Below are 68548 nucleotides of genomic sequence, written 5' to 3' on the forward strand. Positions count from 1 at the left end.
CAGAACAATGGTTCCCACCCTTTGGGACGCCACCGGGAAGACCCATTGTGTCGGATTGTGGGAGCGAAACCTATGGAACAGCGGAATACATAGATTATTTCCTAAACCCCCTGTCAATTAAACATCCGGCGTATATCAAAGATACATATCATTTTACAGAAGTAGTAAAAAGTTTAAAAGTCCCTCCCAATGCTTTCTTTTTTTCAATAGACATAGAAAATATGTATACGAATATAGACACGGAATCGGGATTAACAGCGGTCAAACATATGTTTCGTAAATTCCCAGATACTAAAAGGCCAGATGGGGAAATTTTAGAATTGTTAAGGATAAATCTGACGAGAAATGACTTTGAGTTCAATTCCGAATTTTTTCTACAGATAAAAGGTACAGCAATGGGAAAGAGATTTTCACCGGCGTATGCCAATATTTTCATGGCTAAGTGGGAGGAGGAAGCATTGAGCAAATGTCCAATTAAACCATTGCATTATTTTAGATATTTGGATGATATTTGGGGAATTTGGAATGGGACCAAGGAAGAATTTGAGGATTTCATTGAGATATTAAATAACCATGATGCATCGATTAAACTAAAATTTGAAGTGGATGACAATTCGATTAATTTCTTAGACACGACAGTGTATAAAGGGCCAAGTTTTCAGGAAGAAAATCAATTAGATATAAAAGTATACTTCAAGGACACGGACACACATGCGCTTTTGTTTAAAACTAGTTTTCATCCTAAGCATACTTTCAAAGGCATAGTCAAGTCACAGTTAATTAGATTTAAAAGGATTTGTACAAGGAAAGTGGACTTTTGGGAGGCGGTGAGGATTTTATTTAAAGCATTGAGGAAAAGAGGGTATTCACGATCATTTTTGAGACATTGCTTAAAGCTGTTGAACAAACCAAAACGAATTAAAAAGAAACAAATAGTACCAATTATTACGAATTACTCAAAAATGAATATGACAATGAATAACATAATGAAGAAAAATTATGAGAAAATAATGGGGAAATCTGGACTTTGGGATAATTTTGAACCAATTTCTGCCTATAGGAAACACAGAAGTTTAAAAGATATATTAGTGAAGGCGAAACTTCAGCCATTGCGGCGAGAGATAAGAAAACCAAGAACGCAGTGGTTTTGCAAATTAAAGTTTATTCATAACCAATCAAACAAAAGACTGTACAAAATCTGCCAAGAGTTCACTTACCTCACATCCAACTGCGTGTACGTACTGTTCTGTGCAAAATGTGGGAAGCAGTATGTGGGGGAGACAAAAAATTCCATTGCCATTAGAATGAGACAACATAAATATAATATTAAAAACAACAGAGGAAATACTTTTTTTGTAGTAAAACACTTTTTGAAACATGGGGAGGGGGCAGTTAGGGTGGCTGGATTACAGAGTTGTTCGGTGTGGACAGATGCAGAGAGGAAAAGAGTGGAGAGACAGTGGATAGATAAATTGAGTACCAGGGCCCCAGGTGGGCTTAATAATAGTTATTTCAATGATTATTAGTGGCATTTAATATATAGGTTTCCCATTCCCAGCCTTAACCCTAGCCCTAGCCCTAACCCTAACCCTAACCCTAACCCTAACCCTAGCCCTAACCCTAACCCTAACCCTAACCCTAACCCTAACCCTAGCCCTAACCCTAACCCTAACCCTAACCCTAACCCCAGCCCTAACCCTAACCCTAACCCTAACCCTGGCCCCAACCCTAACCCTAACCCTAACCCTAACCCTAACCCTAACCCTAACCCTAACCCTAACCCTAACCCTAACCCTAACCCTAACCCTAACCCTAACCCTAACCCCAACCCTAACCCTAACCCTAACCCTAACCATAGCCCTAACCCTAACCCATTAATAAATAAATAAATATATAAATAAATAAATATTTGAATAAATTACGTAATTAATAAATAAATAAATAAATAAAGAAGCATACATATTTAAAATGATGTGTAGATAGGTGTTTGTGTGTATGGGAGGAGTGTGGGGCAGTAAAACAACAGGGAGAGAGATTGGGAAGTTACTATGCTGTTGCTTTCTTTTTACTTTCACTTTCGTTTGGGTTGACAGCAGAAGCCTATATAAGGGAGAAGCAGAGGAAGAGTTGGTCACTCTTGAGTTGAGTGTGGAAGGAGAAGGACCTTTTGTTGGACTGGTGTGCTACGCCTGAGGAAGATCCTAGTCGATCGAAACGTTGCGACATAGCACACCAACTTTCTAAGTCTAATTTAGACATTTTATTTTGTTAAAACTTGTTGTTTGTTGTTTATTGTTTGTTGTTTGTTGTTGTTTTTTCTCTTCAAAAAAACTAAAAAAAACGCAAAAAATTACAAAATAAAAAAGAAAAAAATATACATTTGATCATTATGTACCCCACGGATGGGGAATGGACTGTGGTGCGCTACGGTAGGGGGCGCTCTCGTGGCGACCAAAGTTCAAGGGAACGTCCCCAAATGAGGAACAGGGCGGGGGCTCGTTGGGTCCCTGCTTCCAGGGACCGGGAAGGAGGTCTGGCCCGGGGGAAGGACCGTGCGTTTCCCTCCTCCTCCTCAGCCAGAGGGGGAGGAGCTTACTCAAAGCCTAACCCTAACCCTAACCCTAACCCTAACCCTAACCCTAACCCTAACCCTAACCCTAACCCTAACCCTAACCCTAACCCTAACCCTAACCCTAACCCTAACCCTAACCCTAACCCTAACCCTAACCCTAACCCTAACCCTAACCCTAACCCTAACCCTAACCCTAACCCTAACCCTAACCCTAACCCTAACCCTAACCCTAACCCTAACCCTAACCCTAACCCTAACCCTAACCCTAACCCTAACCCTAACCCTAACCCTAACCCTAACCCTAACCCTAACCCTAACCCTAACCCTAACCCTAACCCTAACCCTAACCCTAACCCTAACCCTAACCCTAACCCTAACCCTAACCCTAACCCTAACCCTAACCCTAACCCTAACCCTAACCCTAACCCTAACCCTAACCCTAGCCCTAGCCCTAACCCTAACCCTAACCCTAACCCTAGCCCTAGCCCTAACCCTAACCCTAACCCTAACCCTAACCCTAACCCTAACCCTAACCCTAACCCTAACCCTAACCCTAACCCTAACCCTAACCCTAACCCTAACCCTAACCCTAACCCTAACCCTAACCCTAACCCTAACCCTAACCCTAACCCTAGCCCTAACCCTAACCCTAACCCTAACCCTAACCCTAACCCTAACCCTAGCCCTAGCCCTAACCCTAACCCTAACCCTAACCCTAACCCTAACCCTAACCCTAACCCTAACCCTAACCCTAACCCTAGCCCTAACCCTAACCCTAACCCTAACCCTAACCCTAACCCTAACCCTAACCCTAGCCCTAACCCTAACCCTAACCCTAACCCTAACCCTAACCCTAACCCTAACCCTTACCCTAACCCTAACCCTAACCCTAACCCTAACCCTAACCCTAACCCTAACCCTAACCCTAACCCTAACCCTAACCCTAACCCTAACCCTAACCCTAACCCTAACCCTAACCCTAACCCTAACCCTAACCCTAACCCTAACCCTAACCCTAGCCCTAGCCCTAACCCTAACCCTAACCCTAACCCTAACCCTAACCCTAACCCTAACCCTAACCCTAACCCTAACCCTAACCCTAACCCTAACCCTAACCCTAACCCTAACCCTAACCCTAACCCTAACCCTAACCCTAACCCTAACCCTAACCCTAACCCTAACCCTAGCCCTAGCCCTAGCCCTAGCCCTAGCCCTAACCCTAACCCTAACCCTAACCCTAACCCTAACCCTAACCCTAACCCTAACCCTAACCCTAACCCTAACCCTAACCCTAACCCTAACCCTAACCCTAACCCTAACCCTAACCCTAACCCTAACCCTAACCCTAACCCTAACCCTAACCCTAACCCTAACCCTAACCCTAACCCTAGCCCTAACCCTAACCCTAACCCTAACCCTAACCCTAACCCTAACCCTAACCCTAACCCTAACCCTAACCCTAACCCTAACCCTAACCCTAACCCTAACCCTAACCCTAACCCTAACCCTAACCCTAACCCTAACCCTAACCCTAACCCTAACCCTAACCCTAACCCTAACCCTAACCCTAACCCTAACCCTAACCCTAACCCTAACCCTAACCCTAACCCTAACCCTAACCCTAACCCTAACCCTAACCCTAACCCTAACCCTAACCCTAACCCTAACCCTAACCCTAACCCTAACCCTAACCCTAACCCTAACCCTAACCCTAACCCTAACCCTAACCCTAACCCTAACCCTAACCCTAGCCCTAGCCCTAGCCCTAACCCTAACCCTAACCCTAACCCTAACCCTAACCCTAACCCTAACCCTAACCCTAACCCTAACCCTAACCCTTACCCTAACCCTAACCCTTACCCTAACCCTAACCCTAACCCTTACCCTAACCCTTACCCTAACCCTAACCCTAAACCCTAACCCTTACCCCTCGCCCTAGCCCTAGCCCTACCCTAACCCAAACCCAAACCCAAACCCTAGCCCTACCCTAACCCAAACCCAAACCCAAAACCAAACCCTAGCCCTAGCCTGACGTAACCCTAGCCCTAGCCTGATGTAACCCTAACCCTAGACCTAACCCAAGCCCTAACCCTAGACCTAACCCAAGCCCTAACCCTAACCCAAGCCCTAACCCTAACCCTAACCCTAACCCCCTAACCCTAACCCTGTAAGGCTAACCATATTGTTAGGCTAACCCTAACCCTATGCCTCCATCTGGTGGCCACTTTAACTTACTGCTACTCTACTTGGGAAATTCCACCATCTAGTGGTCACTTAAAATTACTGCAACTTAACTTGGGAATTTCTGCAATCTAGTGGTCACCTAAACTTACTGCAACTTAACCTGGGAAATTCTGCCATCTAGTGGTCACTTAAAATTACTGCAACTTTGCCGGGGAAATTCCCCCATCTAGTGGTCTCTTAAAATTACTGCAACTTAACCTAGGAATTTCCCTCATCTGGTGGTCACTTAAAATTACTGCAACTATACTTGGGGATTTCCGCCATCTAGTGGTCACTTAAACTTACTGCAACTTTGCCTGGGAAATTCCGCCATCTCGCGGTCACTTAAAATTACTGCAACTTAACCTGGGAATTTCCGCCATCTGGTGGTTACTTAAAATTACTGCACCTTTACTAATGAATTTCCGCCATCTTGTGGTGTCTTTCAGGTACTGCTATTCTTCTTGGGAAATTCCGCTATATAGTGGTCACTTGCATGCATTTAAAATACCATAAATACTATTATTGAGTAAATAAAGATAGACACAAATGGATTTAAAGGGCCAAAAAGTACACAAGTGGAGTGATTGTAACACGGAAATACTGAAAAACATTCCTTATACAAAGTGTGACATTATTTGTAAGTACAGTAAAGTCTCGTTATATCGATATCGGTTAAAACAAATTACTACTTATTACGATACTATTTTCATTTCCCGGCAAATTTCTAGTCTTTTATGATATAATTAGCTCCGTTAGTACGATACACGGTTATTATGATAATCCGGTTACTAGGATGCCCTTTTCATCTCCCGCCAGCCAATTTGGTCTGCTTTTATCGATACAAAAGCAGCTTAAATCAATCTTTGCTTAAGGATTTCAATACCAAAAAAGAACACGGCGAACGGCTGCTTCCAGTCAACTTTATTTTTCACACTTCCACCACCAGAGTGCAGCACACAAAGTGGAAAACACCCGTCCCTCGCGCCTACCCCTCCGGGTGGCAACACCTTCCCTATCGATAGTTCCGGGGTGAATTATGTCCCGGTAACCGGTAATCACTACAGCGCAAGTTTATTTTTATTTACTGTAGTACAAAATTTATTGTAGTACAAAAGCATGCTAGATACGCAATCCATGAACTCAAGGAGAAAATTACATGCCATATCAAAGATCCGCCCACTTTTAATGCAGTTCGGCGCAGGATCGGATATATGGATAGTCCGGTTATATCGGTATTTTTTCCGACTCCCGAGAATATCGATATAACAAGACTTTACTGTACTTACAGGACTAAATTCTTGCAAAATAATACTTCCATTGTTGTCAAGAGATGCTCCACTCCTATAGACAAGTGTTACAGTTGGTTTAGCTTTAAGATTTTACAAAAAGTACAAGTGGTGATTAAGAAGAGAGTAGTTGTCAGAGCTGGGAAAACATGTAGGCCAATTATAATGACCTCCATGTGGCCGGCTAACATTGTACTGTAACAGCCAGAGCAACCTTTACAGCCAAAGCATTAGTCACGGCACTTGTGTATGAATTGCATATCTTTTGTCATCTATTCATTTATCCTGTGTTATTGTGCTACATGTATGAAGGCCATCATGTCATTTACTTGAACAAGTCTTCCTACCTGTGAAGAACGCTGACGCCATGTTGTTGATGGTCTGCCAACACGATTACATGAGTCCTTCCCCGGGGGCCGACAGACTGCTGATGGACGCAAAAGGTTGAAGCTCCAGAAAATGCCGTCTTGTGCGTGCAATAGGTGAAACTGTCCACTGGAGAACCTATCATCAGATGACGCTCCCATTTGGAGCTCATGTTGAGATGGATGCAGAAGGATCCCACGGGCTGTTAAGCGACAAGCGGCTTTTCATCTGTAACAGAAGTTGTAAGATTAGCTGCTATTCCTTTGCTGTAATGAAATACTCAGTTTTATAAAATTAATTCCTGCATTGAATACTTATAATAATAATAATAATAATTATTATTATTATTATTATTATAATAAATTTTATTTGTATAGCGCTTTTCAAAATACTCAAAGACACTTTACAGAAGAATGGAGTTGAATAAAGTAAGTAAACAGAATAGAAGACACACCAAAATACAACATTCATTGGTTAATACACAGTTAAAACATGAGTAAAAGCGGGGAGGGGCACAGCAGTCAGATATAAAAAAAAGTTATTATTATTATAAGTTTATTAAAAACAGATTTAAAGAGGTGGGTTTTGAGTTGTTTTTTGAAGGTGGGAAGGTCAGGGCAAGCACGGAGTGAATGGCGCAAAGAGTTCCAGAGGGTGGGGGCAGCGATGGAGAAGGCTCTGTCTCCCCAGGTTCGGAGCTTGGTTATTGTAATGATGCGGTGTACAGAAGTAAGTTTTTTAGTCGCCATTAAAATAGACCGAATAAGGGAGAAGGGTTATGAGTGTGCTTTCTCTTCCGTTGTCACAATGATGCTCAAAGATAAAATCAGCGGCTTACACTCACCTAACAGATGCCTCGCCTCTGATGGCAACAAGTTCCGACATATACTTAACACGCCATGCACGTAACCAGGACATCAAGGGATTTTCACGTCAAACGAAATAATTACAAATAAACCACTTTTAGCTCCAGTTGTCATTGACTATGACGAGGGTAGCGAAACATACTTTTGAAAAATCGTTGTCAATTTGGGCCAAAGTCGTTCACATTATATTATGGATTGCAAATGGACCGGTTGAAACAATTGCTTCCGTTATGTCGAGCATTCTGCGCGCCAATTATGTCCACAAAATGGCGACCTCGGCTTCAGCTCGTAACTTCGACATCGTTTATATAATGTATATTGTCCTACTGTCGGAGCGAAACGCCAATATTCGTGCTTCAACGTGACTTAAAACTTTGATACTGACCTTGTAGCATTGCCGTCTCCGTCAGGGTGTTGGAACGCTGACTCGATACCGAATTAAATTGGCGCAAATGAAAACGATGCTGTTGCAAGACAAACCGTTTACTTCGACACTTCTCCACGGTCGTGGCGGTGTTAACTGTCACTATTTTCAGCCCCAAACCGTGGTAAGGGGCGGCCTGACTTCGCCAGAGAAAGACAGACGGTTGCCTGCTGCTTCCGGTCAACTTTCTTTTTCGACTAGCCAGCAACGACAGAACAGCGCGCGCGCGCACACACGAGATCCCCGCACTTCCTGGTTCACGCTCAACCCGCCCCACATAGCTGGCCAAACACATGCCTGCAACAGCGTTGAAAACTTCAAACATTAAGCAATACACATGTAATATATTCTCAAGCATTTTCAATAAAGAGTTTCAACAATCACGCCTCTTAGTTTTACAAACAGTAGACGGCATTCCCTCTAGAATACTTCAGCTTGGCTGCCAACAGACACGGCGTAATTGGGATCGTCGGCGCCATGTTCCGGACGAAACCAGGAAGTGCAAACAGGAAGTTACAGCGCGGATGTGACGTCGTGTTTCACAATGATTTTACACACTATAACAAGAGAAATAATACTTTATACTCCTGAAGCACACTGGGCACCGTTCTTAAGGTGCTGTAAAAAAAGGAGGCATTATTTAATTTGTTGGATTTCACGTAATGTCACCACTTACTGGCGGATCAGTACGGTGGCCTGTGACGGACATACATAGTTGATATCAGCCTCTATCGCCCTCCTGTGGCCACTTCGAAAACACACAAACGTCTTTTTGAAGTGTACTGTATTTTGGACTAACAAGTATATGTTGAAAGCACACAAATGACACATGATACAGATAACATAGCCAAGAGTTGCATAAAAGTAATTTTTAAGGAGAAGAAATTCAAGAATTGAGGCCCTTAATTGACATCCTCCCTCGCCCGCATTATAATCAGCAGTTCCTTGTCCTCTTCATAATGTAGCCGATTGGCACACATCCCAGCGTGCTCTGCGGTACTGTCTATGAAAGAAATAGCTGTTAAATTACTTGTTTTAAGCCACGTAAATAGGTTATTCTTGCACACGACTGGCCAAGTCTGTTCTAAATCTATCTATTGTGTTGATGTTTGATGGGATTTTTTCATGACACCGTGACTGTAATCGTTATGCTGGGCAATCATATACTGTGTTTTCTCAATGGTAAAGTCGTGGCTAATGTAAGCTTTGTCTTACTCTGCTGAAGATTGCGGGAAAGTGGAGCGACGGCGACGGCGACGGCGACGGCGACGGCGACGGCGACGGCGACGGCGACGGCGACAACAACAACAACAACGACTAGAGAGCAATATGAAGGCTGCGGCCGCCGGCGACCAAAGAGCAATACGAAGCCGGCGGCAGGGCGCAGACTGCAGCGGCTGGCGGGCAATCTGTTGTCAGCTGCCGGCTTGCGGGCAAACTGGAAACGGTGGCCGGCCGGTGGGCAAACTGGAGGCGAGGGTTGGAACCTGAGGCCAAGCATCAAGCTAGGTCCACCAATTTTTCACCATATCATCAGACAATTATTCTGCACGAGTGTGCAAAATTTCAGAGACGGGACTCAACAGGAACCATGTTTCCTTCCCAAATAGATTGACCACGAAGCCGGTCGAAGGCCCTAAAAAAAACAAAACTTTAATAAATTCATCAAGCATCGAGCTAGGTCCACCAATTTTTCACCATATCATCAGACAATTATTCTGCAGTGTGCAAAATTTCAAGAGTATAGCTCTAAAGGAACCTTGCCTAGTAATCGAACAGACTGCTCAAAGGTCATAGGTCACCATCAATTTGTTGAAATTAGAAACACTTTTTCTTGGAGTTTTTTTTTCATTTTTCAATATGTTGCAGACACTATCCCATCAATTAGGAAGAAATTGGTCCCAGCTCGATACAACCTTGCTAAAGCTAATTAGCTAACCAAAGGTTGCACAGATGTGAAACTGTGCACACTTGCTTTATATTCTTTGTAGATGTTCTGTTGCGTTTTTTGACACATTTGAACATTTTTTGTCCGATCGGCGGGGGCGTGAACATGAGGAAACAATAAAATTCCCGACGCCCGCTGGTCAAAAAGTACATGTCCGACTGACACCCGACTGATGTCGATCCGCTCATCTGGAGGCCCCCAACAACATACTCGAATTTCAGACCTCTGCGTTGTCTGGAAAAAAGATTTCTGCGGATCAGGTCTTAAGAGCACGACGATGACTCTCAGAGCCTTTGTGGCCATTTCAGCCAGATTTGGAAAATGAATGGACTTTCTTCCATTGGAGTCTCACAAGGCTGGAAAGACAAAACCTCTGAAAAATATGGGGTCGCTGGGGTCAATATGGTCCTCGCTGGGTGTGAAAAACTGCTTTCCCTCCAAAAAACCCTCTTTTTTCCCATAAATCTCGGACCCTTTGATCCAGGACCCGGATTTTTTGATATGTGTATCAGGGGCTGGCCGCTGACCTGTGTGCCAAGTTTCAAGTGTCTGGCTCAAAAGGGGGCGTGGTTAGACCTGCAAGCCCACTAAGTTGAGACCTGCTTGAGGTCAAAGGTCACCCCTTTCTGAACTGAAATGGGCTGTCTTTCTTTCATTGGAGTCTCACGAGGCTGGAAAGACAAAAACTGAAAAATGTGCGGTCGCTGGGGTCAATATGGGCCTCGCAGGGCGTGAAAAACTGCTTTCCCTCCAAAAAACCCTCTTTTTCCCCATAAATCTCGGACCCATCGCCAGGCTTCATGTGCTGGTGAGAATGGCGACGACAAGATGCACGGCGGCACCTCCAGATATTAATCTCGGCTGCGTGAGGAACCATCATCCCCTGACGACGCGGAATATCCCGGCCACAGTCGAGCTGGGAGGTCATACAGCCAGGACGACGAGGCGAGTGACCTCAGCTCAAGTAGGAAGTTCACATACGACTCACGATACAAACGCAATGACACGCTGGAGGAAAGGCAGGGTCCGGATGATGACGCTGAGGAAGAGAACGTTGCAAACTTCATTGCTCAAACTCGGCAGAGGGCCAGAGCTGGGGCTGCCGCAGAGGGAGTGGACAACGAGGTGGTCACCGCCTGGAGAGCGCAGCAGGAAGCAAAGTGGCAAAAACATATCAATGAGTAAAGATCATTAATAAACCTACTGCTTATTGCTTAATATCGCGACAGACCCTATTTTGCTTTTTGATGTAGTTGATTTTAGCAGCTGAACCTGAACCAGACCTCACAGCTAGGAGACCCGAGTTTGATTCCACCCTTGGCCATCTCTGTGTGGAGTTTGCATGTTCTCCCCATGCATGCGTGGGTTTTCTCTGGGTACTCCGGTTTCCTCCCACATTCCAAAAACATGCTAGGTTAATTGGCCACTCCAAAAGGTATGAATGTGAGTGTGAATGGTTGTTTGTCTATATGTGCCCGGGGATTGGCTGGCCACCAGTCCAGGGTGTACCTCGCCGCTTGCCCAAAGACAGCTGGTATAGGCTCCAGCACCCCCCGAATGAATGAATGAATGATTTTTAGCAGTGCTGAGATGAGAAGCAGCCGTTGTTGCAAGTGTGATTGTCTGTGATGGCCTGTTCAATAAAGTTGAGCTCTCCGACTCCGAATGCAATGAAGTCAAGTCGAGTGTCATTGCGTATTCCTGTGTCACTAGTTAGGTGAAACGTGGATGTGCTGCATGAACCTCAGTACAAATCAATTGAATATAATTAACTAGGAACATTTGTATTATTTTGCTGATATGGTTCTGATGTTGTTGATATTCAGTTCAGTGCTGTCATTAGGCCTATTTTAGGCGGGGCTTCAATGTTCTTAAGCCCCCCTAAATAATTTGGTATTTTTTATTTACTTTTTTATATTGATTTTTTTCTTTTTTTTACATACAAAAATCTCTGACAAATTTTATATAATAGGGCAAAATCAGGCTAATAAGCAAGCCAATAAGAAGGCTAATACTAGACTACTACTACTAGTAGTAGTAGTAGTAATCAAAAGAAGAATAATGACAATAGTAATAATAATGGGCTGATTAATAATATAACAATGATTATTATATAATTGATGACTGTCCACTGTACAGAATAGTTGCAGAGCTTGAGCAGCGGTTTTGCAGTGTAGATTGTGTGTACTTGTGTACATTTAATGGTGGCCTAAAACAATTGAGTATCTCTATTAAATCTGTCCAAAAGTGGGAAACTTATATCCCGGTTCTTGTTCCTTATTTGTTTTTTGGATTTTTTTTGAATGTGTACTACATTCATTCATATCCTGTGCATCTCCTAGTGACGCCCCTGATTCAGTTCAACTTTTTGTGTATGTACTAAAATCGCCATCCTGTATTTTAGTCTGGTTATAATCATGACCAACAAATTCAAAGCAAAATGACAAATTGGTGGATTTTGAACGTTAGCAAGTTAAACGTATCAGTATCGGTATCGGTATCGACTGGCTCTGTATTCACTTAGAATGAGATTGATACCACAATTTGCAGTATCGCCCAGCTCAATTGACAGCTCAGCTGTTTGCCAAGTAAGTCCTGCTCACTGACGTCATGTTGGAGGTGGTCTGTCCACCGTACGTATGGCAACAAAATTGCCCCGGAAGAAGTAAGCGGTAAGTTAGCTCCTGGGAAAGAAAGGTCGAGCTCACTGAAAGGTTGGCATGGACAAGATGGCACTGGCTATGTAGCGGAGAAACGTCAAGTCAAGAGCGTTACAGGACGTCTGCTCTTGGTGTTCCGTTGATGATTTCCTCGCCACTTCTTTGGAGGAAGGGGAAGGAGGTGACGATATGCGGATGAGCAGTTAGTGTGCAGCCAGAAAGGCGAACAGACGGACGGACCAGCGGTCACTCTGCAAGGGAGTTTAAGCCGAATCCCGCGCAGGATCTCGGCCACGACGAGGCGAGAATGCCGCGGAGGAAACAGTCCAACCCACAGCCTGTCAAATGTGAGTTCTTGTCCTCTTTTAGTGCCAAGCTGGGCAACTAAGTTAAGCCACAACCTCTACTTTCGGAGACCATTTGGATTTGGATTTCTTTTAAGAGTTTTATTTTAACGGTTTTCTCAAGAAACAGGAACTGGTCTGACTGGTTCAACTTGTTGACTTTTCTTGCTTTTCCTTCTGGCTGTTAACGAGTCGGACTGACTCTGTGCGTCTTATCTCATCCTGAATGTTGACAGTGCCTCACTCTTCTTCCTGCTTCGACCTCCCGGAGCTCTTTATTTTTCTTCATCACTTCCTGTTTGACTTTGGCTCTTTCCGCCCTTTGTCATGAGTGATGTTGCAGCTCTTTTAGTAGATTGAAGAAGCATGATTCCATCTGTTTCACCATCGAAAAGTGTTTCCTCTATTTGACCTTTAACCTCTGCTCACCCTTTCTTTGCCATGCCAGGCAACTTGCTTCTCTTTTATCATTATAATACAGTATACAATGCACGTCTTTGTAATGAGTTTTAAAAATCCAACTTTGTGTGAGACCATGAATGCATCTTGGCTGAGTTCTGAGTTCTGATTGGATGAGCATGAGGGAGCGTGGACAGGATGCTATTAAGTTCTCTCTCACGCAGGTAAACATGGAGGAAAAAAAGTCATACTTTCCCTGAACTATTTGACATTTCTAAAAATTAAATTATAGATCATTTAAAAACAGCGGCATGGGAACTTGTTTGCGCAAGAGTAAACAAATCAGGTAAGTTTACAGTAATTTACACATACATTTATGTGAGTTTATCTCCAATACTAGCAAGAGTACTCCCATCAACTGGTCTTTTCTTATCAGAACTACTTTGATATCCAAATAGTCCCTCCAAATTTGACGGCAAAAACAGTGGGAGACTCCTAATTGTCTCAGCATGTCAGCTCATCACATTTCTAATTTCTTCAGGCATCAGGTAGTTAGGTTTAACCAAGATGATATCATTATAACACTACCGGTTGGCATCCCTTAGACATGCACACTCACTGAACTTTCATCCATGATTGAGAGATCACTACTGTACAAAAGTCATTATTGTGTTTTGTCCTCAGTGGAGTTGGATAATGGTGGTGTGACATGTGATCCGAGCTGTCTGGTTCTGGAGGGAGACGTTCTCCTAAGTGGAGAGTTGGAATTGGGTGACTCTGAGATCATGGGATTGGATCGAGACACCAGTCAGTAACACACACACACACACACACACACACACACAAAACTCAGAGCATAGAGCAGGACAATAAATTGATTTTATTGTCTCACATTCAGGTGTGACGGTGTTGTCTCTGAGTGTGGATGAGAATCCTTCATCCCTTCCAGACTCGACTTTCCCAGCAGTCCTCTCGTGTAAAGGCTGTGGTCAGCTTTCATGTGACACACCACTGGGAGCAGAGTTTGATCTTGGTAAACACCCTTACTCCCGTAGTGTGCTGGTGACCTTTAACCAGAATGATTTATTTATCCAGGTGTAAGCTTAGATCTCGGGGCGGAGCTGTACTGTCTCACCTGCGAGCTGGGTGTCCAGCATGACGCTTCCGTCAATTCAACCCAAGTGGAGGATGGCAAAATGGTCGACATGGTTGACCAGAAGAAAGTTAGTGAAGGTGAAACGGGTGGCGCTAGTGACCTTCCTCGTAAAATCTACTCCTGCTCGCTGTGCACTTTTACGTCTCGTTACTCCAATCACCTGAAACGCCACATGCGCATCCACGACGGCCAGAAGCCGCATCGCTGCTCTTTGTGCCCGTATTCCTCGGCTCAGCTGGTCAACCTGCAACGGCACACACGCACACACACCGGAGAGAAGCCGTACCGCTGCCCTCAGTGCAGCTATACCTGCAGTTCCCTTGGCAACCTGCGGAGGCACCAGCGCCTTCATGCGCAGGAGCGCCAACCAAGGAGGGTCAGGGAGATCAGAAAAGCGAGGAGGAGAAAAGCAGACGGTAAAAGGAAAAAATGTTGAATATTGAATTTGCCTTGAATTTGAAAGGTTTGTAGCTTAACTTAAACATCTCATATTCCTTCCCTTCCCACACTAGACATCACGGATCTGACGCTGCAAGTTTCTCAGGATTCCACTTGCTTGCAGTTGCAGGGCGGGCTGACCACCGCCTCCAACCCGCTGCCTGTTCTGCTCTTTCCACTGTGCTGCCGGTTGTGCAGCCTCACGCTGGAGGAGGCTGACCTGGTGGGCGTCAACATGGAGGATGGAGAGGATGGTAAATGGCAGGTGTGTTGAAATAGCAAATCGTTCCATTGTGACAACAATCCCGATTATGCATCTGTTGTTTTTAGGTATGCCGACGGTGCTCCTTGGACCTGCTGATAAAAGATGCTACGGCTGGTTCCAATGGCCCACTTGCGACTCGGGAACCACGGCGGCATGGCAGCAAGCTGTACCGCTGCGCTCTCTGCCCCTTCCTGTCCCATTACCCCAATCACTTGGCCCGCCATTCCCACACTCACTCTGAGGAGAAACCTCACCACTGTCCACACTGCCCCTACACGTCCTCGCACCTCGACAACCTCAAACGGCACATGCGCGTACACACAGGTGAGAAGCCGTACCAGTGCCCGTCTTGCAGTTACGCCTGCGGTAACCTTGCCAACCTGCACCGCCATGAGCGCATCCACTCGGGTGCCAAGCCATTCCACTGTGACATTTGCGGCTACTCCTGCAATCAGAGCATGAACCTAAAGAGACACATGCTGCGACACACTGGCGAGAAGCCGTACGCTTGCGGCCAGTGTGACTACACGACGGGTCACTTGGACAACTATAAACGCCATCAGAGGAAACACGGACACTGCATGGACTGCTGGGACCAAAAGGTGCCTGAACACGGCCTCAGCTGAGACTAAGAACCTCAGCAACTGTGTGTGTGTCTGTGCTGCGCAGGTAGCAGTTCAACTCAGATGCCTTCCACCAAGGTGGCCTAGTGGTTAGTATGTTGGTCACATAGTTAGGAGATTGGAAAATGGGCATGAATGGGCATGGAGTTTGCATGTTCTCCCCGTGCACACGTGGCTTTTCTCCGGGTACTCCGGTTTCCTACCACATTCCAAAAACATGCTAGGTTAATTGGCCATTCCAAATTGTCCATACGTATGAATGTGAGTGTGAATGGTTGTTTGTCTATATGTGCCCTGGGATTGGCTGGCCACCAGTCCAGGGTAGGAGTCAGCTTATCTAGGCTCCAGCATCCTAGTGAGGATGAGCTGCATAGAAAATGGATGGATGGATCATTCAGGAAAAGGTGGCTATCTGTTCAGAATTTTCAAAATAATGTCCCATTTAGTTTATTTTCACATTTATTGTGAAAACGTTCCCATTAAAAATGAATGTGCTATTTATTTGGCGCCTCCTACTGATGAAAAATCATTTTACAGTTCCCATTACTGAATACAGAGGTCACATGGCTAAGGTGGTCGAGTGCTGAGGTTGCTAGTTAAATTCTTTTGTAGGACTTCACATGTTTTATAAAATTATATTACCTCACTGCCCTCTAACTTGTAGACTAGTTAAGCAATGGTGGAACTACGGAGAGCGTATATTCTGCACCATCGGTATATACATTTCACCATTCAGTCTTCATTCTTTCCAACATGTCAATTTCTGCTATTTTTAGTCTGCTTAAAACAAATAGACAAATGAAATGGAAGTGTGTTCTTTTTGTTCAGCAGTGGTTTTGGTCTTGGAACTCAATGCAGGCTGTTTTTGCCCAGTGTCTTTCTTATGGTGGAGTCGTGAACATTGATCTGGAGGTGAGGCCTGCATTTCATTGGATATTGTTGCAGTCACTGTGCTCTTTGGGTAATTTTGGTTGGCCAGCCACTCCTGGGAAGGTTCACCACTGTTCCATGTTTTCACCCTTTTGTGAATAATGTCTCTCTCTGTGGTTTGCTGGAGTCCCACAGCTTTAGAAAAGCTTTGGCTTTTAAAACTGCCATTTCTATTAATATTTAAAAACTGCATTTTGTGTTCAGTTGTTTCATTGACTAATCAAATTTGTTTGATAATCTGAAACCTTCAAAAATGACAAATATACAAAAAAAAACAGAAGGAAGGGGTTAAACACTTTTCCACACCACTGTATTTGGATATATAATTCCGTACAATCGTTTGAACTGATTGTGGTTGCCATCAGCCACATTGGCTGTGACAAACTCCCAGCTTGTGTCAAAAGACCCCCCCCCTAACCCCCTAACCCTAACCCAATTCCTGTAATTCCTGTTCAGAGGGCATGATCGCATCCTCCGATTTTTCGATCAACATTTGTAATACAAATCACTGTTGCAACGCATTGATACATTTCAGCTGCAATAACACTCCTATTATCTTTTTAGTCATGGTTCGTTTGCTACCAAGGAAGCTAACAAGCTAAGTAGTTGACAAGATGACATCATGTCATTCACTCTACTCTGCCCTTGGCATGTTTGTTATTGGCCTGTGGTATTTTGTAGTCTTTTTTAAAGCCTTTTTCCAAAATAAAGCATATATAAGAATACATATATCAGACCTATACAGTATAAACTTAGCATGTATTTACAGTACATACTAAGTTGGACTTTGTGTTTGTCAATATTCTGTATTATGTGTGTGCATGTAAAAGAACTGTTTGCGCTACCTCCACACTTGACATCAAACAAGTGTCACTGAAGTGACTTCCTCTTTCTGTCTCTCTGAGCAGGAAACAGCTGGTTCGCATGCTACCTACATATGTCCTCCCCAAAACGCCCACATTAGCACCTAATGAGCGTGACCATGGACCGTGACAAGGGCGAGGTCACCGTCTTCCTGCCTGAGCTTTACATCTGCATCCTGGAACAGACCAGACCAGAGGAGCAGTGCCATCAAAACATCAACTCATGGGGCAGGTAAGCAATTCATATATTTCTCCAAAAGACAACATCACCAGCATCACCTCTTCACACAGTCTTTGCAGAAACATTCTCCACCAAAGCTGTTCCCTGGAGACATTGTGGAGTATCCCCGGAACAAATACTTCTCCCACTTTGCGGTCTACTACGGCGAGCGGGATGGTGTTCGCTATGTGGCTCACCTGACAACCAGAGGTTTATTTATTCCTGTTTTGTTTTGAACTTTATGATGAAAGCTTACGTATGTACTGTATATGACCGTTCAACATCTTCACCAGATTCTGACTCCAAGCTTGTGCTCTTTGGACGGGCCCTGAGGTCAGAAGTCAAATTGGATCCGATGGAACTGCTGGGAAAGAATTACAAGGTGATGCAACAACAAGTTATCTGTGAGTGCTGGGTACTGTAAATAGGCAGGTAAACCTGTAAGAAAATATGACTGCTGCTTAGGTCAACAACATGCTGGATGATTGCGTCCCGGCCAGAGATTTCCACAATGTTGTGAAACAAGCCATTGACAACATGATGGGACAGGAAGTGACTTTTGACATCTTGTTCCACAACAGCGAGCACCAAGCAACGTTCTTCAGATATGGAGTCAAGAAGTCAGAGCAGGTTAAAAGCTGCTGTACTTCCACCATCTCGATCATATGTGTTTCATGGCAACATAAGAGCATGGAATTAAAGTTGGATTTGTATCTGTTGCAGATTGAGAGAATCTATGAGCACATAATGCCTGCTTGGAAGAAGCTCTTCGAGAAGAAGCAGCTGTAAAAGTGTCTTCTCTTGCCTTTATATATACACACATATATATAGATTTAGCAGACTATACATATATATACATATAAAGTCAATAAAAGGACATTTTTAAGATTTGCCTTCTGGTGTTTTCTTTTTATCTTTATCTTTTTTCAAAACTGCAGCGTGATGCATCCTTGTCTAGACGAGCTTTTAATTTAGATCTCGCGAGACTGCCGTAGCTGATGGACGCTTCATGCTAGGATGCTAAGGATGACTGACGGCTGACTGTTTTTTTTTTTTTTATCGAAACACGCTTCCATAGAAATGGTTGCCGTTATTTATATTCAATAAATTATTCGTATGTTCATAATAATTACGTTCACTTAACGGTTGGACGGACTCCAAAATGGAAGCGGGTGAAGGTAAAATATTTGCTACTGCATGCTAACGACTGAGCTAGCTCACGAATGTTACCAGGGATAAGATGTAGTTGGTTTCATGTGGTATTCATTGATGGAACCTTGAGTGTTTTGGGAGACAGATATAATATAGTATACAGTATAATAACACATTGTTTACCCATATTAGACGAGACTAAGAATGCGTCGATAAGATAATCAATAATAAATAATAATAAATAAACACGGAGCACACATTGGTAATATATTGTCGCAGTTTCTGTTGACGTAGAAATAAAAACGACTTCTTGCCTCTAACTTGGATGTGGATGAAATGTACATTTAGGTCTTTTCACTGACCGAGGGACTCTTACATGTTGATGGGGATTTTTGTCTGGGATGGGGATTCCAAATGCAGGTGCAAGCAGCGCCACGCCCACAGATGAGATGAATGGAGCTGGCAACTTGATGGACTTCCTGGAGGAACCTTTTCCTGATGTTGCCACGTATGAAGACTTTCATACCATCGACTGGCTGAGGGAGAAGTCACGAGACACTGACCGCCACCGCAAGGTTGTTGCACCCCCAGTGTCGGTGCTACTCATTCTGACTAAACCGCTTCATCCATCTTTTTCTCTTAGATCACCAGCAAAAGTAAAGAGTCGATATGGGAGCTGATCAAGAGCCTGCTGGATGCATGGTCGGGATGGGTTGTTATGCTGCTCATTGGACTCCTCTCAGGTTGGTCAGGAGGACTTTTTCAGCAGAGCAGCCATCTGTACAGCTGTTATCCGTCACATCCTTTCCAGGTACGCTGGCCGGAGTCATTGACCTGGCAGTGGACTGGATGACAGACCTGAAGGAGGGTGTGTGTCTGTCTGCCTTCTGGTACAGCCACGAGCAGTGCTGCTGGACGTCTAATGAGACAACCTTTGATGACCGTGACAAGTGTCCACAGTGGCAGAAGTGGGCAGAGCTGATGACAGGCCATTCTGAGGTTGAAACACCTAATTCCCTTAATCTGCTAAATAATGAACGGTCCAGAATAGCGAAGAGCAGTCTTACACATTGTAGTTTACTTGATGAAATGCTGTAATTTTACCCTCTTTCAGGGTGGTGGAGCATATGTGCTAAACTACTTCCTGTACATCTTGTGGGCTCTTTTCTTCTCCTTCCTGGCTGTGTCACTCGTGCGAGTGTTTGCTCCGTATGCTTGCGGCTCAGGAATCCCAGAGGTGAGGAAGTGACAGTGATACCAGCAAACACTAAAGGTCTTAACTGGAGGTTAAAAAAGTTGCATACTTTCAACGCAAAGTATGACATGAGACATGAGAATGTGCGCAGCAATACGACACTTTTTGGAGACATGGCAATGGACATATTAAGAGCTGAAGTGATGTCTTATTTTATAAATAACATTCATTGGAAGACAATACATGTTTATCCATCATTTCATGACAACATTTGCTTTGGCCACTAGGCTTGGGGCGATGATAAATGAATGAATTAATCATACAATAAATGGAAATGAACTGAAACCTTCAAGTATGACAAATATAAACAAAAAATAGAAGGAAGGAGATAAACACTTTTCCACACCACTTTATTTGGATATATAATTCTGTACAATTGTTTGAACTGATGGTGGTTGCCATCAGCCACATTGGCTGTGACAAACTCCCAGCTTGTGTCAAAAGAAACCACCTCCCCACCCCAAAAAACATCCCTTGCTGGGCTGCGATTTGTCAGCTTGAACATTAATTCCTGTTCAGAGGGCACGATCACCTTCTCTGGTTTTGGATCAACATTTGTAATACAAATCACTGTTCACGTATCACATTGATACGTTCCAGCTGCAATACCACTCCCATTATCTTTTTTGCTGTCACTCAATCTTTGTTTGCCACTGCTGTGCCCTCCAAATATACGTTTTCAAGTGGTTGCCCCTCTCCACCCACACTTTTTGCTCCCACCAGCTGTGATTCCGAATGACAGCCGCTGTGGTGGTAATGCAATCAAGGCTGGTTAAATATGGGCGCCATGAGTCGCTTTGCATTGACCTTTGATGGTAAACGGTAGACGTAGAAAGGGCATAACTAGAGGCGGGGTTGCGTATGTGCATTTCTACTCAAGATTGTATTTATGAACCACAAATTGCGCTTTTTGTTTTTCATCCAAAAGTACATTTTGGGTTTCTCACGTATGGAGACTTTTATTCAGAATTCCCGAGAACCTTGGCCTGTTTTCAGATCAAGACCATCCTCAGTGGCTTCATCATCCGTGGTTATTTGGGAAAATGGACTCTGCTCATCAAGACAGTCACGCTGGTGCTGGCAGTGTCATCGGGCCTCAGCCTGGGGAAGGAGGGTCCTCTGGTTCATGTTGCATGCTGCTGTGGGAATCTCTTCTGCAGCCTCTTCTCCAAGTACAGCAAGAACGAGGGAAAGCGACGAGAGGTACTTGATGGTTTGTAGTCCCTAATGCGATAGGATGAGACATGCCAGCTCAGTCCACTGTCTTGCATCTGCAGGTGTTATCGGCTGCAGCGGCGGCTGGTGTGTCAGTGGCTTTTGGTGCACCAATCGGAGGGGTTCTATTCAGTCTGGAGGAGGTGGGTTATATGTTGACTATACATCTTGTGTCAGGGCCGTGCTCCATCCTGTCTACTGTCATCATAATCCTCTGTCTTCTCAGGTCAGCTACTACTTCCCTCTCAAGACTTTATGGCGTTCGTTCTTTGCTGCACTAGTGGCTGCTTTCACCCTGCGCTCCATCAACCCATTTGGGAACAGCCGCCTGGTGCTGTTCTACGTGGAATACCACACGCCGTGGTACATGGCTGAGCTGGTGCCCTTTATCATGCTGGGCGTCTTTGGTGGCCTCTGGGGGACCCTCTTCATCCGCGCCAATATTGCCTGGTGTCGGCGGAGGAAGACAACCCAGCTGGGGAAATACCCGGTCCTGGAAGTCATCGCTGTGACGGGCATCACCGCCGTGTTGGCGTATCCCAACCCATACACACGGCGCAGTACCAGTGAGCTCATCTCCGAGCTCTTCAACGACTGCGGAGCGCTCGAGTCATCTCAGCTGTGCGACTACATCAACAACCCTAATATGAGCCGACCTGTTGACGACATCCCGGACCGCCCGGCTGGCCCCGGCGTTTACAACGCTCTGTGGCAGCTGGCGCTCGCTCTTGTCTTCAAGATTGTCATCACCATCTTCACCTTTGGCATGAAGGTCAGTGCAAGTTAGCTTGCATGTCGGTTGTGATCGCACATGAAAACATTGGCGTGACAACAACTGTGATGTCTTCAGATCCCATCAGGGCTCTTTATTCCCAGCATGGCGGTGGGTGCCATTGCGGGGCGCATCGTCGGCATCGCCGTGGAGCAGATGGCATACCACCATCATGACTGGATTATCTTCAAAAACTGGTGCCGGCCTGGCGCAGACTGCGTCACACCTGGACTCTACGCCATGGTGGGTGCCGCTGCCTGTCTGGGTAAGCAGAGTTCTTGTGGTTAGAAATTAGGAGTGTCTGAGGAGGTTTGCTTGATGAAAGGTGTGACCTTAGGTGGCGTGACCAGGATGACTGTCTCTTTGGTGGTCATCATGTTCGAGCTCACTGGTGGTCTGGAGTATATTGTTCCGCTGATGGCAGCTGCTGTCACCAGCAAGTGGGTGGCTGATGCCTTTGGGAAGGAAGGCATCTATGAGTCGCACATCCAGCTCAATGGTTATCCTTACCTGGACGTCAGAGATGAATTCACCCACCGCACCTTGGCCGCTGATGTGATGCGGCCTCGCAGAAACGACCCGCCGCTGGCCGTCCTCACGCAGGATGCCACCACCGTGGAGGATGTGGAGACGCTGATCAAAGACACGGATTATAATGGCTTCCCAGTCGTTGTGTCCCGAGAGTCTGAGCGGCTCATTGGATTTGTGCAGCGCAGAGACCTCACGCTCGCCATCAGTGAGTCAGCTTGCTTCTCCTTTGGCTGGCAAGATGTGTCAATCTGTTTCATCTTGCTTCGTCTTCACACAGAAAATGCCCGTCAGAAACAAGATGGCGTGGTGAGCAGCTCGGTGGTCTACTTCACAGAGGACGCGCCACAGTTGCTGGCCAGCACCCCGCAGCCGCTGAAGCTGCGTCGCATACTCAACCTGAGCCCATTTACAGTCACTGACCACACGCCCATGGAGACAGTGGTGGACATATTCCGCAAGCTGGGTCTCCGCCAGTGTTTGGTCACACGCAGCGGGTAAGAACAAGGGAGTGCCGTCAGAGCATTGTCCATGTTATTGTTTTGTGTCTGGTCATTTATTTCATTGTCGTCTCACTAGGCGTCTGCTCGGCATCATCACCAAGAAGGATGTTTTGCGTCACATGGCTCAAATGATGAACCAGGATCCAGAGTCCATTATGTTCAATTAACTTTGTGACGTGCTGCCCCCTGTAAAATTGTGAGAATGCCCTCCCAGCTCTGAACAGGTCTGAGTCTCAGATTTGGCTTGTAGCGCTTGTCACTCACGGCCTCCCCGTCGCTCAGCAGTCGCCGTCCAGAGGCTTTTTATTTTTTGGGACAGCAGGTTTGCACAGTGCTCATATGTACGAATGTGTGAATGTTTGTGGTTCAATTTGAGGATGAATGATTTTTGTAAGGGTTGAACGACTAAAAAGATTAATTTACTGACTGAACTGATTCTTTTAATACTGTCACACGGGGGTGTCCAAACCTTCTCCGCCGGAAGGATGCGGGGGCCACTGCATATTCCGTACACTTGCGACACACCAATCCAGCGTAGGTTAACATGTGCTAAACTATCCAAACAAAATATCACTAACTTACTTTTGCGTTTTATGTGATAAAGCAAATTCATGGAATATGTAATAATATATCTCATTCATAATTACATTTTCAGAATGCAGTCGCCCTTGTCACTTTGCACATCGAATTTTGTGGCTTAACGCTATCATGGTTTTTCAAAATATAATTAATAAATCATGCTGTTTGAGGTTGATTACAGCGTATTATTAAAAAATTTAAGCATTTTCAATCATCAAAATGGCCAAATAGGCGTGTGCTGGAGCCTATCTTGGTGAACCTGGTGAATCACACTCATACCTATGGACAATTTGGAGTCACCAATTAACCTAAAATGCATGTTTTGGGGATGTGGGAGGAAACCGGAGTTTCCTGAGAAAACCCACGTACGTATGGGGAGAACATGCAAACTCCACACAGAGATTCTCTGTCAACACTAGCATATCTGAGTCTATATTATATCTTATTGTCACTTACATCTATAATACAAGTGTAAAGGCGACTATTGGGGTGTTTATTTCATAGTTAGTTCAATAGGCCAGTGTTACTACTAACACTATGAAAGTATTTCATTTATAAATAAGGAATCCTATTCGGAAACCATTTAATGACGATAAAGAAGGGATGACTAAAAAAAAAAAGGGATGCGGGCCAAAAGTGGTTTCTGGGCCCCACTTTGGGCACCCCTGCTGTAATATATCTAATCACTGTGGCGACGACACACAACTCTGACTACACTGATAAGGGGGAAAGACATTTGCACGCTTCCTACTTTCCTAATCTACCTACTGTACTTTCATAAGTAAACAGTCAGTGTTTGTGTGCGCCATAAGCTGCCATGTCCTATGATTTGTTGTCATTGTGGTGAAGAATAACAAATACATGTGATGCTCACTTCTGTCACGTTACACTGAAAATGTGTAGTGTGTGGCACTGTTAATGTGCTGAATCCATCTTGAAATGCCAACAGAATGTATTGAAATGTGTATTTATGTGATTTTTTTTGTTTTTAGTTGGAAACATATTTTGAGATATTTGCACTTTGGACTTGTAAATGCAGTGATGGAAAATAAAGTATTGGTCTTACTGTCAAAAATAGTAGTATTATAATAATAGTAATGTGCTAAACACTTTATTTTAGTTTATTTCAAGTACCTACATTTACATGATTGTTAGAACAGAACTTTTATCATCTGGCCATGTCATCCTCATCAGGGTTTGGTGGCCACCTCCTCCTGCTGGGTGGCCCTCTCCAGGTCTGAGTAGTATTCCAGGGCTCGTCGTACTGGCTCCAGGATATGTTGCTGTGGGGAGGAACGCACAACAAGACTTTTTTTTTTTTACATAGATGCAGCTTGTAGAATCACGCACTGTAGATGTTTTACCTCGAGACAGGGGAAGAGCTTGGTGAGCTCGGTGAAGAGCGGTAGCAGGACAAAGCGGATGAAGTTGGTCTGGGAGGATGGCTTCGATACTTTATCCCGGTCCATGAACGGGGTCACTGGAAGCCCTTTGAGTTTTTCCGTGTCACTCTGCGACCCAGACATGACGGTACATTCTTCTCATTTCCAGTCATAGTTAAGCTTCATTTTTACTCACTTGACTACCACACGGATGAAATGGTGAGGTAAAAACACTTCCTGTGTGGGCCTCAAACCTGGTTGAAGAACTCTTGCAGCAGACAGTCCAGCCAGGGCTCGGCCACAGCCATCGGCCTCGCCTCGTTGGAGATGTCGCTCACCTTCACCATGATCTTCATCAGCTGCACACATAAGGCAAGGACAACTGTTGTGTCGGGCTTCCTTTGGGGAAAAAAACCCCAACTAATGTTCAGTTCTTTACCACTTCCTTGTGATCCTTGTTTTTGAAGTCAAACGTGGGCTGGATGAGCTTGAACTTGTTAAGGATTTCGTTGTGCCTCGCCATGTCGGTGGCCAAGATGCACCTGGAAACACGACGTGATGTCAAATTGAGAAGAAACGTCTCCATATAGAAAACGTAAGTGGCCAGGTTCAGTTACTTGATCATTCCTGCACGGATGTGTTTGTAATGCTCGCTGGTGAGATGTTTGAGGATGTTGCACTCCGGCTGCAAAGATTTGACAAGAACAATGAGATGATTGAGCTGTCAAAGCGGTAGAGGTCGACCAGATGCCACGGGCACCTTGGACAGAATTCCGAAGGCAATGGCACAGTGGTGGTTCTCCAGCGGGGAGATGTCGTTGTAGCGAAGCGCCAAGTCAGTCTGGGCGTTAATCTGCGTGACCCAAATGTCAACAATCATCTCACTGATGGAGGGAAGTCTGCTGAGCGTGGCAAAGTAACCTGGTAGACATTGTTGTAGCCGGGGTGGTCAAGGTCGTGGCACAGAGCTGAAGTCAGCATGATGAGAAGGTCAGTCCTCGCCAGTTTGTTTCTGAGGTCTGTAAGCCAAATGAGCCCGTACATCTGCAGATCAACACAGCCGTCACAACACAACGCTCCTCTGCCTAGTCCTACAGAACTCCCGGTGGTCCCACCATTTGAGTCACGCAGAAGCAATGCTGGAAGTTGTGGAAGGGGATGTTGTTGTAGTGGCAGTAGACCTCAAACAAGAAGTTCTGGAGGATGTCCAGCTCGATGTGGAACGCTGTCAGGAAGTCCAGGTCGGTGAACATCACCTGGAGGAGCACCAGCATCTCCGCCTCCTCCCACTGCCTGTCAACGGTATCACACAGTCGTGTGGGGGAGCTTGTGCATGTGCATTCATATTTGGACTGACCAGTTGTCAAAAATGGGAGTTTTTAGATGCTCCCTCACTTCCTCTGTCACCTGCAGAGAGCTACAAAAAGGTCTTGCATCACAAAGCGTCCTTGACTTGGCTTGGGAACTGCAAAAGAACCTGCCCAGTGGCCACTCAATCACCTCATGTTGAGGAACTTCCTGCGGACCTGTTGGCGTTCCTCAATCACGCTCTGCTGAGGCCCTCTGGTTTTCGGCGGGCCATCATCCCTGAACAGACCCATCCAGCTCAGGTGCTTGACGTTCTAACAGGGAATAAACATTTCAGTCGTCGCACGTGGGCTGGCCACCAAGACCCGGCAGGATGACAAACCTCTAGCTTGCGCTTGAAGGACTCCACCTGACTCTTCAGATCACAAATGATTTCTGGAGTCTTCCCTGACTCTTCCAGGACTTTGGTCTCCAGGTGACACAGCCTGATCACACATACGCTACTGGAAGTGAGACCTTGTCACTCGTACCTCTGCCGGTTATTGTGGAAGGGACACTTACCTGTGCTCCATGTCGTCCAGCTCAGTTGACATGGCGACACCTACATTTGGACACAAAGCATCTTAAATGAATGATGCCATGTTTACCATGAATTACACTCAGAATGAGGTGGCAGCAAACAAACGTCTTTGGGAGTTTGTGATGCGTTGCATGTGTCTCCAACACATGGGCAAGCACTATGTAGGACAAGACACCCTCTCATGCATTACTATTATTACAGTGGGACACTCTTACGTTGTACGTATGTCCATGGGCCTTCTTGTGGAGCCAGCGCTGGAATTTATATTTAAAAAAAAACTTCAACATCCTCATCATTGCTCAGCAGCGTCTAGTTCAGGGGTGTCACATCGTGAAAACGGTGTCAGGGCCACCTTGATATTTTGTCAACATGTAGATATGCTAAGAAGTTATATGTACTTTACCTGTATTTGAAGGAAAAATCATATTTTTGTGATAGTTGCAAAAGTATAGTATTTGTATTCATTTCAGTTCAGTTCTTTATTTGAAGTTTGTTAAAATATTCCACATCTTTCCCAACCTAATTGTCCGAATAGTACTACATTATTTTGTTTTGTTTGTTACTCATAACATCATATTTTAATATTTCAACCCTATTACTAAAATGACATTTCTCCTAACATTAGTTCATTCTCATTTTTAAACAATTCTTTTTACAATACAACTTTTTTCTCGTAATACATTGACTTTATTCTTGTAAAATTATTGCAGATTTTTCAATTTTTGCTGTTTTTTTAAAGTATTCTTGATCAATTACTGTGTATTTTCATCATGTGCCGCTGGCCAATATATGTATAAAAACCCACAAGCCGCAAATGGCCCCCGTGCTGCACTTTGGACACCCATGGTCTAGTTGCATAGGATTAAAATCTGCACACGGTGACTTCCTGTTCAGTGCAAAGTAAACTTCAAAATCAAAACATTGGATCCTACTACAGCAAGGAACACAATGCATGTGATGGTAAATCTGCATACACTTTGCTATAAAGATATTTAGTGCTGAAGCTTTTTTCTCTAATGGTTTTTAGTATGAGGATACTGCACGATAGAAGACGTTACCTTTCACTTGTTTATGTATCTTAAATGATGTGCAGAAGAGAACTGTAGAGCTCTTTTAAATGGTAGCTAATAACGTGATGGTGTCAAGTAAAGTTTGATCAAAAGACTGAATGAATCTTTTGCAGATGAGGCCGCTCACTCTGGAGGTCAGACGCCACCACCTCCAGCCGGTAGTACGAGTCCTGGCTGTTTGGCTCCAGCATGGGCGAAATATTCACCACGCTGCCATTGGCTTTGTACATCTTCAGGATGTGATGAGGAGCCGCATCTGCTGCCGCTCGGAACAAGTCTGTCAGGTATGACAGGCAAGAATGAACAGCTTTAGAAATCAAATTTGTGTCATGACTGTCAAGCAACGGGCGATACGACACAATAAGGGAGGGTTATTGTGTATAGCAGTGATTCCCAAAGTGTGGGAAAAATCTGCAAAATCTTTGCAGAATTGTTATAATTCAGCCACAATGGAGGATTTTCCAGCATGAAGCCATTTTAAGGTCATGCCTCAGGATGTCAATAGGATTCAGGTCAGGACTTTGACTAGCACACTCCAAAGTCTTCATTTGTTTTTTCTTCAGCCATTCAGAGGTGGACTTGCTGGTGTGTTTAGGATCATTGTCCTGCTGCAGAACTCAAGTTGGTTTCAGTTTGAGGTCACCAACAGATGGCTGGATAGTCTCCTCAGGATTTTTTGGTAGACAGCAGATTCATGGTTCCATTTATCACAGCAAGTCTTCCAGGTCCTTAAGCAGCGACACACCCTAACCCTAACCCCAGACCATCACACTACTACCACCATATTTTACTTTGGTATGTTATTTTTCTGATTTGTGGCCTATGATATTTGTTTCCTTTGTTTATTTAATTGTTTATAATGCTTCCTGTTTTATTGTGATTGTAATCACGATCATCAAATTAAAGGCAAAATCACAACATCATTCACTGACCTAAAAAAATGTCAACTAAAAAGTATCTGTAAAAGTATTCCCTGTATTTATCTGGTATCAAATCAAATGCAAAATTAGCAGTATCACCCACCCCTAGTAAACATGCTCTGTCACTCTATTTTTAAAATGCAGGGTTTTTTTTCCAATTCTGAGGTTGATTAAAGTGGCTGTGCCAGATGACACGTGGATTATGTATCTGTGTCAACATGGCAGAACCGTAGAGAACGATGGTCTTTATTCTGAGGACCTGTCAACACCACATGGAGGTCAAGTCCTTATACACCAAAGCATCACTGATTTTAACAGTGAAATTGAATGCAAAACCACAAATTTCACTGTTAATATACATTTCATTCCTGTTTAAATGCAGTTTTAAAAGAAGCATTGCTGGATAAAGTGCAAATATAATCATGTCAATAAAATTCTCCCTCTCACCTTTGACATCTTCAGCCGTGCAGTCTGAGTCAAACTCTGCCTGCTCCACCCTCCCATGAACCATAAAATAAATGATTTTTGTGGCCATTTCAGGGCCAGGTGGGACATGACAGGCTCCAGGAATGGAAATGGGGCCTTTTGACATTGACATGTAAAAGCCTGACATGCAGGCGCACCTGCAGCTGACAGAAAGCCCGCCCGCCTGCCCACCCACCCATCTATTGTGTGATACTGTGGCGGTTCACATCGCTGGCTGCAGATGGACTGGGATCAATTGCATTACATTTGACTGCCACTCATGACATTGTTACCGTCCATTGTTTTGAAAAATCACACCTTCAATGACACTGACTTCTTTTTCACATGAATCCAAAACGATGGAACAATTACCTTTTCCCCGCATACAACACCAGCGTGCCTAAAAGCAATAAGTCCAAATATGATGTTGCTGCTGTCATAATTTCAGTTGATTCTCCGAATCATCCTCATTGTTATAGGAGGTTGTTTGTTTTTTTTTAGATCTCAGCAGTCATGCTGGGAAAGCTTGTTAAATTGTTTGTCTCCACACAGAGGCACTGGCCATCTTTGGCGACTGTCTTAATTGATTTTGATATTGCACCTGGCCGATTCAGCACCGCCCACGTACCAGTCCCGGCCCGCGGCCGGGTGGTTGGAGCCCAACCGTTCTACAGCACGCGATGAGGGCCATATTGTATATACTTGGCAAATGTCCACTTTGCTGTATTAATTGCTTGTAATCATAAACGACTAAGGGGCGAGTAGACGCGCCATTTATTTTTTTTACATGAGAAGTTTTAATGGTTATTAATAGTATTTGTCGGGCTGCAACGTGAATGAACGGAAGCTGTGGACCGATGCAGCGTCGCCGCTTCTGACTTTGCTTCATCCGGTGAGTGATATTTTAAACTTCAGTGAGACGAAATTAATTTATATATCATACACACGCCACACATTAATTCGCATAGCAAATGCTGACGCCACTGGCTAGCGCAGGCGCTAACTCTGCTAACGCTAGCTTCCACCACTTGAACGCTCAGGTTGGCTAGCTGGTGTGCTAGCAGGCAAGCTAGCGGCCAAACAAACAAACTATTAGTGACAAATAATGGCCTCTTGTTCCCGCTACAGCTGAAGAATTAATGCCACCAAAGTTAAGTTGCGAACGGTCAAATTGTTGTTTCATTTAGTATGCCACGCTCGGACTAAGGTGACGTTAACGTAACTCTTAACAGCAGTAGGCTATGCTAACTTCGCCCCCTATCTAAGATTAGTAGTCTTTTTGTGCTTGAGCAGACAGGAGGATGCTTTGGATCTTGGAGTTGGTGATTATGGCGCTCACACGGTCTCTGCCAGCAGCACCAGCTGCCTCCTTAAAACCATAACTGGCTTAAAAAACGGGACCAAGTGACCGGACGAGTTCCTGTCAGCTACCGCCACATTGCGAGAGGAGGTAGCCTGCTGGAAGCCTCCTTGTGCTTCTGGATTCCCCTCCGATGGCGGAGGAGGAGGAAGATGAGGTGGTCGTGGCTATGGAGTATCTACTGGAGCAGGTGATGCTCAAGGACCTGAGCAAAAAGCTCCAGGTGGGCCCGGAACTAGTGGCGCTAATCCTGCAAGAGGACAAGTGCCCGGAGCTGGAGCAGGACCAGGGAATGCTGGACAGGATCGTGGAGACGGTGGCCAGTTCGTGGGTCAACTCCAGCAACTTCAAGGTCAGTTTTGAGAATCGGACGTATGACTATTCACATGCATCGTATGTGTCTACACTGCCCTGTGTAATTCATGTTCGACGAATAAAAGTTCTTTTTTAATAGGATCATAACAGAATAAGTAGTAATAAAAACTTAATTTGGCAAGGTACACCCCAGAAACGCTATTATTAAGTGTCTATGACCTGTTGTAGTGCATGATGTCATACCGTAGTTACGCGTGTCGTCCAGCAGGGAGCATCATTTCACTACTACTAAATATTAATGTATTATCTTCGACAAACATGAGTTGTTCCAAAAATTGCACCAGTACCCAAGCCGTAAATGGCTGGGAGATGCGTAAGTGTTGTTTTGGTGTTAGCAGGGAAACTCTCACTATACGTTCATTGAGTGTCCCAAGCACCCCAAGACAAGGATTCATACACTGAAGGAGTCAATCCAACAGACTAGTGCAGGGGGATACTAATCTCACTCATGGTTGTGTCTGATCTCACACTTTCACCTCACTGAGGGCAAGAAACAGCAAATAGTTTGTACTCTGCAGTGGGAAAAATAATGTATTTTGATTAAATTATGGTAAAGTTGAAGCTTTATCTGATTACCCACAATGCTTTGCAGCTCCCCAACCTCTTGTGCTTAGACCATATTTTATTGGGTTGTTGTATCTAGTAGTATATTTTTCCATTTTTGCTTTCCGCTATGTTCTTATTTAAGAAAATTTGAGCCATTTAGTGAGAGTTTTAGTGCTGATTTGTGTGCTTTAGGTGGTATTGTCAGGGATGGAGCTACTATCAGCGCTTGTCAGCAGACTGCAGGAAAGATTCAGGATGCAGGTTGCGACAGGTGAGCTGTTTAACATCCAGACTTTGTCAAACCTTTTTGACGTTTAGTTTTTTGAGAAAATGTATTATAGTTTAGTTTTAGTCGACTAAATTTCATTAGTGGACAAAACTATAACATTTAAAAGATAAGGCAGAGTATTTTCTCTTCAGTTCTACCCAGCTTAATAGATCGTCTGGGAGATGCTAAGGACCAAGTCCGGGACCAGGACCAAGCACTTCTACTGAAGATCATGGACCAGGCTGCTAACCCACAGGTTGGAGAGAACATCAATACACACAAACTAAGCTGACCACTATGATTTATTTGCAACATGAATATTGAATTTATGCATTATCAGTATGTTTGGGAGCGAATGATTGGAGGCTTCAAGCATAAGAACAACCGGACCCGAGAAGGACTCTGCCTCTGTCTCATCGCCACCTTAAATGTGTAAGCTCACATCGATGAATCATCCAGTTTTTACACGTGAACATGTGAAACTTGCACAACAAAGCAGACAATTGATTAAAAAAACAATCCATTCATCCTTCTCTATATCGAGGCAGCTATCAAATCATTTTTCGTACAATATGCGCAACGGTGACTTTCACGTGTAGCGGTTCATCTCTAAAATTGTTTCCAGGTTTGGATCTCAGAGTCTGACGCTGAACAAAATAGTACCTCACATTTGCCACCTCCTGGGAGACCCGACAAGTCAGGTATCTGCTGCTGCACCAAAACACATCATGTCTTTGACTGCCCTCTAGTGGCAAAGATTGTTTATTGCAGCTAAGCAGGGCTTAAATGTCGAAACTAGGTGTTACCCCAACTTTTCACAGAACATTTAACCTCAGATTTGTACCCTGGGAAACACTGTCATAAATTAGGATCGTTTAAAGGTATAGATTGTAATGAATAGAAATAACATTAACATTATGACTGCTTTCCTTTTCATGTTTGCGTTTAAAAATGTGTTCTTTTATGTGAATGTTTTTTTTCTTTGCCTTTAATTGCTTGCTAGGGATATGACTAGCTTTGCTATCAATTGACTGACTCGATTGCAGGTGCGTGATGGCGCCATGAGCTGTCTGGTGGAGATCTACCGCCATGTTGGCGAGCGAGTGAGGATTGACCTGGGAAAGAAGGGCCTACCTCAGTCACGGTGAATTGGCATTTAAACCAGTTATCAACTCCTTCCGAAAATAGTAGCATAAACCATAGATTTCAGAGTTTTTCTGAAAATCTAAATTAATTATTGAATATCTAATTATTCAAATAATACATATTTTTCTACTTAGGCCATAGTTTTTGAAAGGTGGTTGTTTTCTCTTGTGTTCTGATGTTGACGCAGTTGACGCATGAACATGCAAATCTCCCCGTTTCCAGATTGAACGTCATCTTCAGTAAATTTGATGAAGTCCAAAGGTCTGGAAACATGATCTTGTCGCCTGTCTCTGGTAAGATTTCATCACCATCTCTTATACGTATGTGCTGATTTGATGGCTCTTATGGTTAGTGACGGCCTGCCATTGGACGTCTATGCCATTTCTGACATCCTGCAGGAGGTGAAAAATAAACCTCATATAAATAAAATAATGTAATATGAATTACAAAATGTATATTAAATATATTTAATGTCTGGCAGCACGGTGGAGTGTGCGTGAGATGTGTGTGTGAGATATTGATACTCTTCCAGGACACGCAGATGAACTCTCTGCAACTGAAATGCTTTTGTTTGTGTTGGCTGTGCATCATCACTTGCCACACCAGCATTTGGCGTATTTCACAGCTGTGGCGATGTATCACAACAGCTGCTTGATATCTTTCCCTACTGGCACTCTCCATCCTCCCCCTCCTTTCCTGAGTCATTATGACACAATGGCTGTCCCTCAGCTCTGGCTCCACCCTCTTATGATTCTCGCTTTCATGCTCCTCCCATTGTCTCCACCCCCACTTCCTTCTTCCTGCATCCTGATCTCAGCAATGTGCGTGTGTGTGTGTGTGTGTGTGTTTGCTGAAGTCAGCTAGACGACAACGTGAGTGTATCAGGACCAAGAGTAACATTTTACTGTAGTGGGGGAGGAGGGAGGCTAGCATGTCGACTCCCATCCTTGCTCCCTATTCTCGCGGTCGGAGGACAGAGATGTGAGGGCCACAGAGGACTGCTGCTGGAACCACCTGATTGTCGGCATGCTGAGGAAACTGGTCTGCAGGCGGATCTGCTCCCGTAAGCTGCTGCCATCCATAATGATGTTAGCGCTAGATGGAGGGGCAGGACAGTATAGGATGGATAAATGTGGAATATACCCTGAGGTGGCCACACAGGATGATGAAGACTTCAGGTCTGTCTCTGATGGACTGAAGACTGCCGACTGTTTTTTTTAAATGTTATATTGTGATAACGCCAGGGGAGGGGCCTCTTCATCCTCCTGTTCATTTTCGTCCTACATGACGGAATGAAGTCACAGCAGATGTGTGTGTGTGTGTGTGTGTGTGTGTGTGTGGAACTTGGAGAGACAGTAAAACTGTTGGTAGCATACCCGACAAAAAGTCTGGCCTAGGGGTCATTTGCCACCCACCTTGTTTTTTTTTTGTCAGCCTGTGACATATTAAAAAAAAACACAAAAAATAGCGTGCATCAGAACATTATGACTGAAAGAAAAAACAATTAAAAAGTCACAAGACATAGTTTTTTGCTGTGTGAAAAAAATGTGTATATTTGATAATCGGAAGAAAATGGCAAATGTACCAATTACAGTTAGAGTCACTTTTTAATTGACTAGCAAAAAAAAAATACTTTTGCCAGAAATGATTTGTGAATTGTTTACATTTGAGAAAATTCAGAAAAATCCACTGGCGTCTCCTTTGTATGTAGTCAATGACATTTAAATACTTAGCTAGCAGATTGGATTGGATTGGTTTTCGACTTCACTATATGTTTTTCAAACATTTATTCATTTATTCATCATGTCCACATTACAGTTGCTGTGGCATGCCGGAGCCTATCCCTGTGAACTTGGGGCGAGAGGAGGGGTATACTCTGGACTGGTCACCAACCAATGGCAGGGCACATACCTATGGAAAAGTTAGAGTAGTTAGGGTAAACCGGAGTACTCTGAGAAAACCCACGGTCGCACGGGTAGAACATGCAAACTGAGAGATTTAGGATATTTAGGTTGAAAATCGATATATATATACACTATGGCTCAAAAGTTTGGCATCACTTGAACATTTTCTTGGCCAGTCTGAGATATGTTTTTTTCATGACAATCCTGCAATGAAGTCCAGCATCCTGAAGTCGCCGCTTCACTGTTGATACTGAAACTGGTGTTTGACTAACCCTAACTGTTTAGTGCAGCTGCCAGGTATTTGTAAGATATTTGTCTTCTTGCACAGTTGTGCATCGTTTTTCTGTCCTTGTTATACCCAGTTTGTGCTGCTCTCTGAAGGGAGTAGTTAACAGCATGGTAAGAGATTTTTTTAGATGGGTTTTCTAATAGTCTATTAGCCTTATGAAATGATGAACTTGGATTAGCAGCCATACCAGGAGATTGATGCAGAGGACTGACCGTTGTTGATAGTAGGCCTTGAAAATCATCTAATTAATTTTAATTGTTTGTTAAATGGATAACAATGTTTGTGAAATGGATAAAAATTGTTTGTGCAATGCATGAAATGTTTTTCTTTGGAAAACAAAGAAATTTGCAAGTGATCCCCAACTTTTGAGCGGTAGTGTAGGTAAACATTTTTAGAAGTCATTTTTTCCATTGTTGCACGAGGATCAAATATTAGCAAATGTGATATGGTCGCTTTTCCTTTCCATTGAAAACATTCCTCATAATGGAGTTTGTGCAATGTTTATTACTGAGTTACTGCTTATTTCTTGCCGATTTCTTCCACCGCAGATGCAGTAGCCTGTTTGCTTCAATGAGCCTCCAGGCTTCTGCTCCGGTGAGATAAATGATGGATTATTGTATGCAGCCCTTGCTGGGAAAAAAGTTTGAACACACTAGCCTAAGAAGAGCTCCATAACGAGCATCGTCACAGGGACAACTAGAATAGGTACAACAATGTCTTTGGTAAACTTTTCTTAGAATGCTAACTTTCTGCAAACCTTATCACGGTCTTTCTGTCTCCAAAATGTGTTTTTGTCATCACAAGAGACAGTGGACTGATTGTTGTGATCCTCCCCAACTATGGTTGGCATGCTGTGTCCAGGCTACAGGAATTTTTGTCTTCTGCCCTCTGCCAGTTTTCATTTGAAATGCAGATATGCAGAGCGCTTGCACACACCACATTGTTGAGCGTCACAGTGTTGGCGTCCAGCTCGCAGGAAACAACAGCACCTCCCACCTCCCCGCCGTTGGTGGTCCTCCATGTGATGTTTCACCTCTCGCCTGCTTTAGATAAAAACTTTGAGGACGATGACTCCCTGGATGGTGGCTGCTCTTCCACCTCATCCAAAGCAGCATCAGTGGCTGGGAGAAAGACTGCCAGTGTGGGTTCGCTCCGACGCACAAAATCAGCAGGTAAGATCCCACTTTCTTCATCAGTCTAACAACACATGCAATCATCATGTGGCAGAAGAAGTCTTTTTGTTGTCTGCAGGGAGGGATGGGTCTGCTGCCGGCGCAGTGGATGAGGACGACTTCACGCAGGCCTTTGATGATGTTCCCATCATGCAGGTGATCCTTTTGTTTGACTCGAGGCTCACTGTGTTCCTCTGTCACAACAAGCGGCTGACTCCATGTCCTCGTTCCATCTATCAGCTCTATTCCAACCGGGAGGTAGAAGAGGCCATGGCCAAGATTCGAGATGTGCTGTCAGACGACAAGCGTGACTGGGAACTCCGTGTGGCGGCGGTAAGATGTCATCTCTGGGGTCTGTTGTGGATGTGAATGGGTCACAACGCCTTGCTTGTCTTACTCCTCCAGCTGAAGAAGGTACGCTCTCTACTGTTGGCTGGAGCAGCAGAGTTTGACGGCTTCCTGCAGCAGCTGCGGCTCCTTGAGTCGGCATTCAAACTGTCGGCCAAAGACCTGCGTTCTCAGGTGGTTCGGGAGGCCTGTATCACTCTTGGGTAAGATGGTCCTCACACGCGCTCTAAAAGGCCCCAACTCACACAATCAGTTCTGTTGCATTATGTGTGGCGGTTGTTGTTTTGAGTGGTTGCTTGAATCTCTTGTCTCCAGACACCTGTCCTCAGTGCTCTGCAACCGCTTTGATCATGCTGCTGAGGCCATCATGCCGACCCTCCTCAACCTGGTCCCCAATAGTGCCAAAGTCATGGCCACCTCTGGAGTGGCCGCCATCCGCCTCATCCTTAGAGTGTGTCTACGCTTCCTGACAAATCACTTGTTCAGTCAGGATAAGTGCACACGCGCTAAAGTGCATCTGTGTGTTTTTCAGCACACACACTCCCCTCGTCTGATCCCCATCATCACCAGCAACTGCACCTCTAAATCTGTAGCCGTCAGAAGGTGAGCACAAGTGATTCAGGCTGTTGTTTGGTTTCAAAGGTGTATCTTACAAGAAATAGATGCTGTATGTTGCTGTATGTCTTGCAGGCGCTGCTATGAATTCTTGAACCTGCAGCTGCAGGAGTGGCACATGAGCGCTCTGGAGAGGTCAGGAAACACACTGTTGAGATTGTGATAAATGCATGACACAGGTTCTCAGAACATGGTGACTCACTGAAAAGGGCAGATAAAGTGAAGCTTGTTCAGCGTTTGCAACATCTGCTGTGGTACAAGCAGAGGTTCTGACAAGCAAGTGAAAGTCATGATAGTGGCTGCTGATCATCCTGTTGAGGTAACATGAGACTACCTCAGAGGGGTGGCTGCCAGTGCGTAAACGATGCGTCACCACTGCTTGGGAGAAACCTGAGCTGAACCCTGATACCCAGGGAGCTATTGGGTTGTCGTCAATAAGTCTGTGTCTGTGTGTATGAGCAATGGCCAGGCTTCATCCATCTGAATGTTTCCCCTTGTCATCAGGCATGGAGCCGTTGTAATGGAAACAATAAAAAAAGGCATTCATGATGCAGACGCCGAGGTACGCTCTTTGGCCAGGAAGTAAGTGACAATCAAAGTGTCCTCAACAGTTTGGAAGTATTGATTGCCAATGAGTTCATGATCATTGCTCGTGTTACTGCAGGTGCTACTGGAACTTCCATGGTCATTTTAGTCAGGAGGCAGAGCTGCTGTTCCAAAGCTTGGAGTCGTCCTACCAGAAAGCTCTGCAAGCTCACCTGTGTAGTGGAGACACGTTGATGGCGCTGCCGGCCTCTGATCGCTCCTCGTCCTCCTCACAGGAGAGCCTCAAGTGAGACACACAAGCCAAAGTCAATGCAAGATTTGTCCTTCAGTTTCACATTGACAAATTTTGACCCTTTACTCTTTGCAGTCGACCTTTGCCTGCAAGAAGCGCCACTGGGAGGAGCATGACCAGATGTAAGAATACATTTGCTGTATATTTGCAATATTATATTATAATATTATTTTATATATATATATATATATATAATGTTTGCTTAGATTAACGGAAGAACACGCACACATGAAAACACGCCACAATCTCTCTTCAACAATTACATTTGATAACCTTTCACAGTAGAAAGCAATAGAATCCAAAGTAATCCACAGTGGGAATAAGGAGCTCACAACAAGACGGCATCATCAGATTTTCTCGGCCTGGCAGCCTTTAAAAAAAAAAAAAAAAAGCAAAAAAACAAAATGCTGTTGTGAGGATGAAAGACTGAAATGATAAAGTACTTTACAGTTTCGACTATGGATTTATGCTACCGATCTCGATCTCAATAATCCATGAATGAAATTGGCCGATATCAATACCGATCACCGATTACCAATACCGATTTGTATTTCACAATGCATTTATTTCTAGTCTTCTCACATTATTAACTGAAAACCTGAATGAAAAGCAGGTTTGCCTGCCTCTGCTTTTTCACTGATATCGATCGAAAACTGACCGGATCACACATAGTTTTGACTTGAAAATGTTTCAGTGTTGACAGGCTTTTAAGTTTCTGTGCAGTTTAACCATCCAGAACTAAATTCTTGCTTCCACAATAATATTTCAAATTAAGACTTAATGTCTCCTGTTGCCCCTCTATTAGCCAAAGTGGGCCAAGCCTCAAGACCACCCATTGGCCCCTCCTCTTCTGGCTCCCTGCAGCGTTCTTGCAGCGACGTGGATGTCAACGCGGCAGCCACTGCTCGCACCTGGATGCCTGCTGTGTCCTCGGCAGTGCAGTTATCGAATTTGGCCTTCAGTTCGGCCTCTGCTCTTCCGCCTGGATCCTATGCTTCACTCGGTGAGTGGACTACGTGTCGGTGTGGTTAGGTGACACAATGAAATCCCCACTGCTCTCCCATGTTTGATTACTCACCTTGGAAGCCCTGACCTTTAACTCCCCGTTGTGTCTCTCCTGGGTCCTCTTGCCGGTCAGACTGCTTGTGGTGTGTTAAAGCAGATGGTAAGCTGTGTACGTCTGCAGGGTGATGCTCGTCCATTTGTCCCCTCCTCATGCCATCTACCCCCATTAGTACAGTCAAGTTGTCAGTGGTGACCCATGCAAGGTGCACGCTACTCCCCAAAGCAACCTGTATTTTGTTTTGCACAGGGCCGACTGTATGTTAATTTATACCCATCCATTCTGAGACCAACATGTGTGTTATACTGTACCTGTCTCACATGCTTTGTCTATGAGGAGGAAAATATTTCTTGAAGTTCAGGGACTTGACGAGTAGCATAGTGATGCTGAGTTCTGTATGTGTATACAACACCAAGGTAGTCATTTAACCAGCTTTTACTTTTCTTCTGTTGTTATGGCTTTCCAGGTCGAGTCCGAACACAGAAAACGAACACAAGGAACCGTCCAACCGTGCCAGACTGTCGGGGTCGCAGCAAAGGGAAAGTCGTCTCACAGTCACAGCGTGAGAAAACTTAAATGGGACATCTGCACCGGCGCTGTTCACATGTTGACATTTATTTGAAGTTCTATGTTTTAGCCGGCAGCAGGTCTGGGTCCCCAGGCAGAGTGCTGAGCTCCACCTGTGGGAGGATCCCCAGGACAAACATAGGGAGTACTAGCAATGGCAATGGCACCAACAGCAGCCTGAGGGACAGCAGGCGACCACGAGGCCACCGCAGCCAGGGCTGCAGCCGAGAGACCAGCCCCAGCAGATTGGGCTCTGGTAAGGACTGCTGACCACCAGTCTTTGTGTCGGTTCCCAGAATACACATTGGAGTCCAGCATTCCAGCATGTGACTCAAACACATTGTTCTCACCCCCCCGATTTAAAATACTGGCGCAACTGATAACATCTATTCATTTAGACTGTACTTGAAACTGAAAACATCAAATGGAGAGCATACCAAATGTATTCAAAAGTCAAATTGCATGTTGAGTACATGGCAGGTCTGCACTGAAATGAAAGCCTCTCGCCTATACACAAATATTCACAACAATTTAGAGTTTACAATCAACCTTACGTGAATGTATTTGGATTGTGGGAGAGACTCGGGGAGAACATGCAAACTGCACACAAAGATTCAAACCAAGATCTCCTGACACTTTGGCAGACGTGCTAACTACTGGACCCACCATCCTACCCTGGGTTAGACTCAATGTAGTGTAATTAAGTTGTTTCTTCTTGTGGGCAAGGGACGTGCACCACAACACCTCCTTTCTTACTTTCCTCTGATTAACCCCATCTTTCTTGTCTTGCATGACTAATGCTCTTCCATAGTTGAGCGTGCTAAGAGCTAAAGCTAACAGCTAAACTCTTGCCTGCGCTGCTTTCTGTCTGTCTGTCTGTCTGTCTGTTATCCTGCCACTCCAGTACGAAGCCGAATCCCTCGACCCAGCATGAGCCAGGGTTGCAGCCGTGAAACCAGTCGGGAGAGCAGCTGTGACACCAGCCCTTCCAGGGGTTTCTCTCCCCTGGGTGAGTACAGCACCAAAGTCCTCGCTTGGTGACTGACGCCATAATAGTTCATCAGTTTCTTATCTCTTTTTCCCCTGCTCTTTTTTTGTATCCCGGTTTTCCACTCTGATTGTCGGCATGCTCATATTTTTGTATCTTCTCCTTAAGTGTGTTTGGAGGAAAGTACAATCATTCTGAGCAGCATTACAGTTTCTCAATCTGTGATACCACTTTGTGTTATCATCTGATCTACGCCAATAAAGAAAGTATCTATCTATCTATCTATCTATCTATCTGTCTATCTATCTATCTATCTAGCTCCTCTCCCTCACTGCCATTCAGCCAGATGCCCTACGTCTGGTTGACAGGGTCATGGTGCTGTGTTAAGTCCAGTCAATGATGCGTGTTAACCATAACCATGGCTGGAACAAGCTGTTTCAGAAATTTTGATGAATAATATCGAAGTGTGTTTGCCTCTCAAAGCCATTACAGCCAACTAACCAAATCAAAAACTGAATACATTTTTCCTTAATAATACAAATTCCACACAAAAGATACAAACTCCACACAGAGATGGTCGAGGGTGGAATTGAACTCAGGTCTCCTTGCTCTGAGGCCTGCATGCAAAACACTTGTCCACTGTGCAGCCTAAATGAGACGTAATTATGCGAATATTTTTGTTGAAAACTCAGCTGTACAAAAACCGTGGTACCTCTGTATTAAAAAGATAAATCTGTTGACATCCTAAGTTGTCACCACAAAGCTAAGCCCCAAACTTTTGCCCACTGTTACCACAATAGAAACGTGGGGTGGACACAGCGGCATTGCTCCAGGGCTCCTGATCCCTGACATGGTCAGTCATTAACTAGCCAGGCCAGATCCTCGAGGTTAGAGCCCTGTGATGTCCAGAACAGCTCGGTGGAAACACACTGCTGGGACAACAATGCAGCATTTAGGCCTGAAATTGGCTCAGTCGTCGCCAATATCCAATGTTTTGTACATTAGATTGCATGTCCTCATCAGTTGTTCATAACAGTTGTTTATAACAGGATATCATATGGTCTAGTTTTTGGAGGGGGGGAATGGGGTAAAAGCTACCATCTATCTTGATTCTGTGTGTCTCAATATACCTTATTCATGTTAGCATCTTTGTGATGGTGTATTTTACTTTTTACTTTTTTTTGATTCGTTGTAATGAAAAAAAAGACAATAAGCCAAGTGACCTGTGAGTTGATTGAACACTCATAGGGGACCAACAAGCTGAATACTGTGATAATTTGTCCTGCTTGCACCTACTAACACTCCAGCTTTTGCTCTGTCAGACCGGCTATCTCACCAGGCTCGGATCTCGGCCTCCGTCAATGCCATGAGGATCCTCAACACAGGCACCGAGGTGGAGGCTGCTGTCGCTGATGCACTGGTGAGAAACATTCACAATAACCTGATGTGTCTTGGATTGAATAAATTCTGCATTTTAACTTCCTCCCTCCTGGACTTTGTACATTGCAGCTCTTAGGAGACTTGAGGAGTAAGGTACAGAAGCTGATGTGTCTTGTGTCAGCATGAGCATGAAACTATGCCATCTATCATATCATGTATCATATCATACACCAATGACTGTGACCTTTGCCAGACAACCTGTGTTAATACCATAGCTGCTAATGTGTCTCACTTTATCGCATGTCGACACCAGAGCAGCACACCTAGCCCTCCAGGTGACGTTGGCACCAACTTTTGTGACTCTTCCCTCCACAGCGACGGTCGGGGCGACGGCGCTTTGAGTCGCCGGGTATGTACTCTGATGATGATGCGAACAGTGATGCCTCTAGTGCCTGCTCGGAGCGATCGTACAGCTCGCGCAACGGTGGCTTGGCGCCGCATCATGTGCGTCAGACGGAGGATATGGCTGAGGTTCTGAACCACTGCGCCAGCGCCAACTGGTCCGAAAGAAAGGAGGGCCTGCTTGGATTGCAGAACCTGCTGAAGAGCCAGAGAATTCTCAGGTTGGTGACATGATGTTGATCATATCATCAAACAGATGAGAGAAAGGATACGGTCCCAACCTGTGTATGTTTGTGCATCAGTCGTGTAGAGCTGAAGAGGCTCTGTGAGATCTTCACCAGAATGTTTGCAGACCCTCACAGCAAGGTGACAGATGTCAAGTACATACTCTGTCGTCAGTGATAACAAACTGATGGTGTTTCATTACTAATTGAAGGACAACTAACTGTGCTTTTATGTTGCATGGCTCCTCACTTGTATGGACTCTAACACACACCAGAGAGTAAGTCTTTGCTCTCTTCAACCACTCGCTTTGGCACTACATCCCAGATGTGTAGCGCTGACCTTGTCGGATAAACATGTTGCTCTCAGGTCTTCAGCATGTTCTTGGAGACTCTGGTGGACTTCATAGTTGTGTACCGGGAAGACCTGCTCGACTGGCTTTTCGTCCTGCTCACCCAGCTGCTGAAGAAAATGGGCGCCGACCTCCTGGGCTCTGTTCAAGCCAAAGTCCAGAAGGCTCTGGACGTCACACGGTTAGGAAATAAACTTTGGTTTGAAATGTGGGTGGTGCCCGTGAATAACATGGAAATGTTGTCTCCAGTGAGTCTTTCCCGTACGAGCAGCAGTTCAACATCCTGATGCGGTTCATCGTGGATCAGACGCAAACGCCCAACCTGAAGGTGAAGGTGGCCATCCTGCGGTACATTGAGGCACTGGCCCGTCAGATGGATCCATCTGACTTTGTCAACACCAGCGAGACACGCCTGGCTGTCTCACGCATCATCACCTGGACCACCGAACCCAAAAGCTCTGATGTCCGGAAGGTAGGGGCGCCAGTGTGCAGCATTTTAAACACCATCCCCCACTTTTCCCCACATGCTTCTGTTGTCACTTTCACATTCTTCTTATTTTTATGTTTAGTTGAGGTCTTTGTCTGTTACTTTTTTGTTTTCACATGTTGATTTTTCTCCCCATTCAATATTTCTTCATTCACCAAACCCCCAGACCTTTCATAACTGGGTTGGGGAGGATTTGTCAGGCCGATGCGGCACGGTGACCTCTCTACCTGGAGAGGGCAACCTGGAGGAGAGGTGCAAGCAGGTAGAATCATCTGGCAATAGCATGAGGTTAACAATTGTAGCTCTGCTCCTTTTTTTTCTCATCAGCAGCTTTCACTTGTTTAAACTTCACTGAATGTGCTGTAGGATGGTGTATTGATAGACCACTGATACCCACAAATGTGTAACACTACTGTAATGAGACCTCTAATGAAGTGTGTGTGTGTGTGTGTGTGTGTGTGTCCGTGCTTGCTTGCAGGCGGCCCAGGTGGTGCTCATCGCTCTGTTTGAGCTGAACACACCAGAGTTTACCATGCTGCTCGGCGCTCTACCCAAAACTTTCCAAGACGGGACCACCAAGTTGTTGCACAACCACTTGAGGAGCACGAGCGCCAACAGCGGCATCAACATGGTACCGCATGCCTTCGTACACGCACATTCACACCGTCTTGTCCGTCATGGTGAGAGATTATCTTGAGCCAAGTGTTTTGGTGTGTGTGTGGGTGTTGTCACATGCAGGCTTCTTCCAGTAGCCCCACGGGTCGAACAACTCCACGCCAGCCAAGCAGCCGCAGCAGCCCACTAACATCCCCCACCACCTGCTCTCGTGGGGGGCTTTCTCCCAGGTACACATACCAAAATACAACAAAACACTTTTATTAAATTCAACATTATTTTTTTATTACCAACAAGTGCTGAATTTGAAAAATCACAATCCAAAGGGCAAACGTTGATCTGTTTATATTTGATAGTGTTCTTAATGTTATCATTCGCTTCATGCCCCTTTTTGCAACCACCAAATGCACTCATTTACGTTTTGCGCAAATGGAGGAAAACGATGTCAACAAACCTCATTTATTATTGAAAGATTCTCCCGAGATCATTGAAATTGTTCCATTTCCATCCCTAGTTTTGATGCTCAGTGCGTCAACCGTAAGAAATTCTGGCCGGGTGCCAGGTACTATTTCTGGCCCGCTGTAGGCCCAGTTTCCCGCTGCGCTTCCTAGCCTCCCCTGGAGCCCCTCTAGTTGTGTACCAAATGAAGCCCAATTGCCCACTAGATTTCCCCACCTCCCCTGCATCCTCTCTGGGAGTGCTCCAGGCGGACCCGAGCCAACAATCGCTGATGCCAGTTCCACTGCACAGCACTCTAGATCTGAGTGCCTTTTCACCTGAGGATGTGGATGTGTTTTTTTTTATTCAACTCTATCAGAACCTCATCTATGTGCAATGAATGAAACAAAATAGAATAATGGACGTTCGTGCTTTTGCTGTACTCAGAAATACGCATTCATAGCTGTGCATTGCTTTTTGTCGTTTTTAAAGTGGTGCTCACTGACTGAAATGTACCCACTGCAGCATGCTAGAGTACGACAGTGAGAACCTGAACTCTGAGCAGATTTACAGCTCCTTGCGTGGTGTCACCGAGGCCATCCAGAACTTCAGCTACCGCAGTCAAGAGGACCCGGTGGAGACGTACAGGCCAGATGAAAAACGGGACGCCATGGTGAATGGAGCAAAGCTTCTTGATGTTCTACACTGATGAGATTCCAAACAATTAAAATGTTTGTTTTGTTTCCCACAGTGTGGAGGCAGCACTCCCTTACACTCGGACTTTAGACTGCATGGTGACATGATGGAGGCCGGGGGAACAGCCGTGGACAACAAGACATCTTTAGTGTACACGCCTTCACCACGCTTGTTTCCAATAGCGCGTCTTCGAGACTACAACCCTTACAACTACACAGACAACATCAGCACTTTGGACAAAGCCAGCCTTAGGGAGACGCTGTTTGATAATGCAGAGCTACGGCTAGACGGTACGGCATATCTGACCTTTGTTTGCTAGCCAAGCTCTAATTAACGATGTTTCCTTCATTTCCCGCCGTGCTCTATAGGTTACCAAAAAGAATGTGTTGAAAACAAGATCCAGGAACCCAGAAATGTCCCAGGTGACCACATAAAGCAGAAGAGTTCGGTCTTGTGCGGAATTGTGCTACAACATGCCGTCTCTTGCAGGAGGGACCGAGCAGCTGCAGCTGGTGGGGGAGCTGCTGAAGGAGCTCTCCCAAGGGCCGGCAGGTGAGAGTGGCACCGAGGAGCGACGTGCCACCATGCTGGAGCTGCTGAAGGTGGCCCGAGATGACAGTCTGATGGTTTGGGATGAGCACTTCAAGACCTTGCTGCTGCTGCTCTTGGAGATGCTGGGAGACAAAGATGTGAGGAGACGCCATGTAGGAGCACAGCCACTAGAACATCAGTCATCTGTTTTCTGACTTCCCATAGTACATGATCCGGGCGCTGGCCTTGAGAGTCCTGAAGGAAATCTTGAGAAACCAACCAGCCCGCTTCAAGAACTATGCTGAGCTCACCATAATGAAGATGCTGGAGGCTCATAAAGACTCGCACAAGGAGGTGACAACATTGAGTTGGAGAATATTTTGAAATCTGCCATGTTTCATTTTGATTAACAATCCTTTGGTGGTCTGTCAAGGTGGTGCGTGCGGCAGAGGAGGCTGCATTCACACTGGCGGGCTCAATACACCCGGAGCAGTGCATCAAAGTCCTCTGTCCCATTGTGCAGACCGCTGACTACCCCATCAACTTGGCCGCCATCAAGATGCAGACAAGGGCCATTGAACGCATCGTAAAGGAACCGCTTCATCAGCTGCTGCCTGACATCATTCCGGGCCTCCTGCTGGTGAGCCCGAAATTCCCAGTCAAGCTGAATATTTCAGCCACGATGCCTCAGTGAGGGGAATGTGCTGTGCCGCTGCAGGGCTACGACAGCACTGAGAGTAGTGTGAGAAAGGCCAGCGTCTTCTGCTTAGTGGCCGTCTACGCCGTGATCGGCGAGGAGCTCAAGCCCTACCTGTCTCAGCTCACAGGCAGCAAGGTACATGCGCACGTCCATCATTTGCGATAACAAATTTAGTCAAATTATTGCAGATAAACCATACCATTGGTAACACATTATTTTGAGACCATTTTTTAATGATACACAATAATGCGAGTACATCATATCAAAAGCAATGACCTTTTGCATTGAACGAGGTGCAATATGTTGTCGGAGTCTGGTCACAAACTTTAGCATAACAGGTCCCCTTTAAAGCTAAAATATGCTATCTCATCACAGTGCCAGCATCGACCTCGATGTCTGACTCCCCTCACCCCCCAAACTCCAGTGGAAGTTTTCCGTGCACCTCTAGCTGCGGCGAAAACGACTTTCATTCATTCATCCATTTTCTACCGCTTATCCTCACGAGGGTCGCGGGGAGTGTTGGAGCCTATCCCAGCTGTCTTTGGGCGAGAGGGTACACCCTGGACTGGTGGCCAGCCAATCACAGGGCACATATAGACAAACAACCATTCCCACTCACATTCATACCTATGGACAATTTGGAGTGGCCAATTAACCTAGCATGTTTTTGGAATGTGGGAGGAAACCGGAGTACCAGGAGAAAACCCACGCATGCACGGGGAGAACATGCAAACTCCACACAAAGGGTGGAATTGAACCCTGGTCTCCAAGCTTTGAGGTCTGCGCGCTAACCACTCGTCCGCCGTGCAGCCTGTGAAACCGACTTGTCCTCCAATTTTAGATCGACTGACCATTCTCATACATCGAATAGTCCCAGCAGCAACAACACTCGCCTTCTCTTTTTGACATCACATCAGCGCTCAACCTTTACAAGGAGCTATAAAAACAAGGGTGTCCACAGTGCAGCCCAGGGGCTATTTGCCAAATAGGACACAACAAACCTTTCCTTGGATGCTCGAGGTTGTCAGGTCTGATAATCCAGGTTCAAGCTTTCATGAAAAACGAGCACCAGTTTATATTGGAATCTTGGAATCAGCCCAACTGATGCGTCGTCTAACAGCCTGTCTCCTGCCGCAGATGAAGCTGCTCAACCTGTACATCAAGAGGGCCCAGACGTCCACCAGCAATAGCAGCAGCTCCTCCGACATCTCCTCCTACTAACACTCACCTTCCCACCATTTACCACCTTTTGCTCATCTCGCATTGAAAATCAGCTTACCCGCCATCTTGAAAGCAAAGCCCCATCCTGAGCTTATTCCTTGCTGCGCAAAGTTGATGGCGAGGCCATGTGCCAGAACAAAGTCCTCCCTTCGCTTGTACATCATGTGTTTTGCATCAGTCAGTGTGTATGCTCACAAGCTTCCAGCTCTTTCTTTGTTACTATGAATAACCAACTGCTGCACTCCGCTTTGGAACTTTGGACCACGACAGAAAATCTTTTCAAAACTGACTGGAATCATTTGGCTGGCCAATGATTTGAAGCTCAGCGCAAGAACATCTCCATATCTTTGTTTAAACATGGAATATCATTGTGAAAAATTTGAACATTTCAAAGAAGAAGCAATATTCCATTCTTCTTGGCAACACTAAACACGCAACTTGAGCGTCTTAGAGATTCTGCAGTGAGAAACTTCACATACGTATGCAAATGTGACGTAATTTCTATGTAAGATGCACCTAAGCTTGTAGCGGGAGAATGTTACTTTTCTTATATTCCACTATGGAGGAGTGGATTAGCATCAGAAGAGTCCAGGTACTTTGGTGCACTACTAAGTGAAGACTACTGTCAACATCTCCTGTATTATAGACAGCATAAAGGTCAAGGTGAAAAAAGCCTCCAAAAGCCGTCAGTCAGTGTTTTGTGGGAAGACGTTACAAACATGCTTTAAAAATGTGTTACATAAAAGACCTAAAAAAATGTGAAGCATAAAATGATCACCAGCTGCAGCAGAGAAGGTAGCTCATGACGAGAATGATCTTTGCAGTGAATGTCATTGTGAGACGTCATGCGTGTCAAATCCAGTACTTCCGTTAGTACACTTCAATATATATATGTACTATGTACGCTATGTACTTAGTTCCTGAGGGCACACGTTTTCAGTACAGTGCCCCAGTGGGTATTTATCTGCTTCTTGTTTTTCCTTCTCTCCTTTTTAATGCTGAATTGCAACCACTCCAGTTTGTCCCTCCCCTTCCTCTACATACTACTATGACCGAGGACGGTGTCTTGAGTGTACTGCGGTCGGCTGTATTTTGCTGAACACAATTATGCACTCGAAATGTGCAAGTACAGAGTTGCATCACAGCTCTGGCGTCAGCACTGCTGATCGCAAGTGCGCCGAAAATTAGCAATCTCGTCTTTGGCCGAACGTTAAACCACTTGTCGGGTGCTGAATGTCATGCTAATGATTTTAGAATGATCAGTAAAGTCCTACTGAAAGTCTGATATTTTAGACTTAAGGTGTCCCTATGTAGTGGGAATCACACAGCGTCACCGCATCATTTTGTATTCTTGTCAGTGTTTTGAAATGTGCCTCACGCCTGCTTCAGAGCTGCACATCGTCTCATCACAAGCTTTGACAGGACAGGCCCATACACGTTCCATTGTCTAACCCCAACTGGCCTGTTCAAACCCAGCAGTGGGCGGAATGTTGTCCGGTCCTAGCGACCCGGTTTCACTGTCATCCCACATCTTGAACATGTGCCTTTAGTTGAACATTAACAATCTTTTCCTATGGCCTAACTAAACCCATTTTAGAGCAAATGGGGGTGCATCAGTGATAAGAAGTTGTTAGTGTGATGCTGAGAATTTAAGCACCCTGATGCATGCCCCCCCAATACCCCCCCACGCAATACTATATTTATACTATATGTCACCAGTGATGCAAAATTGAAATAAACTATTAGATTGTTGTTGTCTGTTTACTTGTATACCTTATCTTCAAATACTGTAGAGCAGGGGTCGGGAACCTTTTTGGCGAAGAGAGCCATGAAGGCCAGATATTTTAAAATGTGTATCTGTGAGAGCCATATACATTTTTTTAAACATTGAATGCAATAAAATGTGTGCATTTTTATGTAAGACCAACAGTTTTAGATAATGGGCTCTAATTACGTAGACCAGGCACACTACCGCACGCCAATGGGGTGTGGCCAGGACACTTTCGTGAGCAGCGCAGTGTCTAATAATAAATAAAATAGTTGTTGCCATTAATACAACTTCTGCTGCTGCATAATTTTGCACCATACTCGGTATATTTCATTCTTTTGGCAGAAGGCTTGGTTCTGCAGCTTTAGCTAGGTGACTATTTGACTAAAGGAGAAAAGTTTATATTTACGTGTTGACATCTCAATGACCGAGGTAGACTACCGCATTACCCAGTAATAATCGAGTTTTGGTGTTTGACCTGGAAAATATCAGGAAAGATGGATATGGTCGGCCGTATTGCAGTAGAAAATAGATGGACGAATTAAAATGCATAAAAAAGTTGTTGATTTTTAATATTATTTTTATTTATCATTTCTGTGATGTTTACTTTAAAATGTTAGCAAAAATACATTGTTATTGTGGTAAGAAATGCTTGAGAGCCAGATACAGTCATCAAAAGAGCCCTACCTGGCTCCCGAGCCATAGGTTCCCTACCTCTGCTGTAGAGCATATATCATTGGCCACCAGCAGATGGCGTGCTGAGCCTTTTTTCCCCAAGACATACTGGCGTAGTATTAGAATTATTTCATATTACTATTTATGAATTATTTCATATAATTATTTTGCCCCCCAAAATACTACTCTGTGATGTCGATATACAGATGATATACAGTGAGAAAGTGTCCTGATTGATTTTGTTTTGCATGTTTGTCACACTTAAATGTTTTGGATCATCAAATAAATCAAAATAAATTAAATTAAGATAAAATAGCCAAGTTTTTAAATGAAACATTATTATTTATGGAGGAAAAAAAATCCAAACGTACATGGCCCTGTGTGGAAAAAGTACAAGTGATTGCCCCCTATCAGTCTGGAAAAGGTTATAAAGCCATTTCTAAAGCTTTGGGACTGCAGCAAACAACGTTGAGAGTCGTCATCTACAAATGGTGAAACCATGGAACGATGGCGTGGCCGGACAACCAAAACGACTCCAAGAGATCAGCGACGACTCATCCAAGAGGTCACAAAAGGCCCTACAACAACATCCAAAGAACTGCAGGCCTCACTTGCCTCAGTTAAAGTCAGTGTTCATGACTCCACCATAAGAAAGACAGTCTGTTTCCACCTCTGTTGTCAGTGAGACACCATCCAGATGTTTGTGTTGGTATGGACCAGGTCCTATATTGTCGACTCTGCTATAAGTCTTTAAACATGGCCGTGGATCACCGGAGCCTAATGGGCTGTTTTTCCTAGTCCACTCGTGGAAACGCATCCTTCGTCTGTCTTTCACCAGCCCATGCTCCCGCTGTTCCACATTAATTTCATTAAGGGGCCTATTTGCAGCCCCCCTCCGTCCTCTGCTTGTTTAAAAGCCCTCATTGCGCATGATTAGCGCGCGGTTCCCCAACCTGGCAGCGAGTGGCGGCTGGGTCGACAGGCCACGCAAATGAAAGAGAACAACTTCATTGTGAGATGACTGGCCCATAAATCATCGGCCCTTTTCTATAAATCACGGCAGATGGCAGGGAGCGAGCCGAGGCTCGTGGGAGCTTTGCGCCGCCCCCGGTGCATGATGGGAGAGGCCGGGCTCGGCGTCAGCGAGGCTAGCGGAGGAGCGGGGTCACTTCCAGTTTGCGGATGGGAAGACGTGAAGTGGCAGAGGCCGAAGCGCTCAACTTCTCCCGTCCACGTAGCTGATGAGATGCAGACCCCGCAGGTCCTCGCAGCGGGCGCCGTTTAGCAGGCCTCAGCTGTCTGCTTAATATGGAGACAACTTCATGGACTGTCGTCCCTGAGCTGCACTGACACCTGTCAGCTTGACACCCTGCGTCTACCTGGGGGGACGGCCGCCTTCATTATTCATGAGCGCGGTTCTTGCACTGTTTCACGCGGAGCTCATTTCTGCTTCGACATCTTCATCCCACCTTAACAGTAGCCCACGTTCATGATGGTGCATGATGATCTTGCAGCGAGGGAGGATCGTGGGAGGCCAAGGACAGTGGGAGGTGTCCAAGGTCGACAGGCGTCTGTCATCCCCCCCGTGCACGCGGACATCTCAGCTGCCACCGATGCAAATGATGGTTTGATAATTTAATAAGCGAGCCGGCGTAATCGGTCCCTTTTTCTTCCAATTCTCGTCAGGCGAGGGTTGCGTTCCATCATCAGAAAATAAACACCATCCATCATCCTTTTCATGATGATGCCGCTGACAGGCTGAGCTGTGCCGTGCATAAATATTCTGGAACGTGCCGGCCAGAACGCCTCACACGGTTCCACTCACTTTGTCGTGCCAATGAGGAGAAACGTTGGTCGAAGTCTTACATCAGGAGGACTCAGCCAAGGCTTGTTAGGAGCCGGGACAGAAACGGCGCCATTGCTAACTGTAGAGGAAAGCGATTCCCCCTGAAAGAGAGCAGAATGTCAGCGAGGAGGCGCAGGAATAAGCAAACTTCAGACACAAACATCAGCCTTGCATCAGGTGCTGAATGTTTGATGCTCTCCTCATCTCGATGTTCTCTTCACAACTCTCAACGTGGGTTTATGACTTCCAGACATCGAGGAATTTGTTGTGTCAAGGCTTCAGGCTTCCAACCTGGGGCTCCGGGTTGGAAGCTAGCCATGTTGTTTTAGGTTGCGTCTGTATTTACGTTTTTTTTTGACATTGTGACATTGTGTTCCCCGACCACACACGCCTGTGGTGGATATGTAATCAGATGGCTTGATAGACGAAGCGTAGGTGTTAGGCCCAATGCTTTGAGTCTCACCTCTCAGTGTTACAATATATACAGTAACAATGTTAGGGTTGCATGGCGTTTGTTTAGTGCGCAGGCCACACAGCTAGGAGACCCAAGTTCAATTCCACCCTCGGCCATCTCTGTGTGGAGTTTGCATGTTCTCCCCGTGCATGCGTGGGTTTTCTCCGGGTACTCCGGTTTCCTCCCACATTCCAAAAACATGCTAGGTTAATTGGCCACTCCAAATTGTCCATAGGTATGAATGTGAGTGTGAATGGTTGTTTGTCTATATGTGCCCTGTGATTGGCTGGCCACCGGTCCAGGGTGTACCCCGCCTCTTGCCTGAAGACAGCTGGGATAGGCTCCAGCACACCCGCGACCCTCGTGAGGATAAGCGGGAGAAAATGAATGAACGAATGAATAAATATTATCTATAAAATCTGTAAAAGTTTGGGAAACCCCGCTGTGAACAGTCCTCACCCATTTCAACCTCGGTGTTGCATGCCAATCAGAAGACGTCAGCAGGCTCCTGTGCTCTGCTGGCCCACCTTTGGAGGTTTGAGGCCGACAAAGAGGAGAGGCCACTGCTGTGGGAGGTTTTAATAAGGACCTCCATCCGCTAAGCCCCCGAGAAAAGAGACCCTGAAGGTGGCGCACTGACCCTGTTGACACCCACATGGAAGCACTGAAAAGTCCCCACAGCCTATGGAGACACACAAACGTCTCACAGGGGAAAATTTGGGATTTTGGCTTTAGTGATGTTTTGTGCTCCTGTGACTCCCTGACTGTGTCTCAGATGGAATACTTCTATCAGTCTACTTCATGTACACTTACTTCCTGGGGACGCAAACTGGGACTCATGTTCCCATTCTATCAGGATCGTTCAAATCTTTTTATTTTGATTCCTATTTTCATTACCCATTTTGCTGACCAGAAAAACCGGATTAATGATGCCCACCAAGGTTTGAGAAGTTATATGAGAAGTTATATAAGTACGATATAAATTAGTAGAATAAAAGTGACGGATGTCCCATATCGATTAGTTCACAATGTTCTAATACTACACAGAAAACTACACATCCATTCAAAGAGAGCTGTTTTTTTGGAGAATCGCCTCCCCGGTAGTACCATGCTTGCCCCGACCTTCCCACCTTCAAGAAACAAGTCAAAACCCACATGTGTAAATCCGTTTTTAATGTCTAACTTTTTATACCTGACTGCTGCCCCGCATTTAGCCTTGGTTTTAGCTCTGAATGCGCTATTTTTCTTCACTGTAAAGCGACTTTGAGTACTCTGAAAAGCACTATACAAATAAAATGTATTATTATTATTATTTATTCATTCATTCATTCATTTTCTACCGCTTATCCTCACGAGGGTCGCGGGGGTGCTGGAGCCTATCCCACTCCAGCTGTCTTTGGGTGAGAGGCGTGGTACACCCTGGACTGGTCGCCAGACAATCACAGGGCACATTTATTATTATTATTATTATTATTATTATTATTATTATTATTATTATTATTATTATTATTATTATTATTATTATTATTATTATTATTATTATTATAAACGAATCAAGACAGTGCTAAGCATAATTCAGGCTTTTGTACCTCCCTTTCCGCTACTTAGCCAAAATGGTGACAAATGACCAGGGTGTTACTTGCAACATTCGGGTGCTGATGCCACCCTGAGCGTGCTTGCCCGTGTGAACGCCCATATCCAGTCAAAGTACTAATAAAGTGTACTGTAAGCACCAAAGTGTTGTTTGAGTGTTGAGGAGGTGTTGTTTGTCAAGCAAAGCGCTTTAAAAGTGTTTCAAAGTTGAAAGCTGTCAGTTTGGTTGTTTTCTCTGTGATGAGCGGCTAATACGGCAAAGTTGGCCAAACAGATGGCATGTTGTTGTAAAGCAGATGTTATTTTGCATAGCGACACATGATGAATATGCATGACTGTGAGTTCAGGACACCAAGGTGCCACCGCTCTGCTTGTTTCCTGACATGCAAGTTTGTTCAACTCCCGTGTCGTGTTGTGATGTTGGACGTTAAACGAGTTACGGATACCATAGGCTGCAGGTCCTTCCAGAACCATATGTATCTTTCTGACGTAAATGCAGCACTGACCCCGGTTTGGAAGGATGAAGATTATTCCGAGGACCTTCGTTAATATTAAGCAGGCACTCACACGGGGTTCGGACGCTGGCGCCTGGCAAGGAGGTGGCCCTTGTGCAATGAGAGCAGCTTCAATAATGCATGTGTCCCTCAGGGGCCACCATGCAAAGAAGCGCAAGGTGATTTAGATAACATCTGACAGACGTCGTTTATCCACTTCTGTGCTGACTTTATCAGATCTGCAGACGCGCACCTGTGTTTGTATCTCTGCTCCGTGGTGTTGGCCTGGAGCGCTCACCCAGAGGCGTGTTCTGATGCGCTGAAACGGATCAGTAACTCAACCCGTGAGATGATTTCCATTTCCCCCTAATAGAAATGAATGAGGCATCAGCGTGTGCCGAGCACGATCCATCATCGTCTTGTCAGCACGGCCATGTTTGGAATATGGTAACGACCGGGCTGGGTGACGTGTGATGGCGTCATCATGAGGTGGTCACAGAGGCTCCTCCATGTTCAAAGTACTTAGAACGTTGGACATCTTGGACTGATCTGCTTAACGGGTTGGACTTCGGGCTGGGGCTTACTTTGTTTTACTGATTTCCTGCTTGGGACTCTTATTTGGTATTCTCATTTCCTGTTTGACTCCACAGGTGACACATATACCTCCAGTCTGAGGTGGGTTTCTGCACCTCCTGTTGCTTAATCCTGTGGCCAAGCTTCGAAACTCCCTTTGTGTGAATCCTATGCTCCGATATTGGTTAAACTTTGAACCGCCAATTGTGTCTTCCTGTTGCACCTACTAGCTCCTTGAGACGCTGTCCTGCTCACCCGTGGGCTGTCCTTTCATGTCCTTTCATGTCCTTTCATGCCCTTTTCTTCAAAAATACAAATATAAGGCATTCAGAAGATTCATTGAAAGATGGTCACTAGGTGTCAGTAATGGTACATTGATCCACAACAGGAAGTACTGCACAGAAACCAGAGGGAACTCCCAGTCTACCAGTCTTAATGTATATCTTATTTATATGTGTTATTTAGTCTTATTATGTCCTTTGGTAATAAGAGTGCATAGGTATAAAAACTGTATTTAGTAGATCATACATCGGTTTTTGATGCTCTAACTAAACAGATCTTTGATTGACAGATAATGAATCCTACTTTGTGCTGGAAGCTTTAATTTTTTTTTTTTAATTTTTTGGCTAATAATAATCTCTGTGTGGCGTTTGCATGTTCTCCCCGTGCATGCGTGGGTTTTCTCCAGTTACTCCGGTTTCCTCCCACATTCCAAAAACATGCTAGGTTAATTAGCCACTCCAAATTGTCCATAGGTATGAATGTGAGTGTGAATGGTTGTTTGTCTATATGTGCCCTGGGATTGGCTGGCCACCAGTCCAGGGTGGAAGAGAGCTGGGATAGGCTCCAGCACCCCCCGTGATCCTCGTGAGGAAAAGCGGTAGAAAATGAATGAATGAATGGCTAATAATAATGATACTAATCATAATAATAACACAAGCTACCTAAACCCCAAATGTCCAACACTACTTGCACCACAACACCATCCATTTTCTATGCCACTTATCCTCACTTGGGTCGCTGGGGTATGCTGGGGCCTATCCCAGCTGACTTTGGCCGAGAGGTAGCGTACACCCTGGACTGGTCGCCAGTCAATTGCAGGCACCAGAACACAATTTTTAGTTTTATTTCTTATTTCTTAAAGGGGACCTATTATGCTCATTTTTCAACCCTTTGTTTCAAGTTGCGGACTCCTGTAGAGCAGCTACACACAATAACCCACACAGAAAACCTTCCAGATCTTTCAGAATGTTGTGTTTGCCGCCAAAACGGTCTGTTATTTCCACCCACAGCCCGCCTCTGGCAAGCCCACTCCGCTGTGATTGGTCACACGGCCAAAGTGCTTCCTAACAATGAGCGAACCCCACTTCCTAATATGGTGGGTATAGGAGTTATACCGTATATATAGTATATATACTATATATATATATATATATATATATATATATATATATATATATAGTATAGGAGATAATAAATGAATAAGTCTTTGGAGAGCTAATTGAAAAGTGTTTAGGAGCTACTGGTTGGAGACCCCTGAGTTACCAAGTATGAACTCAAAGAGTAAGGACCACTGGTGCCTCCAACCTCGGCTGTCTGAGGAGGAGCACTGATTGTTGTACACACTTTGTCAGAAGGTCTCCTTTAAATGGATTATTCCCCTGATTTTATCTACTATATTAAGGAAACAAAAACAAGGTGTGTTTCATGTTTAGAGGGCTCTAATAATGTCAAAAATTGTATTTAGAGTATTGTACTCTGGGTTTCTATGCCATAACGACGCAATTTAGAAATAAGCCACGGTCGGGTCTGGAACCAACTAACCGTAATGAACTTGGCCATGCTTTTATTTGAAGCCACTGTGTGCGCCCATTCAGGCCATGTGACTCGTAGTTACGTTGCAGCAGGTGGATGTAATCTGACCCCATTTCATCGAAACCACTTTGGATCTCAAGTTTATGTTTGACATAAGCAGGCGACCATGTTGTATGTCGATGTCAGGACTTCCACTGTAGTTTGTGTGTGATGTTTGTGTAGAGTCGCTGCCAGGCTCGTGCCCACCACGAGTTGAGCTTGTGAAAGGTTCTTCTTTTCAAGCAGTCTATGAAACAAAAAGCACTTTTGTCAGCTGATGAATTATTGGGGTGACACGAGTCGTGACACGGCCTTCACGAGCATTGAATATAATAATTAATATAACAATTAGAAATTCAGAAAAGTGTTGATGAAGCTTTTTATTTCAGGCAGTGATGAGTTGCTCCTGACAAGTAGGTTCTGTCATCAATAAATGAGGGCGCCGTTAGCGAGATCTTACAGCATCACCACCTCCGCTTCGACTTGTGCCCGCGGCTATTTTCCCAGCTCTCCCAGAAGAAGGAAGCTGAGATCAAATGTGTCCGCTGCGCTGAGCTCTCTGACGGATTCAAATAATTTGTTCCTGCAGCCGGCACCCGAGCGCCGCCTCCCCAGAAGCGCTCAGCCGCTTTGTTGTGTGTGTTTGAGCGGCGGCGTCCTCTGGGCCGCGCTGTCACAGCTCATATTCAAGTACAGCCTAGCTAACAGGGCTCGTCGCTTCCCTCCAGTTTTGCTTCCTTTTCCATCAGCTTCCCAGCCACGGTTCGACATGATGCTAATATTTAGCGAGGTAGGACAAAGTACATCCAACAAAGGGCAACCTGAATAAAAAGAGAACCATTGTTAAATCCAAAACGATATGGACCGATGGTGTAACAAACTGAACAAACTGACCAGTGTGTGTCTAAACTGTTTCCACTGATATATAGTATTAATATTGATATTGATGAATGCTACATTTTTTTTAAATCAAAGATGCTCAAACAATCCAAATTGGACTACTACCTGAAAAACACATTCACATCTTAACTTTGTTACAGGTGGCAAAGGAATTAGTGCCATATCTAAGAATGTACCGTGTGTCCACTCCGGTTAGTGTGTTGTTTGTTTACCTCACTGTAACTGGTTAGGGTACCATATGGTGCGCATCCGGAGGTATTGATACACTGTTTGAGTTCAACTGGGTTCTTAGGATCGGCAGTGACTCCACAGGTAGAGGCGATCATCCAGAATCCGGAAGGTTGGCAGTTTGATTCTCGCTTCCTGCACTTAGTCACTCTTGTTTTGTCCCAGATACAGATGTTACAGGTGTGGATTACTCAGTGTGTGACAATATCGATATGCCGATATTGTCCAATCTCAATTTCCGATAGAGATATCAGCTGTCCAAGTCTCAATTTCCGATACCGATATCAGCTGTCCGGGTCTCAATTTCCGATACCGATATCAGCTGTCCGGGTCTCAATTTCCGATACCGATATCAGCTGCCCGCGTCTCAATTTCCGATACCGATATCAGCTGTCCGGGTCTCAATTTCCGATACCGATATCAGCTGTCCGGGTCTCAATTTCCGATACCGATATCAGCTGTCCGGGTCTCAATTTCCAATGCCGATATCAACTGTCCGGGTCTCAATTTTCGATGCCGATATCAGCTGTCCGGGTCTTAATTTCCGATACCGATATCAGCTGTCCGGGTCTCAATTTCCGATACCGATATCAGCTGTCCGGGTCTCAATTTCCGATACCGATATCAGCTCTCCAAGTCTCAATTTCCAATAGTTATGAATGTGAGTGTGAATGGTTGTTTGTCTATATGTGCCCTGTGATTGGCTGGCCACCAGTCCAGGGTGTACCCCGCCTCTTGCCCGAAGACAGCTGGGATAGGCTCCAGCACCCCCAGTGACCCTCGTGAGGATAAGTGGTAGAAAATGAATGAATGAAATTGTACTTTTGTTTTTGCTGCCATCTAAAAAAAATGTTCTCTCAAACATTGTTCACAAATCTGTCTCAATCCGTGTTAGTGATCACTTCCCCTTTTGCCGGGATAATCCATCACCTCACAGGCGTGGCAGATCAAGATGCTGATACACACAGACGTGCCTTAGGCTGGCCACAATAAAAGGCTGGTGCGTTTACATTTTGGGTAAGTAATTATAGTAAGAATTATAGTTCTTAAACAAAATTGTTAAAAGAGCTTTAATGGCAAAAAAATAAGCTGTTGGAAATGAGTGATCTGACATCACATTACAACTACTCCAAAACGTTCCCTACCAGTCACATCAGGATAAATCGAAGCACAAATCTGTATAGGGTCCTTTTTTATCACATTTAAAGTGGGTTATTTTGGGTTTAAAACAATACAAGAAAAACCACAATGAACCCATCATTATTAACTGATTTGTCCTTAGAAAATTAAAAATGACATTTGCATGTAAGCAGTCATCACTGCTCCTTTTCTCTGAAAAACTGAGGATGATGAGCCTTGAAGGAAGGGAAGCTCAGGTGCAGCTGGGATAGGCTCCAGCATACCCCCGCGAGCCTAGTGAGGATAAGTGGCATAGAAAATGGATGAATTGGTGAAAGTACACACCAGGCACTTGACAGCACACCTTTGTGACAGCTGAAAGACGTGTTGTGGTTTACACTTACAAATATGGCTTGCAAGTGGACTTCATTGGACAACCAGGGGGACTCCGTTTCATAACCACCGCTTCAGACCCTGGTGGTACAGAGTGGCTGGTCGTCATCAGCCGGGTAGAACTCTTAGACGAGTTTTGGAGCAGACCTAGATTTCCCAGCATGACTGGAGTAGTCCTCAGCTCTCTAAGTCCATCTGGGCCCGTTCACTTCTGCACTCCTCATCTTGAGGATGATGCAAAGCATTGCTACAAAGGGAAGGTGGACGTCCAATGGGTTCATTTCTGCCAGTGCTTGGTTTTTTCTGCAAAGACGTCTGAGAAGTTAAAGTTCCACTGGACTTGAATCTGAAGCGATCCGTCATGTCCTCACATCCAGTTTTACCTGCAAAGTTACTTGCAATTATGGTTCTGTTGCGTGTTGGTCTGGGTCTGAGGGTTCCACCGACCAGGGGGAGGTGTAAACGTTTAAAGACCCTCAGTCGGGCTGGAAGCTGTCAAAGTCACATTGTTGACAGACTCCAAAGCCACCCTTCAAATTGGCTCACTGGTTCGACAAGACTTGCCAAGCCACAGGACCAAGTCGATGTTGCCCAGCTGGATGAAATAGGATTCCAGGATTAGGATTTTTGCCTTGAGGCGGTAGCGCTGGGCTGGGTTCAGGCGGGATACAACCCCGGTCTGACCGTGAGATGGGGTCGTAGGTGACGACAGAGCTGAAGTGTGAGCTCTGAGTGGCGCAGCATAGGGAGGCGCCAGAGAATCGGTGTCTAAAGGTGTCACGTGAAACCAAAGTGCTGCCATGGGTCTGATCGACCTCCCATTAGACCTCTTGTTCCAGAGCTCAGACCAAAGCTGGAACCATAGACAGACGCAGGACCACCACCCACACTTGGCCGAAGAAACGCTGAAAAACAAGAAAAACACCAAGACATAAGCTGTTGGAGCGGCGATATCGACTAAAGTATCATTTCACTCACTGTCTGCTGGTATGGATGGCATCTTGGTGCTGTTGGCAGGAGATGTTGGGTTGGTGGTCCACTGTCGGAGGTCCCTAAAAGTCACCCATTCCTTATACAGATGCTTCAGATGTTGGTAGGAGCAGAGCTGCTTCTGGGTGCAGACACCAGCTGCCGAAGCTCCTCCAATGGTATCCCACGAGGAGCACCACTGTGCTGAGGTCCCCCAGGCTTCCAGCGCTTAACCCTGCAATTTCTACTCCACTGTCATCGCTGGTAGCACAGCCAAGTGGTGATGGTTCGCTGTTACATGATGGCTGACCTCCAGGACTGGACTGATGCATCTACGAGCGAGCGAATGGAGATGAGCATGTCACCATTTGTCTTAGTAGCAAACACAGAGGAGGTCTGAGCGATTCGGTGGTGGGTGGTGGTGATTCATTGTCATGCTCAATGATAACGCTGTGCTCCATCACAGAGAGCAGTCGCTCTTTTATCCCTACCCAGCTTAATTGTAAATAATGAGTGTTTTCTTTGGAAGGGGGTGAAGAGGTGGTGGTGGCGGGGGGGCGGGGGGGTGTCTCACAGATTACAGCCTGTCTTAGTCTGTCTGTGAATAGGAAATGAGCAGGATGAAAGGAGGCTTGAGCCCGAGCCAGAGCAACGGGCCAATCATCATGAGAGGCGACCATGTTTTCTTTATTCAACTTTAACGCACCAGGCTCACATTTGCTATGCAAAATTATATTTTATGAACATCCTGTTTGTTCTTCTTTGAGTTTAACATCATCTGCTTTGTTACCTTTGTCTGGAGGCCAGTACCAGCATCCCTGTGAACGTTCAACTGCCTGACACACTTGAATATATTCAGGGTTAAAAAGCTGTCTTGATCACAGCTTGATGGTTGGCTATGTTCGCAGAGAGCAGCAAAACCAATTCCCAGTGTTTGAATATTAATCCTGCAGTGGCTTTTATCATGTTCAGATTTTGTGATGGCTCTCCGCTGCATCTTTCAACTGCAGCCTGACATTCTGCCTGTCTTGGATATTTAGTCTTCTAATCCAACTAATGATTACATGGTCCTTCAATATTAATTAGGGGGGAGGCAACAAAGAGGCTGTTCTCCCTTCGACACATATCGGTAATGGTAATGGTTTGATTTCATTTGAACATGCATCAGATTCCAATTGAGTGCATCCCATAATCAGTTCCCAGTTCCACATGTCCAAAAGGAGTAGGAAGAAGCAAAGCTTATTAAATCCTACCCCTCCATCTGGTACTTTTACAATCACTAACTGTTACATTTGTTCACTCCCTGCTTTCCTAATATAGTTTGTTTTTTTCAGGTACTGAAGTATGAAGTGGTATGACCATACAATGGCATAATGGGTATTATTATGTATTCAAAGCAGGCCAGAGCCGTACTAGTGTACAGTAAAATTGCACATAATGTTAAAATATGGCAGAAAATGTGACAGTGTAGTCGACAAGAAATGGTATGGGCAAAGCCGAGCTCACCTTAACAAAGTCTGCCCATGAGGAAAGAGAGAGATGAAGACGGGTTAGAATAAAGAACCAATCAGACTGCACATCCAAATGAACATAGACGATCCAACATGCAGAGTGTAGTCACGGTACCACTAAACTTTACGTTCATGATCCATCCGTCTAAGAAATGATGAACGTCTTACCACGGAATTTTCTGTCTTGATGGATTTGACATGCCGGTAGTCCTCCACGCCTCCGGGGGAGCTGCTGTCTGCTATCTTATCATGAATTCTATTCACAGTCTCATTGCTGCCGTCCCTGGGCGGCGGCCTGGGCGGCAGGTCATTGCGCTGCTTCTTGGTGATGTGGGCCTCTGGGCCGTGGACGGTCTTCACGTGCTTTCTGAGCGAGCTGGGGTCGGTGTAACGCTTGGTGCAGCCCGGGATCTTGCACACATATGGTTTCTGTCAAGTCAGGCAAAAGCGGTACGGTTATCTAATTTTAGTGACCACTTACAAAATGAGTAGAGTTAATGTTGTTGTTCCTTATTTCCCATAGCAGTAGTAATGTATACACAGTGGTGTGAAAAAGTCTTTCTGAGTTCTTATTTTTTATCACACTTAATGTTTCTGATCGTCAAACAAATCTAAATACAGTATTGCCTCGTTTCTCGGGGGGGCGATAGGTTCCCAAAATAGCCTGCAATAAGTGAAATCGGCAAAAAAGCCAACCTTATTTGTTAGCTGTAAAACCCATCACAATACACTTTATTCCCGTTTCTCAGACAGGCATAACATTTTGTCACATTTTCAAATTTCATTTGAATTTTATTGATCCATCTCTTGGACACAACAATCATTAAGTGACTCACCATATTCAGTCCTGTGACTTGCTTCCTGTGATACCTTGGCACGGAAGTGTTAAGGTATCGCTGTTCAGCTGTAGCGTTTTTGTATCCTCGTTAAAACATATTGCTCCTGTTACTGTTATACTTCTCCTCGTAGTCCTCCATGAACAGAAGATTCATTTACAGTATTCCGTAGTGGTGCCTGAGCCAGTTCTTATCAGCTCCTATCAGAACTGGCATACTACATACTACATACTACACATACTACATATATTCGACGACACAGACAAGAGTCAAACTGGACATGTCTGGACACGTGTTCAACTGTCATATGAGTATATAACACCCTCGACTGCTAGCAGTAGTAAACACAATAACACTCATACAACAGAGCATGGATAGATCGCTCTAATACACCCCAAGGATGCAGAGCACAACACAACACAGCAAAATTGCACTTAAACCCCTCCCGCAAAGCAGCAAATCCGCCAAAGGTGATGTAGCGAGGGATGACAATGACAACACAAATGAACACAAAATGCAGTTTTTAAAAGAAACATTGACCCCTAAACCTAATAACTGGTTGGGCCACCCCAACCAGTTGTGTCTCTTACAGAACTGTGGAGGAATTTTGACCCACTCAGCTTTGCAAAATGGTTGTAATTCAGCCACATTGAAGGGTTTTCCAGCCTTTTTAAGGTCATGCCACAACTTCTCATCTCAATAGGATTCAGGTCAGGACTTGGAGAAAGCCACTCCTAAGTGTTTATTTATTTAGTTATTTATTTATTTTAATCGGGAAGGGGGGAAACACTTACACTACTGTCTACGTACAGTATTTATTTTCCCGTTACGTTGTGCTGTTATGTTGTGTATTGGCACCACGATTGTAGGTAGTGTTCCATAATCCCTTTGTTTACTTAAATGCTTGCTCTGAGGTCACCCTGGCTTCTTAACCTGTACTGTACATGGAATAGGAAACGTCTATCCATGTCAGATGATTTTTACCTCATTTGAGTGTGTGCGGTTCTGGTGTTTGGCTCGGTCCGAGGCGTTGGAAAAAGCCTTGTTGCATCCGTCGTGCTCGCACACGTAGGGCTTCTCCCCGGTGTGAGAGCGCAGATGGGTTTTGAGATTCTCCAGACGGGAGTAAGCCTTAGAGCAGCCCTCAAACTGCCGTGATCGATGAGACACAACAAGTATGGGGTCAGCACCGCTCTCGTGACAAAAAAAACAGCGTGGAAGTAGTCAGCGCTTAAAGAGCGCGAGTGGCTATCCTCCGGGGGGTGGGGGGGAATCCACCGAGGCCCCCACAGGGGAGGCCAGGCCATCTGTTACCCACCGTGCACTTGTGTGGTTTCTCTCCTGTGTGCCGCCGCATGTGAACCACCAACATGTACTGAGCCTTGAAGGGCTTCTGGTCCCGAGAACACTCATCCCAGCGGCACACAAATTCCTTCTTCTCCCCGTGGATGTGGTCGTTATTGATGTGCTGTGGGACAGAAAGCTTTATTTACCGGTGCAAGTCATATCAGTAGAAAACCTATTGATCATGTCAGAAGGCGAGAAGCCCCGCCTCTTCCTCTAAATCCACGTGCAATAAGTTTTCTGCAAATCTCTGACCTCACTGACATCCAACGTCACCTCAGCCCTTACGTGAACAAGCTGGTCTTGTGTGTCGTACTCGGTGCTGCAGCCCTCCCAGTGACAGTTGGTCTCGTACACCAAGTCGGGCTCCGCTGTGCACTTGTCATGGTCCACATCGGTTTTTGGCTCTGACATGCCGCCTTGACGGTTCTGTGGAAATACACCGTGTTTTTTTGACAACAGTATGCACTAAATCGTGCTGTGAGATTGATTTTTGTCTTTGTGGTTTTCCTTAAGATTCCTGATTGTGGTTGGCTGTCATCCTGTGACAGCGACCCAGTGTGAGATTTGAGGCTATTCACCAGTAGTGGACTTGCTAGCCAAATTAGTAAAGTAGCTGCTAACCCGGTGCTTCCCAATTATTTTCTGTCATGCCCCCCGAGGGACAGAAATACTAAAGAAACTGATAATTTATTAATTAAAAACATTTATATGAAAAATAAATACATTTTTATTTATTTATTTATTTATAGTTTGGCTTTGAGATATATCGTTCACCATTTTGAACTGCATGAATACATTTCATATGGAAGGCTTTATACGATACACATGTTCTCTCCGTCTATCGCAATTCACTTTTTGCAGATTTTTAAAAAGTGCTTTGAAAAAAATATATAAAAAGTGTGTGAGACCTGTTACAGGTTGAGCCTGGCTCTTTGAGAAGAATTTCATTGCGGGAATTTGAGTGTCTCTCTCTTCCCGCTGTCATCTGCTTGCCCCGCCCATTGTTTTCTGTGTCCTGATTGGCTGTAGATCATTGTCAATCAATCTCCTTCATATTGCCCTGCCGTGTCCCCTGCATATGTCATTGCTAGCTTGCTTGTAAATGAATCTTTGATTCAAAGGAGGAGGACAGCAGCAATATGTTTTAACAAGGATACAAAAACGCTACAGTACAGTGGAACGGCACCAGGACAAAAAGGCACAGTAACCGGAGTAAAATATGCGTGAGTGACTTAATAATTCATTTGATCAGAACTGTAGATTGATCATTAAGATTCAAACAAAGGTTTGAACTTTTGTTTAAGTGTTTAAACAAGAAAGAAATGTGAGAAAATGTTATTTCCTGTCTGATAAAAGTGTGATAAAAAGGGTTTTACAGACTTAAAACATACATTGAAAAATTTGGCAACGGATTTCACTTACTATGTGAGCTATTTTGGGAACCCGTATCCGCTATAAACGAGGGAACATTGTATATTTTGAGTGTAAACTTAACCTTACACAAGTTACCTGATACATGACAGTGTGTGTGAGTGACGTGGACTCGCACCTTAACCGAAACGACCTCAAATACTTGAAAAATATACAAACTACCTTCTTTTTGCAAAAGTCAGAAATGAAATTTACAGAAAAAGTTCATCAAAATACGGAGACAACACGTACACACGTGTACAAGAACGTGCTGACTGCAGCATGTTTGTGTCTGGCCCAAGAGCACTATCTTCATCAATTGTGGTGGCCCCAAGACGCCTGTGCACGCCGCCGTGCTCATGCATCACGCACAAAGCTGCCTCGCCGTCCACAAGCGAGAGAGAATTTGTCATGGAACCGGAAAAAAAAAATCCCTCACATGACAGCAAAGCTGCTGGCCAATATTTCATGAAAATGAAGTGCACTGGCACAGTTTACGCTGGCCTGGGTGGGGGGAGACGGGGGGTGTTGTGGGTGAGGTAATGAGGGCTGGGGGCAACGCTAAGCTCTTCCGCTGAGGACTTTTTCTTCACTGCGATGCGTTTCTCAAGCAGGTCACAGGGGGGAATGATATGTGCGTACCGGTGAACTTGGCGCCTGGGATTCCGTCTTAACCTTTGACCTCTTGGTGAGGACAGGTTCAGCTGTGCAGCGGATGGCTGACTCGCTGCAGGGGTTCTGAAAAGAAGAAGACTTTCAGGCTGACTTCAAAGGTGATACACGTTGAAATCGACATCCATCGGATTGGCTGAGTCATGTTGACAGAAGCGGTTGTTGACATATCTGACTCAATAGCCATTGCTATTGAGTCAATATTATGTCTTGTATGACTTACTTTCCCTTTCACCTGAGCGAAAATGATGAAGGTAAGAGTACTCCATCACATGTCAACATAAACTGACCCAATTTGACATTTTATGTTGGCAAAAGTTGGCTTGATGATTGATGAAGTCAACTTAAACAGGTTCCAGGTTGTACTAAAATGTTGCTTTTTTCTGTTTACTTTGGCTGTCGCATCAGTGGCGTGAACGGCGCTGGACAGTGAGGAAAGACCAAGGCCTGACTGGCGACCGGGGAACATGGTCGTCGGCTGGATGAGAGGCGGAGTGTGGCTGAAAGCGCCGATGCCTCGCTGCTGGGAGAGGAGATGCTGGTAGGCAACGGTGTTGACGGGATGCGGGAAGGCGAAGGACGGGCTGCAAGCGGAAAGATACCAGGGCCACATGTTAGGTCCTGGTCAATCCAATCATATTACACCTTTACTTTTCAGATGAGCTACAGTACCTAAGTCCTCCGACGGAGCTGTTGATGTACGGCACCAGTGAGCTTGGTGAGGTGCGGATCATCGTCTGGAGGTCCATGCTGGTGTCGGACAAAGGCGATATGGACAGCGCCCTCTTTCTGCTGAGTCTGGGAGTCAACCGTGGCACTGTGTACAAAGAAAAGTCTTTTTGCTCCTTTGTTTTATAAAGCAGGTATAGGGAACCTAAGCCAGATGTAATGGTAATGGTAATGGTTTTATTTCATTTGAACATGCATCACATTACAATTGAGTGCATCCCATAATCAGTTCCCAGTTCCCAAAGCTTATTAAATCCTATCCCTCCATCTGGTACTTTTACAATCAGTAACTCTTACATTTGTTCTCTTCCTGTTTTCCTAATATAGTTTAAGTTTTTTATTTTTTGTCCTGTACCGAAGTACTGGGTGATATGAGCATCCAATGCCATAATGGGTACCATAGTGCGTGTCAATATAGTGATATATATAGCACATCATGACTGGTTCAAGACTCTTCATCCTTGTATTTAGCAAACATCAACTGCTTGTATTGTTTCTTGAATTGGCTCATCGTTGTGCATTGTTTGATTTCCTTACTCAATCCATTCCATAGTTTGATTCCACATACTGAAATGCTATGGCTAGCATAACGTAGTCCTAGCATAGAAGTGTTTCAAATGTACTTCTTCCCTGAGATCATATTTCTCCTCTCTTGTAGAGAAGTATTGGATGACATTTTTAGCTAATTGCTTATTTTTAGCCTTATGCATTATTTTAGCTGTTTGAAGATGAACTATATCAGCAAAGTGAAGTATTTGTGATTTTAGAAATAAGGAGTTAGTATGTTCTCTGTAGGCGGCATTATGAATTATCCTTACTGACCTTTTTTGCAGTACATTTAGTGGGTGAAGATTGCTTTTACAGTTATTAGCCCATATTTCCACACAATAAGTAAGATATGGTGTCTATGTGTCTTTAATAGCGCTCCTAGCCAAAAAGGTCCCCGACCCCTGTTTGACATTTGACAGACAGACTTGACATTTTCGGTAAAGGTGATCTTGTAGGCTGGCATCTGCACAAAATGACATCATACCAAGCACCCCCACATACGGTGACCTCATTAGGATTCAGACACAACTAATTGATAATTCCACATAATTAGCTCGGATAAGCATCACACGGACAGGCTGGCCGCATCGTGTTTAATGAGGCCAATTTACCGAGAATTGATTTCAAGTAGGAGTAAATGCGCAATGAGATCAATTTCGACTGGGAAATGAGCGGCGACAACTTCTTTGTTGTTGTGTCGCAGCAACAACAATACTGCGAGGAATAACCCTCTAAATCAACACCGTTGAACATCACATTTAAGAAAAGACAGCTAGCCAGGATGCTGATG

The 68548-nt window shown here is 44.9% G+C and overlaps 5 protein-coding genes, 2 long non-coding RNA genes and 1 other non-coding gene across 26 annotated transcripts in view; 4 read left to right on the top strand and 4 right to left on the bottom strand.

Annotated features, from left to right (window-relative positions):
* Positions 1–12185: 12185 nt before the first annotated feature.
* Positions 12186–18472, top strand: LOC131104802 (zinc finger protein 513-like). 6 transcript variants are annotated; one of them, XM_078796677.1, is made up of 11 exons: positions 12189–12695; positions 13776–13898; positions 13990–14124; positions 14187–14663; positions 14760–14950; positions 15016–15552; positions 17412–17598; positions 17658–17796; positions 17880–17968; positions 18168–18216; positions 18310–18472. In XM_078796677.1, the coding sequence occupies exons 1-7, from the start codon at positions 12656–12658 to the stop codon at positions 17472–17474; spliced, it is 1566 nt and encodes a 521-aa protein (XP_078652803.1). In that variant the 5' UTR covers positions 12189–12655; the 3' UTR covers positions 17475–17598; positions 17658–17796; positions 17880–17968; positions 18168–18216; positions 18310–18472. The 6 variants fall into 6 exon arrangements, with proteins under 6 accessions (XP_078652805.1, XP_078652803.1, XP_078652802.1 ...); XM_078796676.1 differs by having other exon boundaries at positions 17658–17968; XM_078796679.1 differs by lacking the exons at positions 18168–18216; positions 18310–18472 and adding an exon at positions 18052–18120 and having other exon boundaries at positions 12186–12695; positions 15016–15274; positions 17658–17968.
* Positions 18473–18561: 89 nt separating this feature from the next.
* Positions 18562–24660, top strand: LOC131104671 (H(+)/Cl(-) exchange transporter 4). The gene is made up of 12 exons (XM_058052117.2): positions 18562–18764; positions 19159–19313; positions 19382–19481; positions 19550–19737; positions 19853–19975; positions 20990–21196; positions 21271–21351; positions 21435–21980; positions 22059–22245; positions 22318–22716; positions 22789–23005; positions 23088–24660. The coding sequence occupies exons 1-12, from the start codon at positions 18749–18751 to the stop codon at positions 23176–23178; spliced, it is 2310 nt and encodes a 769-aa protein (XP_057908100.1). The 5' UTR covers positions 18562–18748; the 3' UTR covers positions 23179–24660.
* Positions 24661–24723: 63 nt separating this feature from the next.
* Positions 24724–26863, bottom strand: LOC131104672 (high affinity cGMP-specific 3',5'-cyclic phosphodiesterase 9A-like). The gene is made up of 12 exons (XM_058052119.2): positions 26842–26863; positions 26663–26765; positions 26473–26594; positions 26330–26389; positions 26088–26265; positions 25894–26016; positions 25733–25825; positions 25590–25657; positions 25412–25514; positions 25227–25331; positions 24955–25101; positions 24724–24873 (listed from the first exon to the last, which is right to left on the bottom strand). Exons 1-12 carry the CDS (start codon positions 26850–26852, stop codon positions 24781–24783), a joined length of 1206 nt encoding a protein of 401 aa, XP_057908102.2. The 5' UTR covers positions 26853–26863; the 3' UTR covers positions 24724–24780.
* Positions 26864–27924: 1061 nt separating this feature from the next.
* On the bottom strand, positions 27925–29402 carry LOC144901765 (uncharacterized). The gene is made up of 2 exons (XR_013629845.1): positions 29298–29402; positions 27925–28207 (listed from the first exon to the last, which is right to left on the bottom strand). It is a non-coding gene; the product is annotated as an uncharacterized LOC144901765 (long non-coding RNA).
* A 545-nt stretch (positions 29403–29947) lies between these two features.
* LOC131104045 (CLIP-associating protein 1-B-like) lies at positions 29948–50296 on the top strand. Of its 11 annotated transcripts, XM_078796760.1 has the most exons (40): positions 29948–30207; positions 30609–31027; positions 31789–31867; positions 32017–32120; positions 32205–32296; positions 32490–32565; positions 32911–33008; positions 33233–33303; positions 36253–36375; positions 36455–36531; positions 36616–36708; positions 36781–36926; positions 37039–37174; positions 37256–37326; positions 37414–37473; positions 37843–37920; positions 38003–38170; positions 38252–38298; positions 38982–39179; positions 39315–39341; positions 39706–39801; positions 39877–40062; positions 40711–40815; positions 42117–42214; positions 42304–42327; positions 42550–42797; positions 42879–42942; positions 43168–43331; positions 43400–43622; positions 43804–43899; positions 44116–44268; positions 44376–44482; positions 45216–45363; positions 45442–45676; positions 45755–45808; positions 45876–46075; positions 46143–46271; positions 46351–46557; positions 46636–46752; positions 47755–50296. In XM_078796760.1, the coding sequence occupies exons 2-40, from the start codon at positions 30809–30811 to the stop codon at positions 47836–47838; spliced, it is 4701 nt and encodes a 1566-aa protein (XP_078652886.1). In that variant the 5' UTR covers positions 29948–30207; positions 30609–30808; the 3' UTR covers positions 47839–50296. The 11 variants fall into 11 exon arrangements, with proteins under 11 accessions (XP_078652886.1, XP_057906740.2, XP_078652887.1 ...); XM_058050757.2 differs by lacking the exon at positions 43804–43899; XM_078796761.1 differs by lacking the exon at positions 40711–40815.
* On the bottom strand, positions 31315–31444 carry LOC131104974 (U4atac minor spliceosomal RNA). Its single transcript, XR_009119863.1, has one exon. It is a non-coding gene; the product is annotated as a U4atac minor spliceosomal RNA (small nuclear RNA).
* A 10254-nt stretch (positions 50297–60550) lies between the features above and the next one.
* Positions 60551–68548, bottom strand: part of LOC131104046 (zinc finger protein GLI2-like) — a 24584-nt gene continuing 16586 nt past the window's right edge. The window contains exons 6-15 of the mRNA XM_078796767.1: positions 67153–67297; positions 66872–67064; positions 66459–66546; positions 65292–65328; positions 64684–64804; positions 64370–64519; positions 64036–64200; positions 62384–62644; positions 60714–61036; positions 60551–60640 (exon numbers count right to left, since the gene is read on the bottom strand). Of these exons, the coding sequence (XP_078652893.1) occupies positions 60806–61036; positions 62384–62644; positions 64036–64200; positions 64370–64519; positions 64684–64804; positions 65292–65328; positions 66459–66546; positions 66872–67064; positions 67153–67297 (1391 nt within the window). The 3' untranslated portion in view covers positions 60551–60640; positions 60714–60805. The remainder of the gene's footprint in view (positions 60641–60713; positions 61037–62383; positions 62645–64035; positions 64201–64369; positions 64520–64683; positions 64805–65291; positions 65329–66458; positions 66547–66871; positions 67065–67152; positions 67298–68548) is intronic.
* Positions 65178–67483, top strand: LOC144901780 (uncharacterized). 4 transcript variants are annotated; one of them, XR_013629882.1, is made up of 4 exons: positions 65178–65621; positions 66507–66734; positions 66889–67021; positions 67139–67483. It is a non-coding gene; the product is annotated as an uncharacterized LOC144901780 (long non-coding RNA). The 4 variants fall into 4 exon arrangements; XR_013629881.1 differs by having other exon boundaries at positions 65187–65621; positions 66507–66581; XR_013629883.1 differs by lacking the exon at positions 66507–66734 and having other exon boundaries at positions 65195–65621.

The sequence above is a fragment of the Doryrhamphus excisus genome, linkage group LG15 (assembly GCF_037039965.1).
Source record: "Doryrhamphus excisus strain RoL-2023G ecotype Guam linkage group LG15, RoL_Dexc_Guam_v1.1, whole genome shotgun sequence".
Lineage (NCBI taxonomy): Eukaryota > Metazoa > Chordata > Actinopteri > Syngnathiformes > Syngnathidae > Doryrhamphus > Doryrhamphus excisus.

Bases quoted from the DNA above. Each gene is read 5' to 3' on its own strand.
- LOC131104672 (XM_058052119.2), bottom strand. The intron at 25,515-25,589 runs GTAACTGAACCT...TCGTGTTTCCAG, and splicing joins ATCCGTGCAGGAATGATCAA to GTGCATCTTGGCCACCGACA. The intron at 24,874-24,954 runs GTAAAACATCTA...TCCTCCCCACAG, and splicing joins AGCTCTTCCCCTGTCTCGAG to CAACATATCCTGGAGCCAGT.
- LOC131104671 (XM_058052117.2), top strand. The intron at 19,314-19,381 runs GTTGTTGCACCC...TTTTTCTCTTAG, and splicing joins ACACTGACCGCCACCGCAAG to ATCACCAGCAAAAGTAAAGA. The intron at 21,197-21,270 runs GTACTTGATGGT...TTGCATCTGCAG, and splicing joins ACGAGGGAAAGCGACGAGAG to GTGTTATCGGCTGCAGCGGC.
- LOC131104802 (XM_078796676.1), top strand. From the start codon at position 12,656: ATGCCGCGGAGGAAACAGTCCAACCCACAGCCTGTCAAAT. The intron at 14,125-14,186 runs GTAAACACCCTT...TTATTTATCCAG, and splicing joins GGGAGCAGAGTTTGATCTTG to GTGTAAGCTTAGATCTCGGG. The intron at 14,664-14,759 runs GTAAAAGGAAAA...TTCCCACACTAG, and splicing joins GAGGAGGAGAAAAGCAGACG to ACATCACGGATCTGACGCTG.
- LOC131104045 (XM_078796760.1), top strand. From the start codon at position 30,809: ATGGCGGAGGAGGAGGAAGATGAGGTGGTCGTGGCTATGGAGTATCTA. The intron at 46,076-46,142 runs GTGAGGAGACGC...GACTTCCCATAG, and splicing joins AGATGCTGGGAGACAAAGAT to TACATGATCCGGGCGCTGGC. The intron at 46,272-46,350 runs GTGACAACATTG...TGGTCTGTCAAG, and splicing joins ATAAAGACTCGCACAAGGAG to GTGGTGCGTGCGGCAGAGGA.